The sequence below is a fragment of the Podarcis gaigeae genome, assembly GCF_964106915.1.
Source record: "Podarcis gaigeae genome assembly, chromosome: W".
In the NCBI taxonomy this organism is placed as follows: domain Eukaryota; kingdom Metazoa; phylum Chordata; class Lepidosauria; order Squamata; family Lacertidae; genus Podarcis; species Podarcis gaigeae.
In genome coordinates this window covers 11547587-11618560 of record NC_139695.1, presented here as the reverse complement: position 1 = coordinate 11618560, position 70974 = coordinate 11547587, and the positions used below count along the sequence as shown (strand labels likewise).

At 45.2% G+C, this 70974-nt stretch overlaps 2 protein-coding genes and 1 pseudogene across 5 annotated transcripts; 2 read left to right on the top strand and 1 right to left on the bottom strand.

Moving 5' to 3' along the window:
* The first annotated feature begins 14672 nt into the window (after positions 1-14672).
* On the top strand, positions 14673-15261 carry LOC310835922 (barrier-to-autointegration factor pseudogene; annotated as a pseudogene). Its single transcript has one exon. The product of its transcript is annotated as a barrier-to-autointegration factor pseudogene (transcript).
* Positions 15262-22716: 7455 nt separating this feature from the next.
* Positions 22717-24759, bottom strand: LOC310835979 (anaphase-promoting complex subunit CDC26-like). Its single transcript, XM_083720950.1, has 2 exons — positions 24553-24759; positions 22717-23148 (listed from the first exon to the last, which is right to left on the bottom strand). Exons 1-2 carry the CDS (start codon positions 24631-24633, stop codon positions 22975-22977), a joined length of 255 nt encoding a protein of 84 aa, XP_083577076.1. The 5' UTR covers positions 24634-24759; the 3' UTR covers positions 22717-22974.
* Positions 24760-24902: 143 nt separating this feature from the next.
* On the top strand, positions 24903-40848 carry LOC310836089 (U4/U6 small nuclear ribonucleoprotein Prp4). Of its 3 annotated transcripts, none has more exons than XM_083721006.1 (14): positions 24903-24991; positions 26351-26528; positions 28012-28198; positions 28301-28388; positions 28578-28657; positions 28888-28981; positions 29425-29519; positions 29983-30041; positions 30950-31073; positions 37200-37289; positions 37887-38009; positions 39186-39293; positions 39690-39808; positions 40232-40848. In XM_083721006.1, the coding sequence occupies exons 1-14, from the start codon at positions 24968-24970 to the stop codon at positions 40423-40425; spliced, it is 1563 nt and encodes a 520-aa protein (XP_083577132.1). In that variant the 5' UTR covers positions 24903-24967; the 3' UTR covers positions 40426-40848. The 3 variants fall into 3 exon arrangements, with proteins under 3 accessions (XP_083577132.1, XP_083577131.1, XP_083577133.1); XM_083721005.1 differs by having other exon boundaries at positions 24944-25000; XM_083721007.1 differs by lacking the exon at positions 24903-24991 and adding an exon at positions 25102-25182.
* Positions 40849-70974: the final 30126 nt, after the last annotated feature.

Here is a 70974-nt window from a genome sequence, read left to right as displayed (position 1 = left end):
CTTCTGCAAAAATTGACTTTGGAGGCAACAAAAGAGTAGAATTTAGATAGCCATTTCCTTCAAGTTGCCTTTTTTTGTAAATTGCTTTGAGTGTGGGTGATTCTTTTCATCCAAGATCACTACGTGCCCCAAATGAATAATACTGTGTAAGTAAAGTTAGTAACTTTATAAAGTGAGATGCAAGGTTATTACAGAATTTCTGCATGCAGTCTGTCTTTAGCATGAAGCAAACAAACTGTGTCCTAGTTTAAATGTCACAGTCAAATGGCTTCCCCAGGTCTATGTTGTTGTGTTTTATGTGTTTTTAACATTTCACTATACACTAAGTCACTTGAAAAGGTGAAAGTCTATAGTAGATGGCAGGTAACTGAGCTAGGTGCAAGCAGCTTCCAACCTCTGAATCATCCCTTTACAGGCAAGATGCTCATACTAGAGTACAGGGATGGGGAACCTTTGGGCCCACCAGGTACTGCTGCACAAAAGTTCCCATCATTTCTGACCAGGGGCCGTGCTGCTTAGGGCTGATGGGAGCTGGAGTCCCAACATCTGCAAGGCCACAGATTTCCCCACCTCTGCCCTAACTAGTATCGGTGTGCTCTCAGCTTTAGGAGACTTAAACTTTCATTTTATATACAGTGGTGCCTCGCAAGACGAAATTAATTCGTTCCGCAAGTTTTTTCTTCTTGCGAGTTTTTCGTCTTGCGAAGCACGGTTTCCCATAGGAATGCATTGAAAATCAATCAATGCGTTCCTATGGAAACCGCCTTCAGACCAGGTCCGGGGACAGTCTGTCCCCCGACCTCTTCTGAAGGCTGGGGGGGGGGGACAAGGGCTTTTCTTCCCACCCCCAGCATTTTAAAAAAAACCCGGGACAGCGGAGGACTTCTCCGCTGTCCAGGGCGATTTTAAAATGCTGGCGGCAGCAGCTGGCGGGAGAAGCGGAGGACTTCTCCGCTGTCCCGGGGCGATTTAAAAGCCCCCGGGAAGGCAGGCAGGGGGGAGCAAAGACTTTTGCCCCCCGCCGGCCTTCAGAAGAGGTCCAGGACCTCTTCTGAAGGTGGGCGGGGGGCAAAAGTCTTTGCTCCCCCCCGCCTGCCTTCAAAAGCCGTCCGGGATAGCGGGAAGCGCTTCCCTGCTATCCCGGACTGCTTTTAAAATGCTGGCGGTGGGGAGCAAAGCCTTTCGGCCCCCGCCGGCCTTCCTGGACCTCTTCTGAAGGCCGGAGGGGGGGAAAGGCTTTGCTCCCCACCACCAGCATTTAAAAGAGGTCCCCGGAGATTTCCCTATGGGCTTTCTTCTTGCGAAGCAAGCCCATAGGGAAATTCGTCTTGCGAAGCAACTCACAAACGGAAAACCCTTTCGTCTTGCGGGTTTTCCGTCTTGCGAGGCATTCGTCTTGCAAGGCACCACTGTAGATGGGAGGAAACCAGTCTCTTCTAGTGTAGCTAATCTTGGCTTATATCTTATGTATAACCGGAAGCAAAACAAAACAGGCAATTTGCATCTTATGTGCATTTAACATGTGTTTTCAGCAATACATGCTTGGCGGCAGCCACATTCCAGCCTTTTTCTTCTGCCTGCTTCTGTTTCTCTGCTTGCTTCCCTCCCATCGGTCCACAAACCCATGTTTGCCCAGGCAAGTACTGCTTGGCATGTTCTGTGAGTGGGGTGCCTTTGGTGGAAGTGTGGTACCTCTTGAGAGTGAAGATCCGCAATGTTCTCATGAGAAGTTGCAATAAAGGTCTGGGTGTACTTGAGGCCTCCAGCTTCCTCCCACCTCTGAGCCTTCAACTTGCCGGTCGCCCCCTTTGAACAGTCATGGCTTCTCAAAGAATCCTGTGAACCTCAGTTAAGGGTACTGAGAATTGCTAGGAAACTCCCTTTTCCCCTCACAGAGTTACAATTCCCAAAGTTCCCATGGTAAAAGGATTGACTGTTAAACCACTCAGGGAATTGTAGCTATCAGAGGACTAGGGGTTTCCTAACAACTGCAGCACCCATAACAAATTGAAGTTCCCAAAATTCTTTGGGGAAATCATGACTGCTTAAAGCAATGCGATATTGCTTTAAACATACGGTGCAGTTGGGGCCTCATTTTACTTGCTAAAGAATTGTGTTGCTGGTGCTATATACCCCACTGTGCCCAATAAACAATGGTGCCTTTCAATATATTTTCAGACTTGTCTCTCTCTTCTAGCAAAATATTCTATGGCAGATGTACATTAAATCCAGTTTGAGATTGTGCATCTGATAACATGTACTTAGTACTTGGTTTGGGCCCCTTTTGCATCAATTACTGCCTCAATACGGCATGGCATGGATGCTATCAGCCTGTGGCACTGCTGAGGTGTTATGAAAGACCAGGATGCTTCTGTTGTAATTGCAGACTCCTGTACACAGCGGAAGGATGAGCAGTACATGCCACATGCTTAACTTTACTTTATTTACACTTCAATGCTGAGAGATTACAAGCATGCATCTTGCTTCTGCGAGAGCAGAGAAGCAACTCCTCTCTCCTCGGAAACAAAGAACACCGAGAGGCCAGTGAAAAACAGGAAACCAGTGTACGTCACATCCAGTCTCCCATTCCCGTGGGAAACCCAACAGTACTTTGACTGTGGAATGCAAAACATTGTCCCATGACAAGCACTTCGCTGCACAGTGAAGGAAGCAGAAACCAACATCCTCCCCCTTTCTGTGAACATCACTGGGCAGCGTGTTCGTACAATATCAGTACAAACCCAACTTCTGTATATAGGTACAGTGTTGATCCCTTGATACAATCTTGGACAATACATCAGCAGAAATTTCATTACCTGGCATATAGGACACCGTTACGAGTCCCTTCTGAATACATTCCCTAGCATGTTGCAATTTCAATTGTAAGTGCTTCATGCTTTGCTTACAACCTTCAGAATTCAGCAAAGCCAAACATGCTTTGTTGTCCTGGTAAACCTGGATTGGACATTTGACAGGAATTTTCATGTCTTTGCACAATTGTAACAACCATTCACAATCCTTAAGTGAATAAGACAGTGCATTCAGTTCAGCTTCACAAGTACTTAAGCTAATTGTAGTTTGCTTCTTGCATGACCAATCAAATAGACCCTGATTGTACATGTAGCAAACTCCAGATGTACTTTTCCTGTCTGTAGTGTCACTTCCAAAACTTGCATCTGCAAATATCTCAAGACCACCAGACTTCTGATTGTTAAATCTCAGTCTGTAATGCATAGAACCTTACAAATAGCGCGCTATGCGTTTCAGAGCTTTCCAATCCTTAATACTAGGATTGTTGACTTGTCTGCTTAGCAAATTACAGCTAACAGCAATGTCAGGTCTTGAACATCTGGCAATGAAGTTTAGCTTGCCTAGCACACTTCTGTACAGTGTAGTGTCAGAAAATGCTTCTTCAGTGTCTTCTACCTGATAACCTGTTGTCATCGGTGTGTCTACAGGGTTAGCATCCATCAGGTTTAGTTTGCTTAACACATCAGCAATTTTCCGTGACTGGTGTACTAGAATGTTACCATCTTGATCTCTCTCTATTTCCAGAGATAGGTAGTTGTTTACCTCACCAAGATCTTTCATGTCAAAGTGCTCTTTCAGTTGAGCTAGGGCGTTATTGTACATTGTGACATCTTTCCAAAAGAATAATATATCATCAACATAAAACAAACAATACAGCTTCTTTTGCCCCTCCTCTTTGACAAATACACATGGATCAGCTTTCCCTTGCTGAAAACCTAGAGAAAACAATACTTCAGTGAGTTTTGTGTGCCAACACCGTGCACTTTGTTTGAGACCATAAAGGGACTTCTTTAGAGCACAAACAAATCCCTGTTTTACCTGTACGCCATCAGGTGGAAGCATATAAAGTGATTCACCTAGAGATCCGTACAAAAACGCTGTATTCACATCGTGGTGACTAACGTGTAGATTTTCCTCTGCAGCTAGCTTGAGCATAAGCCTAATGCTCTCATATCTCACTGTGGGTGAGTAGGTCTCGTGATAGTCTTCACCTGGTACCTGTGCAAAACCTCTGGCTACCAATCTGGCTTTGTGTCTGACTACCTTGCCATTTTGATCAGTCTTCGCTTTGAAGACCCATTTGCTTCCAAGCAGTTTCATTCCTGGAACTACTGGAACTAGCTCCCATGTTTTGTTCCTTTCTAAGGAATCAAGCTCAGCCTTCATGGCATTTAACCATGGCTCAGCTTCCTTTGAATCCAAATCCTGGATTTCTTGGAAACTTGAAGGTTCAAATACCTTCTTGGAGCTTTTAACAGCTGCTACTGCTGTCTTAGCAAATTCATCAGCAAATCTCTTTGGTTTTTTTTTTTTAATGATATTTTATTGAGTTTTACAAAAATTAACAATAAAATTAACTAAAATCACAAAAAACCAACAAACACACACATCAGAAATACAAACAAAAACACAGAATAGAAAAAATAAAAACATAAAAAAGAAAATTCAACATTAAAAAACTCTGTTTCAGATTAATACCCTTCCAAATCTTATTTTCTTTGCTTCCACCCGCCTTCCTTTCATGTATTCCACTTTAAAATTGGTTCAGCAATTATCATGTTATTCAAGTTCATCCTTTATCCTTCCCTTTATACTCTTACTTATCTTAATCACTAGAACCCCTTCATTTCCTTTACAATGCCCTTAGCATTAATAAATTTTACAATGTTTTTGTAGATAAGCTTTAAACTTCTTCCAGTCCTCTTCCACCTGCTCTTCTCCTTGATCTCGGATTCTGCCGGTCATTTCTGCCAGTTCCATATAGTCTATTACTTGCATCTGCCATTCTTCCAGGGTGGGTAGATCTTGTGTCTTCCAGTGCTTTGCGATGAGTATTCTTGCTGTTGCTGTAGCATACATAAAAAAGGTTCTATCCTTCTTTGACACCAATTGGCCGACCATGCCCAGGAGAAAGGCCTCTGGTTTCTTTAAGAAAGTATACTTAAATACTTTTTTCAGTTCATTGTAGATCATTTCCCAGAAAGCCTTGATCCTTGGGCAGGCCCACCAAAGGTGAAGGAATGTTCCTTCCGTTTCTTTACATTTCCAACATTTGTTATCGGGCAAATGGTAAATTTTTGCTAGCTTGACTGGGGTCATGTACCACCTGTAAATCATTTTCATAATATTTTCTCTTAAGGCATTACATGCCGTAAATTTCATACCGGTGGTCCACAACCGTTCCCAGTCAGCAAACATAATGTTATGACCAAAATCTTGTGCCCATTTTATCATAGCAGATTTAACCGTTTCATCCTCAGTATTCCATTTCAACAGCAGATTATACATTCTCGACAATACCTTAGCACTGGGTTCTAACAGTTCTGTTTCCAACTTCGATTTTTCCACCTGGAAGCCATTTTTCCTGTCCGAGTTATAGGCCTCTCTTACTTGGAAATAATGTAACCAATCCTGCACCTTATCTTTAAGTTCCTCATAACTCTGCAATTTCAATTTGTCCCCTTCCTGTTCCAAAATTTCCCAATATTTTGGCCAGTTCGATCCCATATTAAGTTTTTTCAAGGCCTTAGCCTCCATTGGTGAAAGCCACCTTGGGGTTTGATTCTCCAAAAAATCTTTATATCTGACCCAGACATTAAACAATGCTTTCCTGACAATATGGTTTTTAAACGCCTTATGAGCTTTGTCCTTACCATACCATAGGTATGCATGCCATCCAAAAACATTATCATGTCCTTCCAAATCAAGAATGTCTGTATTCTCAAGAAGTAGCCATTCCTTCAGCCAGCAAAAAGCTGCTGCCTCATAATATAGTTTAAAGTCCGGCAGGGCAAACCCCCCTCTATCCTTTGCATCAGTAAGAATTTTATATTTTATTCTGGGCTTTTTGCCCTGCCAGACAAATCTAGAAATTTCTTTTTGCCACTTCTTGAAACAGTCCATCTTGTCAATTATTTGTAATGTTTGAAACAAAAACAACAATCTTGGCAATACATTCATTTTGATAACTGCTATTCTACCCAGTAAGGAAAGCTTTAGATTTGTCCACGTTTCAAGATCTTTTTTCACTTCAGACCAACACTTTTCATAATTGTCTTTAAATAAGTTAACATTCTTTGAAGTCATATTCACCCCTAGGTATTTTACTTTTTTCACCACTGTTAGGCCTGTTTCTCCCAAAAACCTTTCCTTCTCCATTGGTGTTAAATTCTTCTCCAAAACCATAGTTTTTAATTTATTAAGTTTAAACCCTGCCACCTGACCAAATTCTTGTATTATTTCCAAAGCTCTTCTAGTACTAGGGATTGGCTCCTGTAATGTCAAGACTAGGTCATCTGCGTAAGCTTTCAATTTGTAATGTTTGGCTCCGACCTGTATACCCTGAATCTGTTGGTCCCTTCTAATCATGTTCAGCAAGACCTCCAGGACTGAAATAAAAAGCAAAGGGGAAATTGGGCAGCCTTGTCGTGTCCCTTTCTCTATCTTAACTTCTTCTGTAACTACATTGTTCACTATCAATTTTGCCTTTTGTTCTGAGTAAATCGCCCCTATACCGTTTCCAAACCTTTCTCCCACCCCCATCCCTTGCAGGTTTTTCTTCATAAAACTCCAAGAAATATTATCAAAGGCTTTCTCTGCATCAATGAATATCAATACTGCTTTTGTGTTGATATTAACTTGTAGTTTTTCCAAAATGTCAATTACATTCCTTGTATTATTTAACAAATGTCTGCCTGGGAGAAAGCCTGCTTGGTCTTTGTATATAATTCCTGCTAGAACTTTTTTTAATCTTTTAGCTAAAATGTCCGCAAAAAAATTGTAATCCACGTTAAGTAGGGATATGGGGCGGTAGTTCTTAAGTTGTGTCTTTTCTAGTTCATTTTTTGGTATAAGCGTGATATATGCATCTTTCCACGACTCCGGCGCTCTTTTCCCCTCCATGATTTCATTGCAAACCTCCATTAATGGTTGAATTAAATAATCTTTCATTACTTTGTAGTATTTGGAGGAAAGCCCATCCGGGCCTGGAGACTTGCCTAGTTGCAGGTTCTTAATGGCACCTTCAACCTCCTGTTCAGAAATTCTGTCATTCAATATTAGTTTATTCTCTTGAGATATATTTTGTAATCCATTTGTTTTTAGGAATTTCTCAATCTTGGTCTCATTCTGTGGCCCTTGTGCATACAGTTGTTTGAAGTATCTCTGGAAGCAATCTTTAATCTCCTGTGGGTTTTGTATATTCCTTCCATTTACTTCAAGATTTGTCACAGTGTTTAATTTTTGTCTTTTCTTCAGCTGCCAAGCTAACAGCTTTCCGCACTTACTAGCCGATTCAAAAGTTTTTTGTCTCATTTGTTTAATCTTCCATTCTATATCCTGATTAACCAATTTCAAATATTGTGCCTGATGTAATTTAATTTCTCGCATAATCTCCTGTGACTTTGGTTTAGTCCTTAGTCTCTTTTCTCCTTCTTGAATTTTTCCTAGAATCTTTTCTTTTCTTTCCTCTTGAAGTCTCCTCTTTATAGCATTTTGTTGAATCAGAAAACCTCTCATAACGGCTTTACTTGCATCCCAGATTACTCTTTTTTCCACAGTTGTCTTCAAGTTTATTTCAAAATAATCTTTCATGATTTTGGGGGCCTTCTTAATAATTTCAGGATCCCTAAACAAGGTGTCATTCATTCTCCATCTAAAGGAACCAATCGATGTTAATTTCATGTCCATTCTCCCTGGGTTATGGTCGGAGCAAATTTTTGGGCAGATTTCCACCTTCCGAATCTTGGGTGCCATCCCTCTTGTAATCCAGATTTGGTCAATTCTTGTCCAAGTCATGTTGGCTTCAGAGAAGAAAGTCCCCTCTCTACCTAGGGGGTTTTTAGTTCTCCAGATGTCAATCAAGTCCATATTGTCTGTCATTTCAAAAAAAGTCTTTGGTAGTCTTCCATCTTTCGTAACTACCTGTCTTTCAGATTTGTCCATGTGTGTTGACACAACTCCATTCATATCTCCCATCAAAATAATGTTCTGATCCATATGATCCAACAACGTCTCATGCAGTTTCTTGTAAAACTCTGATTTCCCCTCATTAGGTGCATAGACTCCAATTATTAGTACTTTCTCTCCTTGTAGTTGTATTTCAATTACTATAAATCGTCCCTGTTCATCTTTAAAAAGAAATTTTGGTGTCAGTTTCTCTTTTGCATATATCACGACTCCTCTTTTTTTTACTTTGTCCGATGAGATAAATTCTTGGCCTAGTCTCTTATTTATCAATAATTTCCTGTGGAGTCTTGTTATATGTGTTTCTTGTAGACAAATCAAATCCAATTGTTCCTTTTTTAACATATGAAAAACTCTCTTCCTCTTGCTAGGGGAATTAAGACCCCGAATGTTCCAAGTTAACATCTGCAGAGACATGTTGTAGTTATTGTAGAGTTCCTCCAACTGCTCCCAAGAGTTTTTCTCCTGCTGATGGTTGTGTCTCTTTCTCTGGTCGGTCCAGCCCCAAGGGGTGCCTTTCTAAATCAGGTGGTCCCAATCCTAATATCTCCAGTTCTTTTGTTCTTGCCTCCCTTCGTAGTTCTTCACCAAAATCTTTCAGGAAGCTCACTTTATCTTCTTTTGATCTTATCTTTATTTTCTTTCCTTTGAATGTGAACGAGAGGCCTTGGGGGAATTCCCACCTGAACAAAATGCTGTTCTTCCTCAATAGGTCAACCAGGTCGCTGTAGTTAGTTCTGAGATCTAGTAAGTATTTTGGGATATCTTTAAAAATTTCAATTCTCTCACTCCCAATCTCAAGTGATTTCTGGTAATGTAGGCTCAGTATTTTATCTCTTTCTTCTTTAGATCTTAATGAAATCAAGCAGTCCCTCGCTCTGTTCTTCCTTTTGACCCTTCCCAGTCGAAAAGCACTCACTATCTTAAATTCTTCTGTGTCCAGACCCCAAAAGGTCTCAAATTCCGATGTAAGAAACTCTGTTAATTCTCCTTCCTCTGTTTCTGGGACTGATCTTATTCTCAGATTGGCCTGCTTTTCCTTAAGTTCAATCAGAGAGAATTGTGCCTTGTAATCATCCAATTTTCTATTTATTGGCGGTATTTTTCCCTCTACCGCCAAAACCCTCTCTTTCGCTTCCTCTGCTGTCTGTCTTGTCTCCTTGGATTCCTGCAGTAACCTGTCAACTGCCTGGGTGTTAGAATTCACTTTCTGTCCTACGTCATTCACCTTTTGTCCAAGATCTTGAATAGTTGAAGTATTTAGGTCTATCTTAGTTGTCAAGTTCTGTAAAGGTGAAAGAATCTTGTCCAATGTTATGGAATCTGGTCCTGCTGGTCCTGCTCCTTTAGGTTCTTCTCTTTCTGTGACTTGTGGGACAGAAAGACCTGTTACAGATGCTCTTCTGTAGTGTTGCTGCTGCTGTGTCAGCAGTTGCTGCTGTTGTCTGGTTTTATATTTTATTGCTTTCTCTTGCGCCTTCTCCTGCGGCTTATCTTGTGGTTTGTCTTGATCCATTCCTGTGCCTCAGAAAGTCAAGGTCACTCACACAGTTCTCACAACTCCCAGGTTTGTTTCTCAGCAGTGAGAGAAAAGACAGCTGCAGTGGAAAATCCCCAGCTATAACACAAAGTTCCTCTAGGGGAGCAGGGGAGCAAAATGTATCATGGATGATGATTATAAAACAGTATCTTTGTAGGTATATCAATGTTACACAGATGGCAACAGTTACAAGCTCAGATGTTCCCTTAAAAAAGTTGCATTTCTTTTGCAGAGATCTGCAGTAATAGTTACAATGTCTATAAAACGGTGCATACAGGGTGGTCTTTCAATTACTTAAGGCAGTCCGAAATCAAAGATTGAGTGGTGTGTTCTATCCCCCCCTTTTCCTTTTAAGGGGGAGATCTTCTGTCAGGCAGTGCAATTTAGTTCTTTGTAATAAATCAGTTTCTTTAGTTCCAAGCTCCTTTGTCCCTTGCTTTCAAACTGTCTACAGATCGGCAAAGCGGGCTTCCTGTTTAAACTTTGCCGATTTCAGGTTCAAATTCAAGATCAAAGTCCAGGATCAAAGTGTCAAAGTCAAATTCAAATTCCTGGTTCACTGTATTACGTCTATTCTTTGATCCTTTCAAGTTTCCCCAGTTCTTACTCACGGGTAGATGTTTCCGTTCGATGTTCACAGGAAAAAGGTCAGCGCTCTCTGGCAACTGCTATGCAGCTTCACTCTGCAGAAGTAGCGATCGACTCCCAGCACAGCGCGAACCCTGCTCCGCTCCGGAGCTCTTTACAGAGCTCCTTTGACAGTTCGGGGTGCGCTCCGTGTGCCCACTGAGTCCCACGGCCCCAGGCTTCTCCCGCCTGCGGGTTTTTTAAGGGTCCTCCGCTTCGCTGTAGCAGTGGACCCGATTTCCGCGGAGCTTCTCCCTCCGGTTAGAGGGAATCCGCCATTGCCGATAGGCGCCGCCTCCGGAAGCCCATCAGCAAATCTCTTTGGAGGCCTGCCTTTTGTGGCTCTTTGTGACCTGCGAATTAGCCTTAAGTCCTCAACACTTTCCTCTTCCTTCTTAGGAGAAAAGTGGCCTATTGTGAACAATGGTTCTTCCAATTATTGATCAGAGCTTTCAGAGGGTCGCATAGAGGCTTTCACACTCTTGAAATCCTCTGAATCATCCGATTCAGTTTCAGACTCAGAATCAGAACCTTCATCAGTGGGTGTGGGTTGTTGCGGCTGCTTTTGCTGTTGTCTATCCTCAGTCTCATCACTGTCACCAGGATAACATTGGAAAATTCCCACATTCTCCCCCCACTTTGCATTGTACTCAACACTTCTTGTGAGCTTAATTGTCTTAGAGTCAGTCATCATTATTCTGTAAGAACCTTTCTGATAACCTAGAAAGATACCATGCAATCCACGCTTGCCTAACTTGGAGCTTTGTGGTGTGTGAACCCACATGTCAGAACCAAAAATTCTCATGTGTTTGATGTATGGTTTCTTGCCAAACATCTTCTCATAGGGGGTACAACCAATCGCTGAAGATAACCTGCGATTATAGCTGTAAACGAAACACGAGAGAGATTCGGCCCAATAACTCTCTGGAAGATTTGCATCATGCAGCAAGGTTTTTAACCCTTGAAGCAATGTTTGATTTGCCCTCTTGCAAAGTCCATTCTGCCATGGCGAGCGAGGACTAGACAAATCGTGTTGAATCCCTTTCTCAGTCAGAAAAGCTTCAAACTGCTGAGAAGTGAATTCCCCCGCGCGATCAGTGAAAAGAGTCTTTATCTTCTTACCATGCACATTTTCAAACCAAGCACAGAATTCCTTGAACCTTGGAAAAGCCTCTGATTTCTGCTTGAGATTGTACACATAAATATACCTGGAAAATGCATCAATGAGAACCATGAAGTACCTATTTCCACCCAAAGAGGGCGATAGTGGACCAACCAAATCAGCATGAACAACCTGGTATGGTTCTGTAGCTTGCCTACTAGACACCTTACCTTTCGCAGCCATTTTCACCTTGTTTGCTGCACATGCTTTGCACTTCATGTGGTACCTGCAGGGTTTAATAGTCATACCTTCAACCAAGGCAGGCATTTTAGATACTGCCTCAAAATGCAAATGACCAAATTTCCTGTGAAAATCGTGAATACATCCTGCATGCAAACTTTTGTTAGAACCTGCAATGCAACAAGTTTCATCCTGCACAACAGCATCATAATACAAAACAAACAAACGATCAACATATTCAGCATGCAATACATAATCGTTTTTCTTTGTGATGGTGCATTTCTTGTTCTTGAAGGAAACATCAATTTTCCGTTCATTCAGCTGCGCAACACTGAGTAGATTGTGTGTGGCATCTGGTACGTAAAGTACATCTTGTATCGATAAGTCCAAACTGTGAAGAACAACAGTTCCGTAGCCTTGACTGGGGATAGTGTGGTCATCCGCCTGGTGAATCGCACCTTCCTGCGGTGTAAAAGACACGAACAGTCGCTTATCGTTGAACATGTGGTGGGTCGCTGCTGAATCAACAACGAAGAAAGATCTAGACGTCTTCTGGACCTTTGCAACCTTTGGAGTGAAGCGTGAGACCATTGCCTTGTGCCTCGTTGTCCTGGACACCGGACCTTTGCCTTTGCTCTGGCCTTTTCCACGCGATGAGCTTTCGCTGCGCTGCTCTGTCTTGGCCCTGGGATATTTGCATTCCCTCTTCATATGGCCTAGACGTCCACACGAGTAGCATTTCACTGCCTTCAAAGCTTTGGCGCCATCTGGTGGTTCCACTGCACTCTGGGATGACGTCTGTGAAGACTCCCCCTTACCCATGCAGCTAGCACCCCGGCGGTCTGCTTCATTCAGAATCACGGCAGTAACATAGTCTACTGTGAGCTGAGCAGTTGGCTGAACAGCAATCTGAGTGGCAACAGACTCCCAACTTGGACCCAAAGAATGTAGTATCATGAAGGAATACACAGCCTCTGGAAAGGTGAGTCCTCTCTGTTGCAGCTCATGTCTCAGATTCTGCATCTCCATCAGATGTGCACACACATCTCCACCTTCAGCAAGAGCCATACCATGCAGCTTGGTATAGTAGAACATAGTGGACCCAGCTTCTGTCCTCAAGTGAGCCTCTCTCAAAGCGTCCCATATTTCTCTGGCTGAGGTCTTATCACGCAACAGACAGAGCTCTTCTGGGGATACTATCAATGTAAGAGTTCCCCTCGCTTTGGAATCCATAGTGTTCCATTCATCTGTAACTGGAGCTGGGGGGTTGTCTGTAATAACTTTAAACAGACCCTCTTTCCGCAGAATTGCCTCTGCATACAGAACCCAGTCCATATAGTTTTTCTTATTGAGCTTAGGAATCCCAAAAGCATCAGCCAGCCTTGCATTTGCCATTTCTGCTGCTTTAAACAAGCTGCGTCACTGCTGCTTCAAACCTCATTCCAAAGGCAAGTTCAAAAGTACTTTCGGTTTTCCAGCCACCCCCAAGCCTTTGAAGCCTTTGCCTGGTCGCGGCAAACGGCTGTAAAAGTTCAAAGTCTGGCCATAAAGCCATCAACTAGAAGCTGGCAGGCTGCCCGGAGCAAGAGCACATACCTCTCATGAATCATCTTGACGCAGAGAAGATAACATCCGATCCGTTTCTGTGTTGACCCGACTTCTGGAGTCCATCCGTCAGTTTGATTGCGTTTTTCTGGGCCCGGAACCTGAAATGTTGTAATTGCAGACTCCTGTACACAGCGGAAGGATGAGCAGTACAAGCCACATGCTTAACTTTACTTTATTTACACTTCAATGCTGAGAGATTACAAGCATGCATCTTGCTTCTGCGAGAGCAGAGAAGCAACTCCTCTCTCCTCGGAAACAAAGAACACCGAGAGGCCAGTGAAAAACAGGAAACCAGTGTACGTCACATCCAGTCTCCCATTCCCGTGGGAAACCCAACAGTACTCTGACTGTGGAATGCAAAACATTGTCCCGTGACAAGCACTTCGATGCACAGTGAAGGAAGCAGAAACCAACAGCTTCAATAGCAGCCTTCAGCTCTTCTGCATTGCTCGGTCTCATGTCTCTCATCTTTCTCTTCGCAGTGCCCCATAGATTCTCTATGGGGTTCAGGTCAGGCGAATTTGCTGGCCAGTCAAGCACAGTAATCCCATGGGCATTGAACCAGGTTTTGGTATTTTTGGCAGTGTGGGCAGGTGCCACGTCCGGCTGGAAAATAAGTCAGCATCCCCATGAAGCTCGTCTGTGGAAGGAAGAATGAAGTGCTCCAAAATCTCCTGGTAGACGGCTGCGTTGACCCTGGACTTAATGAAGCACAGTGGACCAACACCAGCTGATGGCATGGTTCCCCAAATCAGCACAGACTGTGGAAACTTCACACTGGACTTCAAGCATCTGGCATTGGAAACTTCACATTGGACTTCAAGCATCTGGCATTGTGTGCCTCCCCGTTCTTCCTCCAGACTCTGGGTCCTTGGTTTCCAAATGAGATGCAAAAGCTTGTTCTTATCTGAAAAGAGATTTGCTCTATTTGCAGTCCTCATTTTGCTGATTTCATTTAATATTCTAATCATCACAATGATAACTAATAAAGACTTGATATATCTCGCTTTGCATGTAATGAGTCTATCTCATATATTGTTGTTGTTTAGTCGTTTAGTCGTGTCTGGCTCTTAGTGACCCCCTGGACCAGACCAGAGCACGCCAGGCATTCCTGTCTTCCACTGACTCCCGCAGTTTGGTCAAACTGATGCTGGTAGCTTCGACAACACTGTCCAGCCATCTTGTCCTCTGTCGTCCCCTTCTCCTTGTGCCCTCCATCTTTCCCAACATCAGGGTCTTTTCCAGGGAGTCTTCTCTTCTCATGAGGTGGCCAAAGTATTGGAGCTTCAGCTTCAGGATCTGTCCTTCCAGTGAGCACTCAGGGCTGATTTCCTTAAGAATGGAGAGGTTTGATCTTCTTGCAGTCCATGGGACTCTCAAGAGTCTCCTCCAGCACCAGAATTCAAAAGCATCCATTCTTCGGCGATCAGCCTTCTTTATGGTCCAGCTCTCACCTTTTAAGCTGAATTCCTGAAATAAATGAACTTTTCCACAATATTCTAATTTTCCAAGTTTCACCTGTATACTGGCCACATTCACAAAACACATTTAAAACACTATTGTTTTAAATAGTCATGGCTTCCCTCAAAGAATCCTGGGAACTGATTTGCTAAGAGGGCTGAGAACCCATTTTCTGCTCCCAGAGCAGTTTATCAATCCCTCTTCACAGGGAACTCTGGGAATTGTAGCTCTGTGAAGAGACTAGTGGGTCTTCTAACAACTCTCAGCACCCTTTGGTGGGAGCAGTGGTTGAGGCGAGAGAGCAGGCAGAGCTGCAGGCAACATGACCACCAGTCAGAAGCATCAGGACTTCATGGCTGAGCCCATGGGGGACAAGTCTCTTGGTACTTTAGCTGGCACTGGAGATGTACTTGACAGGAAGCTGGAAGACAAAGGCTTTGACAAGGCGTACGTGGTTCTGGGACAGTTCTTAGTGCTGAAGGACCTCTTCCGCGAGTGGCTGAAGGACACATGCGGTGCCAACGCCAAGCAATCCAGAGACTGTTATGGCTGCCTGAAGGAATGGTGTGATGCTTTCTTGTGATTGTTGGCCAAAGCCTGGTGGATGCTGTGAGGGCTTTTGTAGTTGAATAGAGATTGTTCCTCCCCATCTCTCTCAGCACCTACTTCTTATAAACCTTTCAACATCTACACAAACTGCTCACACTTCCGGAGGCGGCGCGAATGGCAATGGCTGCCTTCTTCTAACCGGGAGAGGGAAGCTCCGCTGAGAAAGAATCGTCCGCTGCGGCGAAGCGGAGACCCACTTTGGAAAACCACAGGCGGCAGAAGCCTGTGGTCTCGGGACCCGGCGGGCGCCAGGAGCAGCCCCCAAAACGTTGAAGGAACCCCGTAAGGGGCTCCGGATCGCGGAGGGGGTAGCGGCGCTGTGGGTCGTTTCGCAGTCAACGGAGCGAAGCCGCGCTGCTGTTGCCGGTGAGCGCTGACCTCTCTTCCTGAAACTTCTGATTCGGAAAGCAACAATCCGTGAGTAAATAAGGATTTTACAAAATTTTGAGACCCAAAAACATTGAATTTGGCTGAAAGCGGAGTGACGAAAAACAGGAAGTCCGTCTTCCGCTGACACTGAACTTCAAAGTAAAGAGCTGGAGGAGTGGAGGCAAAGAGTGAACTTTTTACTTAACTGATCTGGGCACCCATGGAAATTATTTCTAAGCAGAATAAGGACTTTAAGCAACTGATTTTATGACTTTCATTTGGACTGTGATACCTTTCTTCTATTTGGATTACAACTTAAGCAAGAAACCCAGGTGCTGGAACTGCCTGAGTAACTGAGCAGCCAGTCTGCAGGGTTGGATACTTTGAACTTAAACTTTGAAACAATCTGAGGGAGTTTGAACTGGCTACTTTGAAGCACCTTTTGGAATACCAGTAAGCACTGTCTGAAACACTGTGGCTTTTTAAATACTAACTCTGCTAAAACCTATCTTATTGAAGGTTCCTGGACATTAAATTAGATCTTACTAATTTTATTGGAATTGATCTCTTCCCTAAAGACATTTTAAACTCCCCCTAGAGGATTTGGGATTTACAGCAGTGACATTGTTTTACTTTCCTTTTCCTGGCCTCCTGTTTGACTGTCACCATCTGGGCCGTTGTTTTCTCATGGGAACAACTCAGCTTGACCTTGACTTTTAGATAACTTTGGAATGAGTGGCGCTAGAAAAAAGGGACCAAGAACTAGACAAACAACTTTAACAACTTTAACCGCAGCCTCTCAGGCACGTAGATCATCTGTGCCTACTTTGCCTTCTGAGGAAGAAGCTGCTTCTCTGCCACGGGCAGGGGAGGGAGAAACTGAGGAATTACAACTGGAAGATATGGCCTCAGGAGCAACTGGCTCTATTTTGGAGAAAATTCTTGAAAAATTGGAATCTTTGGATAAAAAAGTCGACCAGCAAACAGCTAAAATCGATCAAAACACAGAATGTTTAAATAGATTAACTGGACAAGTTGCACAGAATGTACAAGCAATTGGAGAATTGAAGGAGACTGCAGGTGAAAATCGGAAATTGGCTGAGGATACCAGCCAAAGACTGGGAAATCTAGAAAAAGAGGTAAGACCACTCAGTAAACAAGTAGGTGAACATCAGACCTATCTTTCCATGATAGAACTGCGGAACAGGGAGACCAACTTAAGGATAAGGTCGGTACCAGAAGCGGAAGAAGGTAACCTAGCTGAGTTTTTGACTAAAGAATTTTCCAAGTTTTGGAACTTAGAGGAAAAAGATTTCAAAATCATATCAGCCTTCAGGCTTGGAAGACTTATAAAGAAAGAGAAGCCCAGAGACTGTTTAATAACACTGAGATCAAAGGAGGAAAGGGACAAGATTTTGGGCCTGCATTACGGAAAGTCACTGGATATTTCGGACAAAAGAATTGAAATTTACAAGGATATTCCTAAACAACTGCTGGACCTCAGATCTGACTATTTGGAACTAGTAAGACTGTTGAGGAGCAACTCAATCATCTTCAGGTGGGATTTTCCTCAAGGATTATCTTTCACTTTTAGAGGGAAGAAGATTAAAATCAGAACACTGGAAGATAGAGACAAATTTCTGATCGCGTACGGAGAGGACCTTCAAAAAGGACTTGAATTACCCTCGGGGCCTGGAGCACCAGAGGTACCTGCACCCTTGGACCCTGAAGATCCAGCGAATAAGGTACCACCCCCAGAAAAATAACCAGATTTATTCAGGATGTCTCTGCAACTTTTGAGCTGGAATATAAATGGCTGTAACATCCCGGAAAAAAGGAGGAAAATTTTTCATATATTAAAAAGGGAACAATTGGACATTATTTGTTTACAAGAAACACATGTGACTAGGCTCCACAGAAAAGTGTTAATAAACAAAAGACTTGGCCAGGAATTTATATCTTCAGACATAGTAAAGAAGAGAGGCGTGGTGATATATGCAAAAGAGAGCCTGTCACCTAAATTTTTATTTAAAGATGAACATGGAAGAATTCTGGCAATCGAAATACAACATCAAGGAGAGAAGATTCTGATATTAGGAATTTATGCACCAAATGAAGGGAAATCGGAATTTTACAAGAAGTTGCATGAGATCATGCTGGACTATCTGGACTATGACAACATCATTATGATGGGAGACATGAACGGGGTCCTATCAACCAATATGGATAAGTCACAAAGCCAAAATGTTACAGAAGACGGCAGACTACCAAAGACCTTTTTTGAACTGACAGACAATATGGACTGGATTGATATCTGGAGAACGAAGAACCCCTTGGGAAAAGAAGGAACATTTTTCTCTGAAGCCCAGCTGACTTGGACAAGAATCGACCAAATATGGATAACTAGAGGTCTGGCACCCAAGGTCAGAAAGGTGGAAATCTGCCCAAAGACATGCTCTGACCATAACGCACTGAAAATGGACATGACACTATTACCAACTGGCTCCTTTAGATGGAAGATGAATGACAATTTGTTTAGAGATCAGGAGATTATTAAGAAGGCCCAGAAAGCTTTGAAGGACTACTTTGAGATAAATATGAACACTACGGTGGAAAAAAGAACCATTTGGGATGCAAGTAAAGCTGTGATGAGGGGGTTCTTGATACAACAGAATGCTGTAAAGAAAAGGATACAAAATGACAGAAAAGACAAGATTTTGGAGAGAATAAAATTAGAGAAGAAGTTAAGATTAAATCCGAAGTCACAGCCGATTTTGAGAGAAATCAAACTCCATCAAGCACAATATTCCAAATTGATAAATCAGGAAATAGAGTGGAAGATTAAATTAATGAAACAAAAAACTTTTGAATCGGCAAATAAATGTGGGAAACTGCTAGCTTGGCAGTTAAAGAAGAGACAAAAATTAAATACAGTTACAAATCTGGAAATTGAAGGAAGAAACATTCAGAACCCCACGGAGATCAGAAAGTGCTTCCAGAAATACTTCAAAAAATTATATACTCAAGGGCCGCAGGACGAGGTTGAGATTAAACAATTTTTGGAGAAAAATGGACTTAAAAAATTGTCACAAGAAAATAGATCACTCCTGAACAGCAAAATAACATGTCAAGAGATTGAAAAAGCCATTCAGAACATGCAACTGGGCAAATCTCCAGGGCCAGACGGCCTGACCTCCAAGTACTATAAGACATTAAAAGACTATCTGATTCAACCAATGATGGAGGTCAGCAACGAAATCATGGAGGGGAAGAGGGCGCCGGAATCGTGGAAGGAAGCTTTCATCACATTGATACCAAAATCGGAAACTGAAAAGACACAACTCAAGAACTATCGTCCCATCTCCCTTTTAAATGTGGATTACAAAATATTTGCAGATGTTTTGGCAAGCAGACTTAAAAGAGTTTTAAATGAAGTAATCCATAAAGACCAGGCAGGCTTTCTCCCAGGGAGACACATGTTTGCTAATACAAGGAACATTATTGACATCTTGGAACTTTTGCAAACAGACATAAATACAAAAGCACTGTTAATTTTTATAGATGCGGAGAAGGCCTTTGATAATATCTCTTGGAAATTTATGAAGGGAAATCTAAAAGAAATGGGAGTGGGACGGGGTTTTGAGAATGGGATTGATGCAATATACTCAGAACAAAAGGCTAAATTGATAGTTAACAATGTGGTTACAGAAGAGTTTAAAATTGAAAAAGGAACACGACAAGGCTGCCCGATTTCCCCTCTGCTATTTATATCGGTTCTGGAGGTGCTCTTGAATATGATCAGAGGGGACTGGTTGGTGGAAGGGATCCAGGTTGGAGCGAAACAATATAAACTTAAAGCTTTTGCAGATGACCTAGTTTTGACTTTGCAGGAGCCAGAATCTAGTACAAAAAGAGTATTGCAACTGATACAAGACTTTGGTCGGGTAGCGGGATTTAAATTAAATAAACAGAAAACCAAGGTGTTGGGGAAAAATTTGACAGATACAGAGTCAGAACGGTTTCAGAGAGAAACAGAACTAACTGTGGTTAAAAAAGTAAAGTACCTAGGGGTAAACATTACAGCAAAAAATCTGAGTCTGTTTAAGGACAACTATGAAAAATGTTGGTCTGAAATTAAGAGAGACTTGGACAGTTGGACAAAATTGAAGCTTTCTTTGTTAGGCCGAATTGCTGCTATTAAGATGAATGTATTGCCAAAAATGTTGTTTTTGTTCCAAACATTACAGATTGTGGACAAGACAGAGTGCTTCCGGAAGTGGCAGAGAGACATCTCTAAATTTGTCTGGCAGGGCAAAAAGCCCAGAATTAAGTTTAAGATATTAACTGATGCGAAAGAAAGAGGGGGCTTTGCCCTGCCAGACTTAAAGCTGTACTATGAAGCCGCAGCTTTCTGCTGGCTAAAAGACTGGCTACTTCTCGAAGACACTGATGTACTGGACTTGGAAGGTTTTAATAATGCTTTTGGTTGGCATGCATACTTATGGTATGATAAGGTTAAGAGCAATAAGGCCTTTAAGAACCATATTGTCAGGAAAGCAGTATTTAATGTCTGGACAAAATACAAAGACTTATTGGAAAACAAAACTCCGAGGTGGCTTTCACCTCTGGAAGCTAAGGCCCGAAAAAGACCCAATATGGAGGCCAAATGGCCAAAATATTGGGAAATATTAGAAAAAGATGGAGACAATTGGAAATTGCAGAGTTTGGAGAAAATGAAGGATAAAGTGCGAGACTGGTTACATTACGCTCAGATTAAAGAAGTCTTTAAAAATGATAAAAAGTTAGGGTTCCAGGTGGAGAAATCGAAGTTGGAAACAGAATTGTTAGAACCAAAGACTAAGGTATGTAATGAAAATGTAATGAAAATGATATATAGATGGTAGATGACCCCAGTTAAACTTGCCAAAATATACCATTTGTCTGATAATAAATGTTGGAAATGTAAAGAAAATGAAGGAACATTATTTCACCTCTGGTGGACCTGCCCTAAAGTGAAGGCCTTCTGGGAAATGATATATAATGAGTTGAAAAAGGTGTTCAAGTATACCTTTCCTAAGAAACCAGAGGCCTTCCTTCTGGGCATTGTCGGCCAGAAGGTGTTAAAGAAGGACCGAACATTCTTTATGTATGCAACAACGGCAGCAAGGATACTCATCGCTAAGAGTTGGAAAACTCAAGATCTACCCACACTGGAAGAGTGGCAGATGCAGCTGATGGACTATATGCAACTGGCCGAGATGACTGGCAGAATCCGGGACCTGGGAGAAGAGAGGGTTGAAGAAGACTGGAAGAAATTTAAGATTTATTTACAAAAATATTGTAATTTGGTTGAATGTTAAGAAGGATGCTAGATCACAAATAGAAGTGTGCATGCACACGAAAGCTCATACCAAGAACTGACTTAGTTGGTCTTTAAGGTGCTACTGGAAGGAATTTTTTTGTTTTGCCCACCACTGAATTAGATCCGAATTCGACGATAAGTGAGATTAAGGAAAATATAAATCTTTTGGAGAACTGCTAGATCCTATTTAAATGAGCGGATATAAGATTGTAAACAAGATGGTAATTTGCTTGGAAAAACCTTTTTTAACGATGTAAGTGAGAGCGGGAGACGTGAGGGAGTCCAAAGAAGTGATGAAATTATGTTATGATATAAATAATGTTTATTATTTATGCATTTGTATTCAAAAACCTTAATAAATATTTTTTTTAAAAAAAAAAACATCTACACAAACTGCTGAGGGCTATTGCTCCCAACACTGGGGTGGGGTGGGGGGGAAGCCATGGCTGCCTTTTAATGTAACTGAATCTTTTTTCCTCCAGGGAGAGGATTGAGAAACATCAAATGTTCTAAACATCAAGGTCGTTGTTTTTTACGTGGCTTTAATAGCACCCCCCCCCCCTCACTGTTAGGCCACCCAACTCCAGAACCAGACCTGCCTGCTAACAATAATGGAAGTTCCCCTACTACCTTTGTTTGAACTCCAATTAGACTGAGATTTACCCGTCAATTCTGAAGACAAAAGATGTTATTAGGATTATTATTTTTGTGATTTCTCTCCAGTATTTGATCCCCGCTATAATTTTTATGCTACTCAGTTTATTGGCAAGAACCAAAAATCAGCTGTGTTAACTAAAACAACTCCTCTCAGCACCCTTAACAAATGGCAGCTCCCAGAATTCTTTGCAGAAAACCATTACCAGCTAACGCTTGTTCTAATCAGTAAACCCAAATAAACTAATGGACCCAAGTTAGTCTCGTTCATTAATTTCAGTTGAGTAGGACTAGCATTGGCTACAGCCCATTGCTTATGAATGGATCACACAGAATTCAAGCACAAAAGGCAGGAACAGATGTTTTATTGCAACCCATGGACTTATAAGGCAGCCTCTTGTGGCATACTGTTTTGCAGGAAGATTAATTTGTCAGTATGCAGCAGCTTTAGACAGAATGCCTTCTTCCTAAGACAAAAGGGGAGGGGGAATCCTCAAACACTAAGTAACATCTCCTGCACATTTGGAGCATCTCTGTAACAAGTAGATCTTGGTACCTTGTTTCATCCCGAAAATAAAACCATATTGATCATAACCGTGGTCAACTCCATCTTTGTGTGAGAAAGATGAGGAATATAGTGTGGTTGCCCCCCAAATCCATTTTGCTTCGAAGTCAGACTTTTCGTCCACTTAACTCAGTACAGTCCACTCTAAAGTAGGCGAAATTCTGCCACTGTCCACCAGACAACGGTGAACTCCTAATTCCTATCAACCTCAGCCACCCTATTTCAGTGGTCAGGGAGGATGAGAGCTATGATTCAGCACTGCCTGGAGGGCCACAGCTTCCGCACTCCTTGTCTACTCCAGGGATACATGCAGCAAATGGTCATTTCCAAGGCTGGCAACTCAGAAGCATTTTTAACTGGCGATGTCAGCAGTTCAGCCTGGGACCTTCTGCATATCCAGTCTCTGCTCTTCCACTAATAATCTAGGGCCTCTCAGTTGTAAATAAACCCACTCTACAACCACCTCAAAGTAAAAAATAAAAAATGCTCAATTTCACTTCTGTTGCTGCACCCGTCAGCAAGGCTCAAGGTCTCTTTCACAAGTAAAAATGTCCATCTATGTTTATACAATGAAGCATGCAAAGTTAAAAACAAATATTTTATTAAGCACGGCAGCCTAGCAAGGTTGCACAAAAGAAACCATCAAGTAAGGAAGATCCCATCTTTGTAGGGAAAGCAAGACTTGCTCTGCTTGGAGGAGGAACTCCATTTAAAACCTAGAGGAGAGAAGCTCAGTCTCTTCTGCTATTTCTAAACAGAGTTTGTTGGGCTCTTGAAACAAATTCCTGCTTTCTTCCAAAGCTCACAGGTACAAGGCACTGCCACTGTCCACCCTTTGGGCTCTAGAACTCAAAGTTCCCAAACTGAGATGAACGGTTGTTTGGTTTGGGCTGGGGTTTGTAGCCAATCCGGTCATGTATCATCTGCTCCCGGCTCTTATGATCAGTGCTGAGTCCCAGCGCACACTCAGCATCGCTGGCTCCCACCATGTCCACCTCCTCGCGCTTCCTACGACTCTGTGGAAACAAATGGGAAGCATAATTAAAGAAAACTTCTCCAGGACAATCACATATGTGCCTCCTGAAGGGGTTCTGGTGACAAGAGAAATTTGAGTTTATAAAATTGGGAGGTAAAAGATTTAAGGGTAAAGTAGTAGGATTTGAATTTGCTGAACTAATTGTCAAATTGGGATACAAAAAAGGGAGGCGTGAGGAAGTCAGGAAAGTAAGTCAATCAAAGATAAGAATCTAAAAAGAGAGATTTTTGTTTTTTCTTTTGTGTGATTTTTGATGTTGTTGGATTTTGTTGTTGTATGTGCAATTTTTTTTCTTCTTCTTTCTTTTCCTTTGTATGTTGTTATCTCTTTAAAAATCTAATAAAATATTATTATTTTAAAAAAAATCACATATGTGCCTCCTCCACCCATGACATGTTTTCTTTTTCAAATATAGCTGTAATGAATCCGATTCTTTGCTTTCAGATTTAAGACATTGCAAGCTGTCAAAAGGTTCTGCCACAGAAAGGGGCCAAACACCTTTACTCGTGAGTGCAGGGGGCTAACATGGAGGCAACTTCAAGCATAATTTGGCATTTAGATCTGCTACTGTGTACGCACAAACACACCTTCTTGCACAGGAATACAAGTAGCCATTTTATACCAAATTGGACCATTGTTTCATCTTGTTCAGTATTGTCTACTCTAACTAACAACAATATTGCAGGATTTCAGGCAGCGAGTCTCCCAGCCCTACCTGGGAGACTGAACTTGGGAGCTTCTGCATGCAAAGGAAACGCTTTACAGCTGAGCTTATGGTCATCAAACAAAACACAGGAAGCTGCCTTTTACAGAGTCAGACCATTGGATCCACTTAGCTCAGTATTGTCCACCCTGTTTGGCAGCACTTCTCCACGGTTTCAGGCAGGAAGCCTCTTCCAGACTTACTTGGGGATACTCACAATTGAACCTGGGACCTTCTCAATGCAAAGAAAACCCTTTGACACTGAGCTGCGACCTTTCCCCAGCCAACAACCTTTTATTAAAACAAGCAAATGGCAGCCCTGAGGAGCCAGTGTTCTTTCTCCGTACTGTGCATAATTTTATAAGCTTGTTTGTGCATGTTCCACCCAAGTAAGAACAGTGGGGGGGGGGGACTGCGCCCAACTCCAGAGGGTGGCTCTACCTCACCGCCTGTTTACTATACTCGGTACCCTCCTGAGTGGGAGAGAGAAGACCGGACCGGGCAGCTCAATAACAAACAGGATGGCTACTCCCCTTGTGAGGAGAAACAGGTTTTTAAAAGAGAAAAAGCAAGGCCAAGAGAATCTCTAAGCAAGTGCAGAGTGCGCAAACAACAACAACACCGAAGAAAGGTGGGCAAGGAGCGCCTTGCCGTCCCGCAGCCAACCACCCACTCACCCACCTCGAGTTCCTTGCGGGCGCCGTCGAACTCCTCGATGTCGTCCAGCTTCAATTCAAGCCGCGTCGGTTTCCGCCGCAGCATCTTGCAAGCAGACCTTTCCCCACACCGCGGCTCTCTCGCGCGTGCGCAGCAGCTCCCCGCTCTTTTCTTCACCTGTACCTCTCGTTAGGAGGCTCGATTCCACCACGCCCCACGTCGCCAGCCAGCAACCTGGAAGGTCTCGATCCGCATAACCATGGAGCTCCAGGGAAGCTAGAGCGGCCCACTCTGCGGATGGAATGGAAAGGCATCATTGGCTGTGGCGCTCCGCAAGGGCGGGGGAAGTCGCTGTGCCGGAAGTGTTTGTGGGGAGCCCGTTGCGTGTGATTCCCCCACTACAGAGCCCCGGTCTGAGAGCAGGGGTCGGGAAAACGCCATGGCTGCGTCGCGGATCGCCGCGGTGAATAAGGCAGGGGGCTTGAAACTGGGATAGAATGTGGTTTCTTAGTTTAAAAAACGTGTATCTTTTCATAGAAATGATAAACAAACACCAGTGTCTACTTATTTACTGCAGTGACTAACGTAACCTCACGTCGGTAGTAAAAGTTTTTAGAGCGTAACGGATTGTATCCAACTAAAGCTCAATTCAAGGTTGGACTCATTTGAATTAAGGAATATGACTCACTTGCGGCTGTTAATTTCAGTGGCTCTCCTCTTTCAGTTGAGCTGAGCTGGGTGCATTAAAACAACAAGGCATTCTTTGCCTAACAAACGTTGTTGTTTCAAAACCACCTATTAGAGTGGACTTGTAGTCCATGAAAGTTTATGCCGGAATATATATATGTTTATGCTTATATATATATATGTGTGTGTGTGTGTGTGTATATATGTGTGTGTGTGTTTGTTTGTTTGTTTGTTTGTTTGTTAGGATTGTATCCAGTGCTATCTCTACACAGAGCAGACCCACTGAAATGAATAAACATAACCAATTCAAGCCCATTAGTTTTATTGGGCCTACTCAGAGCAAGACATGGGTTTCCTTTGCTTTTAAAGTACAGTGGTACCTCGGGTTAAGAACTTAATTCGTTCTGGAGGTCCATTCTTAACCTGAAACTGTTCTTAACCTGAGGTACCACTTTAGCTTATGGGGCCTCCTGCTGCCGCCGTGTGATTTCTGTTCTCATCCTGAAGCAAAGTTCTTAACCCAAGGTACTAGTTCTGGGTTAGCGGAGTCTGTAACCTGAAGCGTCTGTAACCTGAGGTACCACTGTACCATGATACTCATGGACTAACATGACTGTTCCTGTGGAATATTTTATGTTAGTCACTGTAATAAATATATTACCAAACAGTATAATCCTTAACAATGTCAACTCACAAGAAAGTCCTATTGAGTTCAGTAGTGCTGACTCCCACAGAGGTGGGCTTAGGGTTTTAGCCTTAATGATTAACAGTATGCTGGGATTCAAAACAAAATTGTCTCATGTACTGTTTGATAGGGTGGGGGCTGTCGGATGTGGGCAGATGTCATGAGTCGGGAGTATAGGGGGAGGGGGAGCTGGTTACTGCCTTTTGGCTCCATTCCTCTCCAGCCTCCTCTTCTGCCTCAGTCTGGACTGCTCTCTGCCCCATGTCTCTTCCTGCTCACTAAAGCCTGTTGCCTCTTCTCCCTCTGACCATGCATCGCTGCCCCCCTGGCTCTGAGCCTTCTTCCCCAGTTCTCTGCATCAAGCCAGCCCATGACAGCAGGTGGGGGGGAAAACCCAAATTTGCTCTCTTCCTTCTCCATGTAGGCTACTGCTGAGTTTCCTTCTTGCAGGGTTCAAAAACAAAGGCTTCAGATGAAGGGGATGCTCCTCCAGCCAAGAAAGCCCCGATTTTCTATGGGAGTTTGGAGGAGAAAGAGCGAGAGCGTCTCCTCAAAGGGGAGTCTGGGTTGATGGGCAAGGATGCAGTCAAAGCAGCTATTGAGGCTGGCAACATCAATATCACCAGTGGTAAGAGATGGTAGTGAGCTGACTGGGAGATGGAAGGAAAAGGATGGAGGGAAGAACTGCTTAGTGGGGCTGATAATTTGTTTAGAATGCTTGTAAGCAGGCCATTTTCAGCAAATGCTCTGAGAAGCTCACAGTTCAATACTAACATTACAATTAAATCAGGAAGTCCTTTAAAACAAATCACACTAAAGCATTACACAGCATAATGAGATTAAACGAGATGCTGACATAAAATCACATGCAAGCAAATAAGGCATTCACTTGGTTGCTGACAGAATGCCACAACTAAGAAGCCTGTGTCATTGTCCACCATACTTCCAAGGGTGGTAGGACCTAGAATATATCTTAATGTTTGGGTGGGTTCATGTGGGAACAGGTAATCTTTCAACTAGCCTGGCCCCAACCCATTTGGGGATTTGTAGGTCAAAATCTGCACTTTGGCTTGAGCTTGGCAATGAACTTTAATCCAGTGTATCTCTTTAGGACAGGCAAAATAGGTTCCATATGACCAGTCCCATTTATTTGCTTTAACTGTAGTTTCCAAGCAATCTTCAAAGACAGCCCCAAGTACAGTGTGTTATAGTAATCAGTCCATGGGTAAATGTGACCAGGCTATCTTTATCCCAGGGATGCTATCAGTTATACATACAGTGGTACCTCCAGTTACAAACCTAACCCGTTCCGGAGGTCCGTTCGTAACCGGAAACCGCTCGTAACATGAAGCGCGCTTCCGCTAATGGCACCTCCTGCTGCTGCCGCACCGCCGGAGCGTGGTTTCTGCTCGCATCCCGGGGCAAAGTTCACAACGAGGGGCATCTACTTTCGGGTTAGTGGAGCGCGTTACCCGAAGAATTCGTAAGGGGGACGGTTTGCAACATGAGGTACCACTGTAGTTCTTTACAGGAGAAAGCAAGCAAGAGACAAATCCCTGCCCTGAGGTCTTTATAATTTAAATCTAGATAGGAGTAGCAAGAAGCAAAACACTAGATGAGAAGGAGTGTCACAGGTGGCAGCAGATCAATGTGGGTATACTCTGCTTAGGTTTCGTTTCAGGGGAACAAATAGTTGTTGGCTAGCTCCTGCGCATCTGCAGATCCTATTTGTTCCCTCTGGATATAAAAATGTGTACTGCCAGTGGCCATAAGAGATTGTGCTCTCTTACCCCCCCCCCCCCAGCAATACATTAATTACATTATGCCTTTGTATGTATTTTGATTTTAAGCCATTTGGGGAGCCAGTTTTGGCTGAAAAGAGGGATGTAGATCAAAGTCTTAAGCCACAGGCCTCACTGATAACATAAGCTTTGACCTGGACACTCAAGGAGCAGAGAGAGGTGACACAGCATATACCACATATTATTGCTCTTTGAATGTGGCTTAATTGGAATGAAGCAAACTTTTGAAGTGAGGGTCAAGTGTTGAGGCTTTGTAGGGTCCTGTTGTGGTTGTATTTCCTATAACCTTTGGCTTTCTACTATGATCAGGTGAAGTTTTTGACTTGGAAGAGCACATCAGCGGGCGCCAGGCAGAGGTCCTGGCAGAGTTTGAGCGCCGGAAGCGTGCCAGGCAAATCAATGTTTCCACAGATGACTCTGAGGTCAAGGCCTGCTTACGAGCCCTCGGGGAGCCCATCACACTTTTTGGAGAGGGCCCTGCAGAAAGGAGGGAGAGGTGAGAGAGGATGAAATTGACTTGCTCTCACTTCCTTTTCCAGTTCATTGATGTGACTCATATAAACAAAGGCAAGTTAATCTTCACTTTATTTCTCAACAGGCTACGTAACATTCTGTCTGTGGTTGGCACAGACGCATTGAAGAAGACCAAAGAAGATGATGAGAAGTCCAAGAAATCAAAAGAGGAGGTAATAAATTTTAAAGTGTGTTATGAGTGACAGCAGCTCTGGGGTTTCAAATGGGAGTCTTCACAAACCCTGGGAACTCACACTTTCCCACTGAGCCCCGACCTTTCCCCTTAGCTATAAATGTGTGCCCACTATACTACCCAAGTCTCACAAGAGATACCCACCCCTTTAATGTTTCATTTCTCTTAGTATCAGCAAACCTGGTACCACGAAGGACCAAATACCTTGAAGACGGCCAGACTGTGGATCGCCAACTACTCCCTCCCTCGGTAAGGGGCTGGGATTGAGAAACGCTAACGCAAACATTGATGAGGCCTTGTATATCTATTGTCCCTAACTAGAGTGGTGGTGGTGATGGTTGAGAAATGGGGGATTTCAAACCCACCTCAAAAGACAGATGGCACGTGGCAGAAGAATTGCCACCATTACAACTTGTAGGCCTCTGCAAGGGTTGAATATGGGCAAGACCTGGTTGCATTAATTTTTGTTCCCTTCACAGGGCAATGAATCGATTGGAGGAAGCCCGGCTGCTCAAGGAGGTCCCTGAGGCCACACGGACTTCCCAGAAACAGGAGCTGCACAAATCTCTAAGGGTAAGTTGGACCCGTTTCTGCTATGACTTAAAAGTTCTGGGCACAAAAGTTCAGCCCCCGAGATGCGGAGGTTCAAATGAGCTTGCAGAAGGCTTCTGTGCCTCTGCTCCTCCTCAGCATAATTCAGTGGTAGATCATATGCTTTGCATGTGGATGATCCCAGGTTCACTCCCTGGCATCTCCTTCTCCAAAGACACCTGGACAAGGAAATATTTCTGCTGGTTGCTTGGAATTCAGCTGCCAGTTCAGAGCACGTAACATTGCACTAAATGGGTCCAACAATTCAGCTCAGTAGAAAACACTACTGGGGGTGAGGTGGGGGAGCAGCCTGGGCAGGAAACGTCATCTCTTTTCTTTACCATCTCAGCGCCATCTCATTTTAGTGAGCCCTTCAGTTCCTCTGGTGGCAAAATATTATCTTTTGTTTTTTGTTTTTATTTCAGTCTTTGAATAATTTCTGCAGCCAAATTGGAGACGACCGCCCTATCTCCTATTGCAACTTCAGCCCCAACTCCAAGCTCCTGGCTACAGCTTGTTGGTAAACTTTGTTCTGCTTTTCATTATGTCCCTCCCAATCCTGCTAAGTTCTCCTATAGTGCACAGGAGAGGCTGCCTGAGCTGTTGGGGGAAGTAAAAGAATCATAAAATTGTAGAGCTGGAAAGGATCCCGAAAGTCATTCTGTCCAACACCCTGCACTTAGCAAGCTCTGGAAGGCTATTGTGGGAGTAGTTTTTAGAATGTGATAGTTCTGTGGGTGCATTTTATCATTTTGTTGAAGGTTGTTTTTAGACTTGCTATCTTCTGTTTTGTTTTTAGACTTGTTATCTTGCAACTGAATTTTGCTTGGTTTTTATATGTGTTTGGGTTTTTTTACTCTCTTAGCTTCCTTGATTGCTTTTGTTTGATTGGTTTTGTTTGTAAAACAGAAAGACAAGGGAAGAAAACATTTTAAGATAAAATAAAATGCCAGTCAGTTTTCCTTCTGCCTTTCCTCTCCCAGGAGTGGCCTCTGTAAACTGTGGTCAGTGCCGGATTGTAATCTCATCCACACTTTGCGAGGTATAGTATCTGACTTCCACCGCACCCATTGCCAAAGCAGCCTGCCTTTCTCTTATCTTCCCTCAAATGACTGCAGCAATTACAGTATATGGCTGATTAGGAGCATAAGGCTACATGGGTGGGAGGCTATGAATTTTGAGAGTGGTGCTGTGCAAACTTCTTCCTTTGTTTGTCCACCTTGGGCTTGGGTGAGATGGCATTCCTTTCTGGAAGACATCCTGGACTCTAATAATCAATGTTGGGAGTCATATCCTATAGGTCCACCACTTAGCTGCTGACTAATTCAGAGCATGGGAACGTCAGACCCGTGGGCCACATGTGGCCCTCACAGCTTCTCTGGCCCTTGCGGCTCTCTTCAAACTGCACCAACCCTGCTTGGCACCCTCCTTTAGTGTTTTTACTTGGGTGGAATGTGGCCTTGAATTCTGATCAGGCCTGGAAGGAGACTAAAAATGGGAGTGTGAAGGCAGGTAGCCTACAATACAAAGGGAAAAGCTGCATTTGTTGCTCCACCTTCTTTTGCTTTTGGCCCCTCCCACTATTGGCATGCAGCCATCTTCCATTCAGGCCAGCCAAAGTCATTTTCAGAATTCAAGGATGCAATCCGGGCTGGCAGAAGACACTCAAGAAGGGCGTGAAGCAGGGCCAGTGAAGTGTGTGGCCTGAGGGGAAAGAGTGAATTAGTGTGGGGAGAGTGCCAAGGACCAAAGTGGAAGGCCTTTAGAGCCACATTTGGCTTACAGGGCCAAGGTTCCCCACCCCGGCTTTAGCACAAAAATTAAATTTGGAGTGATTCCCAGTCAAAGAGTCTCTTCGGAGCAATAGGAAGAGGCCCAGACTCAGACAGAGGAAGCAAGCTTAAAATTGGCTGGCTCTCAAACTGTCTGTCTGTCTCGTCTGTTCCCAAGGGCACAACACCAACGTTGGAGCCATTGTCTTTCACCCCAAGGCAACCATCTTCCTGGACAAGAAGGACGTCAACCTGGCTTCATGCGCAGCAGATGGCTCTGTCAAACTTTGGAGTCTTGAAAGGTACGCCTGGGCCCAGGAAAATCAGTTGCCTTCCCTTCCTTATTTTATTGGCTGCTGCGGGTGGTAGAGAAAAATATTAAAGAATGGCTTCCTGTTTAACCTCCTTCTGCAACAAACAAAAAGCTAACACAAGTGATTGAGGCAGGGGGCATGACCACACCATACTTTTAAAGCACATGGCTCCCCCCAATGAATCCTGGGAGCTGTAGTTTGTTAAAAGTGCTGGGAATTATAGTCCTGTGAGGGTGAACTATAGTTCCCAGAGTTATTTTGCTGTGGGTGCTTTTGGGGGCCTGATCCAGCAGTGCTCCTCTCTCCTTATAATGAGGCTTCTTTTCTGTGTTACTGTTTCTAAAGCTTTATAGAGACACGAGTTTGCTTGGCTTATTGGTTGTGCCCCCCGGCCCAAACTGTTAGGTGGGGGGGTTCTCACTTCTCCCCCATGTCATACTTGTCTTACTTTTTACACCTCTTGTCTTGCTATGTCCCCAGATAGGCTGCATTTGTTCCAACAGTCAAGGCACTGAGTCTTGGGGAAGGCAGTTGATTCTGTCAGTGCGTTATCCAAGGAAACAGAGAGAGAGCAGATTCTTTAATTGGGCCTCAGGGAAGAGGTTTATTTCTGTCAGATGCTGTTGCTGTGGGCCGAAGCATCAGTGGTGGTAAATTCGCACTCCTTCTCTCAGTCTTGGGTGCCTGTGAGGTCATAGAATCATAGAATTGTCAAGTTGGAAGGGACCACAAGGGTCATTGAATCCAACCCCCTGCAATGCAGGAATCTTTTGCTCAAACTCATATTTAGTGATTGATTTTTTCCCACCTGTTGAACTCGAGACCCTCTTTTGCAACAGTAAGGGACCTGTGGCCCATGGGCCTGACTGGGCCTGGCAGGGAACCTGATATGGCCCATGGGGCCATTTTTGCCAAGCCACACCTGCCCCACCCCTGACATCTTGTATAACATGGGGCAGGTAAAGACTGTTACGATGTTGAAGCAATGCTGCTGCAAAGTCCTAGCTTGAAAAGTAAACATGATGGGAATGTTGGGACTGTCCGTGGGAAACAGGGACAGTCATTTCACAGTGCGAAGCACCGGAATTAGCTCAGAGTGTAATATGAGCTGTACAGGAAGTACAAGAAGTGTTTGTCACAACCCTGCTGGAGTTTGAGGAGAGCAGTCATGTTTTTTGTAAAGCTGCAAAGACAGAAATAAAGGCATCTAAATACGTTTCTGTCTATCTCTTTCCCCTGCCTGGGGGGGGGGGGCAGGAAAGAGGGTGTGTTCTTCTCACGTTTGAGACCTTGCCTGCGCTTGCTGGGGAATGCAGCCAGGGAGGTCAACAGGGAATCAAGCCGGGTGCCTGGGATTGTTGCCAGTTTCTGCTGATATGGGCTTGAATTTCCGACATCTGCTAGCATGGAGCCGATGGCATCGATCCATGAAAGCAGCTAAAGAGGTTGATGGATCGTATTCATCCTCTGCAAGGAGATAAAGGAGTTTGTGGTAGCGTGCGGATGGAGGCTACAACGAACGGCTGAACACCGAAGCAGACGTTTTTGCTGATAAGCAAGGAGCTACGGAACCCCTAAGGTATGCTGATTTATGGGCTAAAAGAGTGAACGCAGATTGATTCTTGGATAAAGAAACAGCACTGAGAGAGAGCCACATTCTTTGAATTCCTTAGGACTGATAAGCCGGTCAGCCAAGTCCAGTTGCTAAGCAACGAGACGAGTATGCTTTTCAGCTACTTCTGAGCCAGTTAGCTTGAAAAGTGGAAAATTACAAGCCAAGTGAGGCTGGGACTGTAAGAGGCAAGAAAAACAACGTTTGTTTTGACTGCTATCTCACTGCTCTTGGAGGGACTTCCAAAGCAGCCTGCGTTTAGCTGCCAGGTGCAAAGAGTAAACAGCCAGCTATTGGATTTTAGAGGCTCGAGAGTGAGAGCTCAGACTTGGATTCAAAATGGAAACCGAGAATGGGGGAGGCTTACCTTACCCACCTCCACTGACTAATGACAATTATGCCTCATGGTCTGTAAAGATGAAAGCCCTGCTTCAGAATCAGAGGATTTTTGGGGTGATTGATAACCCCATCCCTCCTGCACCAACACCAAGTTGGAATTCACAGAATGTGAGAGCCAGGACGGCCATAATTCTGTGTGTCTCAGATGATCAACTTGTGCATATTCAGGATTTGCAATACGCGCGTGAGATTTAGCAAACGCTGCGTAGAATACATCAAAGAGATGCTGGTTCTTCAGCGTTGCTGCATTTTGAAAAGCTGACCAATCTTAGGCTAGCGCCTGATGGAGATGTGCAAGCGCATCTGACAGAGATGAAATTCTTACGCCAGCAGATGGCGCAACGCAATTTTCCTCTACAGGAAGAGATATTCTGTTTCATGATTATTAACAGCCTTAATCGGACTTATAAAACGGTTGCAAGTCAGCTGGGTTCTCTACCTGCCAGAGATCTAACGGCGGAGAGAATTTGTGCCGTGATTCTCAATGAGAGAGATCGCCTTGCTGCAATAGATGTCAAAGACAGGGGGAGAGAAGCTCGGAGTTCTGACACCCCCACTGCTTCTGCAAGTGAAGAACAGGCTGTTGCTTTGAACGTTGTCCGTTGTTTCAATTGTGTACAGACTGGGCATCTTCAGCGGAACTGTAAGAGGCCACGTCAACAGAAAGGAGCTAAGGGGAGCTCTGCAAAGCCTGAGGCGTCAGGCAAAAGTCGTACCAAGTCCCAGGTGAAACCTGCAAAGGCATTGCTGTCAACAAAAGCCGTATTTTCAATGGAGAACGCTTTTGTTTTGGACACTGGAGTGACGCAACACATGACGTCGCCCCGAGGACTGTTTTCAACGTTTAAGAAGCAAAGCTTCGCTATGAAACAGGCCAATGGGCAGGAGCTGGAAGCGACCGGGTTTGGAACTGTGTATCTTGAAAGTCTGAACTTGACTATTAACAATGTGTATTTGGTTCCTGATTTAAAGTTCAATCTGCTGAGTGTTTCGCAGATCACAAAGAAAGGACTGACTTTGTCCTATGATAGAGAAAGCTGCAAAATTTACAAAGATGGAGAGCTGTATCTTTCTGCCAAAGAGAAAGATGGACTGTATTTGTTGACTTTTGATCAAAGTGATTGCATAAAGTGTAATGCATCTGAATCTAACATGATTTATCTTGCAGGTATGGCGAAGGACGTCCAGAAGGCGACCAAAGTTACCAGTGCATTTCAGCGAGTGTATGCTGATGTGATTGGTCCTCTAGCACCATCTAGAGGCAATGCAAGATATTATCTTGTGTGTGTGGATTATTTCACTCATTATGTGTGGATATACATATTGCAGAAACCACAAGAAGCCTTAGAAAGGTTTAAAGAGTTTTGTGACAAGGTTAAAACTGTTCATGATGCTAACATTGATTGTCTTTTCACAGATGAAAAGCCAGTTTTTCTTTTACAGGATTTTCAGGATTTCCTAGATAAAAAAGGAGTAAGGCACAAGACTGCTGTTTCTGCAGGAGCATGGAACAAAAGTGTCTGTGTGCAAGTGAACAAAGAATTGCAAAATGGGATGAAGGCGCAATTGCTGAGTTCACATTTGCTACATGAGTTTTGGGCGGAATCGCTATTGTGTTTTTGTTACTCGTGGTTGAGAAAGGTTTCAAAAGGTTTAGGATGTTCTCCTTTTGAAAAGCTATTTCACAGAAAACCTTCTGTAGCCCATTTTAAGGTTTTTGGGTCCCAAATCAGGACTGAAGCTCCAGGTGGAGTAAAGAATGCCAGAGGCATTTTTGTGGGTTATGAAAAGGGTCTCTACAGAGTAATTTTGTCTGAATCTGGTCAGGTGATTCTCACAAAATTTCTAGAGAGTGCTCCTGAACAGGAGAGAGTAATTGTTCACACATTTCCCACTGAGGACAATTAAGATGATGATAATGATTTTACTGATTACAGTGGTACTGAGAGTGACAGTGATAGCTCAAAGAGCTCAGTTGACACAGTCATTGAGAGGAAATCTCACACAATGGCTAGACCTTCACAGGTGGAGGACGAACCACTGTTTACTATTGGAACTGGTTCTCCAAAGAGTCCTGAGACTGAACCAGTGAGCAGAGAGGATCAGCACCTCATACGCAGGTCCGAAAGAGTTACAAAGGGTGTACCACCCAAGAGGTATTCCAAAGAGTTTGCTAACTCAGCTGTTGCATGTGTTACTATCGTTGACAACTCAAGACAGGTTGAAGCTGTGTCTAAGTCAGAGACAAAGACACAACAGGGAGTTGCTAAGCGTAACACTACATTCCCTAGCCAAGGTAATGCAGATGCACTCATTCCTTGGAAGTCAGACAACCAGAGAGGTACACTGGGGAAACCAGTGGCGGGTAGTTCCAAGGGTGGAACTGAAACAACGGGGGAGTGTTATATGTATAACAACTGTTTGTTTTCTTCTCTGGATCAAGCTATGTTCGCAGCGCAGATTGATTCAAATGGGGGAGTATGTTACGATATTGAAGCAATGCTGCTGCAAAGTCCTAGCTTGAAAAGTAAACATGATGGGAATGTTGGGACTGTCCGTGGGAAACAGAGGGACAGTCATTTCACAGTGCGAAGCACTGGAATTAGCTCAGAGTGTAATATGAGCTGTACAGGAAGTACAAGAAGTGTTTGTCACAACACTGCTGGAGTTTGAGGAGAGCAGTCATGTTTTTTGTAACACTGCAAAGACAGAAATAAAGGCATGTAAATACGTTTCTGTCTATCTCTTTCCCCTGCCTGGGGGGGGGGCAGGAAAGAGGGTGTGTTCTTCTCACGTTTGAGAAGAATCGCCTATCGAGACCTTGCCTGCGCTTGTTGGGGAATGCAGCCAGGGAGGTCAACAGGGAATCAAGCTGGGTGCCTGGGATTGTTGCCAGTTTCTGCTGATATGGGCTTGAATTTCCGACAAAGACACAGCCGCAAAAGGAACAAGTAGAAGAGCTTTAAAACATGTTGTTCTGGGGCCATTCTGTGGCTTGTTATATTGATGTCAAATTCAAACCCCACTGGGCTAGGCTTCCTTCTGGAGTTCTCTGAGTTCCTTCACCTTTTGTTTAAGAAAGTCAGGGTTGCGTGTACAGGACTGGATCATTCCAGCAACAAGGGGGCTCAATCAAACTGAAGAGAGCAGCTACAGTAAGTGGAGCTGGTCTAGTAATTCTTATACTTGAGGAAGTATTAGGACTTCCTCCTCTCAATGAGGTTACTGGTTCACTATCCAGTCGCTTTCTTTTGGAACACAGGGTTGTAGACCCATTGAAATGCATGGACATGCATTAATTTCACTGGGTCTACTCTGAAATGAACTGAATTGAATACAACCCCATAGGAAGCTGCTTTATAGCAAGCCAGACTAATTGCCTCTCAAGGCCACTGTTGTCTGCTCTAACAGGCAGTGGCTCTCCACAGTTTCAGGTGGGAGGATTTCCCAGCCGTACTTGGAGACACCAGGGATTGAATCTGGGATTCTTTTGCCTGCAGAGTGTGTCTACCACTGAGCCACAACTGCTCTGCTTGGGCAGGCAGGGTTTTCCCTTCTGTTCCGAACGCCTTTGGATTACTTTAATATTTGTACTTTGCAGCCCTGGGAACAATGTGAGTAGCCTACACGAAGCATCCCAAGCTGCCTGTGTATTTTGCAGCCAGTCAGAGACAGCATTGTTTGTTTCCTTGTGAACTAGTTTTGCAAAGACCCATCACAACATATTTTAGGCTTGAAAGGCAGCAAGCAGTGTACAAATCTTATACAGTAGTGTACTATGACTAAGCTGTTAATAAAGTCATTGGATAAAGCCAAGCTAGTCTGTGAATCTTTCAATAACAACTGAAACATTTTTTTCTTCTGGGCACCTTTCAGGGGGGTCACTTACCAGTGGTGGGTGGAGTAACTACTGTAAATTTTACCTTCACACAGCAGATTAGTTTCTGTACACACACACCCCTCTGTCCTCCAGCCAGCCAGCTGGATCCACCCATCGCACCTTCCTTTCTCCTATTCTGTATTGCTGCCTCTTTATTTTAGTCTCTCTTATGGGACAGTCAGCACCATCAAGAATTTGCCGTGAGATGTTGTGTTTCTTTCAGTGATGAACCAGTGGCTGACATCGAGGGACACACAGCGAGAGTAGCCCGGGTGGCATGGCATCCCTCTGGCAGGTTTCTGGGCACCACCTGGTAAGTCAGAGGAGGGGGTGCAGCCCAAAGGGCCACACATGGCACCTGGTCTAATTTCTTGTGGGTAGCAAGGAGGTGAATAAATAGGGAAATGATGTGATGGAGAAAGAGGAAGAGCAGAGAGCAGCAGGAAGAAAAGGAAGAAAAGAGAGTTCCTTCCATTGTTAGTAGTCTCGCTACCACTGGCAATGCCACCACCATGGGTTACCTTCGAAATAATTCTGCCCTCAATAGAAAAACAGTTGTTGTCATCCCCTTGTGATATGTTACTTCTTTCCACTCAGCCCAGCACTCATTACACAAGACTGGAAAGTGAGAGGTCGGAATGGGAGGAAGCTGCAGTTGAAGATCCCAATGCTGAGCAGAGAATTGAATTATGTGTCCTAAATGCTACACATATCCCTGTATCAGTTGGCTGATCGTCTAAGTTTGTGGGGGCCAGGGGCAGATTAGATTAATTCCATGGTCTTAGCTTGTAGTGGAGATCAGGATAGACAATCCAGCCACCTGCTTGAACTTCGGGGGGACGGGGACCTGTTGGGGCCTTGTGAGATATTCACATGAGTCTTTGTCTCTTCTCCACCTCCCCCCCTGCAGCTATAACCACTCTTGGCGCCTGTGGGACCTGGAGGCTCAGGAGGAAATCTTGCACCAGGAGGGGCACAGCAAAGGAGTTTACGACATCACCTTCCATGTTGATGGCTCCCTTTCTGCCACTGGGTAAATCTATATGCATGTGCAAGTCCTAACCCTCCCTGGGGGTGTCACTGAGCAAGTATTAGCCAGTCAGTAATGATGCTCATTCTTGCTAGTTCTAAAATGCCAGAAAAGAGAGAACTGGTTGGGATTCTACCTTCAGAAGATCCCACTCAAGTCTTCACTCCTGAAGCTAAAAAGTCACAGGGTGGAAATTCTAATGAGGGAGGGGCCATAGCTTCGATAAGAGCGTCTGCTCTGTGTGGAGAAAGTCACAGCTTCAATCCCCAATGGTTATCTTCCTATCTATAATCCTGGAGAGCAGCTGCCAGTCAGTGTAGACACTACTGAATTAGATGGACCAATATTCTGACTCATTTCTAGGAAACTTCCTTGACTGTATTCCTGAGTTTATACTACTCATTAAAATAAAAGTTTCAACTTTTTAGGGCAATATTAAGATTTGCCCCATCATTGTTCTTAATCTGCAAATTCTGATCTGGGCAGCTCTTGCTTTAGCTTGTTTGTAATTGAGTCGATCCTTCATTGTCACGTAACTATGCTTTGGAACTCCCTGCCTATTGACATTAAGCAAGCTATATAGTTGTAGGCACCTGCTGAATCTTTTTTTTTTTTTTTTTTTTTTTTTGCTTGACAAGCCTACCCAGGTGCATAATTTAGTTACTTTGTTTTCAAAGTTCTACTTATTTTTATGTGTGTTTATAATGCCAATGGCTTTTATGTATATTTGCTTTTTAATTGTTCTGTAGATTTTAGCTATGTTTCACCTTCATTTTTTGTACTTCTCTTAGATAACTTTTTGATTTAAGTGCATTATAAATATTCTAAATCTATGCAAACAAAGTGTGCTAGTTAGACTTTGCTACATGTGATTTGCCAGGTAGGTCAGATCTGGGTCCTGCTTGCAAAACCTTGGATCTGCAGACAGGAGGTGGTAGTAACATGGGAGACAATCCGAGCTGCATTGCAGAAACGCTTTGCTCCAATTTAACAACTGTGGTTCACAGAAGCTCCTATGGCTCCTGTTTAGTGATGTTAAGAGGCATCCAGCCTAGGTGACAACTAAAGAGGAAAGAAGATCCAAAGATGGCTTTAAGTGATGCCTCTTATTCAGAGTGGAAGCATGGGAAGGGGTTTGTGTGAGAAAGAGATTGTTTGACATTTTTCTCTTCCTTTCAGTGGCCTTGATGCATTTGGCCGCGTATGGGATCTGCGCACAGGGCGTTGTATCATGTTTTTGGAGGGTCATCTCAAGGAGATCTATGGGATCAACTTTTCCCCTAACGGGTAAGAACCAATTTGCCATCCCCTCTTGGGGTGCAGGTCTTAATATTGACACACAGACAACTAACTTCTGCTCGGAGTAGATTAATTGAAATTAATGGAACTAATTTAGTCTGCATGCACACTATACATTCAAAGCACATTTCCCACCCCAAATCATCCTGGGAACTTTAGTTTCCCCCTCACAGAGCTTATAATTCCCTATGCCCTTAGTAAACTACAGTTCCCAGGATTCTTTGGCAGAAGCCGTGTGTTTTAAATGTACATAGCCTTCCCCCCTCCTCCAATATATTTTATTAAAGCTTTTTCATAATCATGTAGGATTATGAATAGGGCTGAAACTGGGAACAACCCCCTTGCACGCAAACCCGAATTCCTCCTCTTCCGTACTTCTCATAGGTACCACATTGCCACTGGAAGCGGCGACAACACCTGTAAAGTGTGGGATCTCCGCCAGAGAAAGTGCATCTACACCATCCCTGCCCATCAGAACCTGGTGACCGGAGTGAAGTTTGAATGTAAGTCTCTGTAGCTGCTAAGGCCTTTTTCCAGAAACTGAGGATATATAATGGGTTGAAAAGTACCTTGTCTGTGGTTTCCATGCGCAACATAGATTCCCGAGACTTGGATATATACTGCTCCCCACCCTCCCCAAATACACTGGCTCTTGAGAATAGCCTGTATGCTCTGTCACTCACCCTCCCTCTTCCTGCATCCCCCGTTCCCTGCTTATGGTTGGCTTTTGGGTAAGGTTTTGGGGAAACTGGTAGCACTCTGGAAGTTGTTGGACTCCCAACTCCCATCAGCCCCAGCCAGCATAGCTAATGGTCATGGACGATGGGAGTTGTAGTTTCTCACCCCTGCTGTAAGTGGTGAATCTCTATATTGCCTCCTCAGTCCTCCTCCCCACTTCCTGTTATTTTTCTCTTTCCGCCACCCAGCAAATCATGGCAACTTCCTGCTTACTGGATCTTACGACAACACAGTCAAGGTCTGGACGCACCCAGGCTCATCCCCGCTGAAAACCTTGGCAGGACACGAGGGCAAAGTCATGGGCTTGGACATCTCCCTGGATGGGCAGCTGATCGCCACATGCTCTTATGACAGGACTTTCAAGCTTTGGATGGCAGAGTAGGGGGAAGGAGCATTTCTGCCAGATTGGCCCTGCCCAGCTCCCGCAGCCAAGGAAGGCAGCCTGCTGTGACTCCCTGGGCCCCCGCCACAGATGAGGGCATGGTTTGATGCGCTTCTGGGATACTGCCTCCTCCTAACACATGCACACACCCTCTGGTCAGGCCAAGCTGAGTTTGAGAACGCCTTTACTATTGCATTTTGCTTTAGTTGTGTACTCTCCCCTCCCTTCCCTGTGGAATGGGCTTGCATTGATCCAGCACTACCAACCTTTAGGAATACCCAGGGTGCTAACAGAGTTGGTAGGGTGGGTTGTTCTGGTTGTTATTTGGGAGTGGGGTCACAGCTTCTTCTCACTCGGACAGAGACTTTTCTTGAAAAATGACACCCTAACATTAAAGCAGAGTGGCTGCTTGAAAATGGTGAAGCCTGTGTGGGTTGCGTTTTTTACACATTATTTCTTGAGCCAAACAGCCTCTGGTGATGGGGTGCCTCCCTTGCCCCACCCCTCAGTGCTCAGCTTTCCTATTATCACTCCTGCATTCATAGAATCATAAAGTTGGTAGGGACCTTAAGGATCATTAGCCCAGGAATGGTGAAGCCACAGGCCCCCTAAGCCAGATGTGGCCCTCCAGGCTTCACTGCCTGGCCCTCAGGACTCTCCCCTGGCCACAACCCTCCACAAACCATTTTCACATCCTCCCTGAGAGTTATTGCTTGGAATGTGTTCTTTCACTCTGATAATACTTCTTGCTTGCCTAGATGAAAGATATGGAAGGGCGTGTGTGGATATGGAAACTGGCCTGCTGCACAGAGGTAACATTTACATTAGCTGCCCTACTCATTTTTGCTTCACCCCACTTACCACCGGCATGTGGAGCTCAGAAGGTTGCCCAGAATAATTTATATGAAGTCGTGGACAGAGATAATCTGGGGGTTGGGGCTGGGTGTTCATTAGTATGAGGATACCCAGCTCTACCTCTCATATAAATCAGAACCAGTGAAGGCAGTGAATGTCCTGTGTGGGTGTCTGGAGACAATTGGGCGATGGATGGCAGTCAATATATTGAGGTGGAATCCCGACAAGACAGAAGTATTGGGGGACGGAGGAGGGCCGGTGTGGGAAATTCCCTGGTCCTGAATGGGGTAACTGCCTCTGAAGGACCAGGTGCACAATCTGAGGGTCATTTTAGATGCACAGCTGTCCATGGAGATGCAGGTCAATTTTGTATCCAGAGCAGTTGTCTACTAGTTCCATTTGGTACACCAGCTGCAACCCTACCTTCCTGTGCACTGTCTTGCCAGAGTGGTACATGTTCTGGTTATCTCCCACTTGGACTACTGCAACATGCTGTTCATGGAGCTAACTTTGAAGGTGACTTGGAAACCACAACTAATCCAGAATGTGGCAGCTACACTGGTGACTGGGAGTGGCCGCTGCGACCATATAACACGGGTTCCGGAGGATCTGCACTGGCTCCCAGTACGTTTCTGAGCACAATTCAAAGTGTTGGTGTTGACCTGTAAAGCCCTAAATGGCCTCAACCCAGTACACTTGAAGGAGCATCTCCACCCCCGTCGTTTAGCCTGGACACAGGATCTGGCTCTGAGAACCTTCTCTGCAAGAAGTGAGGTTACAGGGAACCAGGCAGAGGGCCTTCTTGGTAATGGCACTCTCCCTGGGAACGCCCTCCTGTCATATGTCAAAACATTTGAAGGCAGTCCTGTATAGGGAAGCTTTTTAATGTTTGATGTTTGATTATGCTTTTATATTTCTCGGGAGCAACCCAGAGGGGCTAAGGCTACTCATTCAGATGAGTGGGGTACAAATATAATAATAACAACTACAGTTGTTGTTGTTGAAGAAGCTTAAACAAGAGGGCAAGGCTTATTTTCATTTTCTTTAACTCAGAAGTAAATAACCCAGTTTATTTTTCCATGGGACTAGCAGCAGTTTCCAAGAGAGCCCCAGCTGAGGGCAGCAGCAGTTCAAATGGCAGGGCCGGGCAGCAACTGGGGGGGGGGGGGTCCTGGGGAGGCAATGCTGAAAGGGCTTCCTGCTCTTATGAGGACCCTGGTATGGCTTGGGTGTCAGGGTCTTGTGGGCAGGCAGAGACAGCCCAAAGAAAGAGGAAGGAAGGGGAAAGGGACTCCCAGCAAGAAGCTTGGAGCTGGCTCGGACTGCATCTCCCTCAACCACCTACCAGCCTGGTGCCTGCACTTAAAACAAGAAGCTCATGAGGAAAGTTCCCAGGTAGGCTGCATTCTTCAGCACCTGCTCTTGTGATTCGCTGCAGAAGGCAGAGAAGAGTTGAGGTGGCAAAGCAACAGGGGCAACAGGAATGAGGAGAGGAGCAATGACCGAACTCATGGTTTTTCCCACATTGTGATTTTTGCATAGCACATGCACGCATTGTGATTCATGATATATCACCACATCAAATACTATGAAACCATTACCACAAGGTGGACTTCAGACTAGTTTTGGACAATATTGATACATTGCCAAGCCATACTTCATTCAAACACTGCGCACTCCAGTGGCTGCAAGAAAGCAGGGGACAGGAGGACAGGAACCTCTTTTCTTAACGCCTGCTTTCCAGATGGTCCTCTGCCTTTTCATGTCTGAATTCTGCCACAGGCAGGACAAGGTGGTGGCAGGTCCGCTGGAGAATCCGCACCCTATCCCTCTTGAGAGAGGAATCTGCCTTTCTTGCTCCTCTGAACACACCAGTAGTTCCATGCACGTGGTCAGTGTCCCCCCCCCCCCAAACAAGATAATGACCTTCCTCTAGCTTATGACACATGTGCCTCTCAACAGCTCAATCACATGTCTAGGGGCGTAAAGTACCAGTTAACTGAAAGCACATTTAAAAAACAACAACCCCAGAAACGAAAAGCACAGGCTCCTCCTGCCTCCACCAAGCAAACTGTAAGGGCAGTCAGGGAAGCTGGCACATTGTCAACATGGCCATCAATGAACTCAGGCCACAGGGCAGTCGAAGAGCAAGGTCTCAGCAAAAAGATACTAACCCAGTGGCCATTAGCAAAGCTGCTGATGTACACAAAATGGGGGCTTGTTTTAAAAGGCAGCTAAGTAATCTTATGACTGGAAGGAGGAAGAGGAAATCAAGAGCAGCATCAGAGAGGAGACCCTGACTGAAGACAAAACTTTTATCTTCCCTCCACCCCTTGGGAAGAGAGGGAACATTTTTTTCTGAGGCCCAACTGACATGGACAAGAATTGACCAAATATGGATATCTAGAGGTCTGGCACCTAAGATCAGAAAGGTGGAAATCTGCCCAAAGACCTGCTCCGACCATAATGCAGTAAAGATGGACATGAGACTACTACCAACCAGCTCCTTTAGATGGAAGATGAATGACAATTTGTTTAGAGATCAGGAGATTACCAAGAAGGCCCAAAAAGTCTTGAAGGATTATTTTGAGATAAATTTGAACACTACGGTGGAAAAAAGAATCATCTGGGATGCAAGTAAGGCCGTGATGAGGGGGTTCTTGATACAACAGAATGCTGTAAAGAAAAGGACACAAAATGAGAAAAAAGATAAGATTTTGGAGAAAAGTAAAGAATGTGAGAAGAAATTAAGATCAAAACCGAAGTCACAGCCGATTCTGAGAGAAATTAAACTCTATCAAGCACAATATTCCAAATTGATAAACCAGGAAATAGAGTGGAAAGTTAAACTAATGAAACAAAGAACATTTGAATCGGCAAATAAATGTGGGAAACTGCTAGCATGGCAGTTGAAGAAGAGACAAAAACTAAATACAGTTACAAATTTAGAGATTGAAGGAAGAAACATTCAGAACCCTGTGGAGATTAGAAAGTGCTTCCAGAGATATTTCAAACAATTGTATACTCAAGGGCCGCAAAATGAGGTTGAGATAGAGCAATTTTTGATAAAGAATGGATTACCAAAACTATCACAAGAAAATAGATCAATCCTGAACTGTAAAATAACACGAATAGAGATTGAACAAGCCATTCAGAATATGCAGCTGGGCAAATCTCCAGGGCCAGATGGGCTCACTGCCAAGTATTATAAGACACTGAAAGACTATTTGATACATCCATTGATGGAGGTTGGCAATGAAATTTTGGAGGGGAAGAAGGCGCCGGAATCGTGGAAAGAAGCTTTCATCACATTGATACCTAAATCAGAAACGGAAAAGACACAACTCAAGAACTACCGTCCCATCTCCCTTTTAAATGTGGATTACAAAATATTTGCAGACATTTTAGCAAGTAGATTTTAAAAAGTTTTAAATGAAATAATCCATAAGGACCAGGCAGGCTTTCTCCCAGGTAGACATTTGTTTGCTAACACAAGGAACATTATTGACATTTTGGAACTTCTACAAACAAATATCAATACAAAAGCTGTGTTAATTTTTATAGATGCAGAGAAAGCCTTTGATAATATTTCCTGGAAATTTATGAAGAAAAATTTGGAAGGGATGGGAGTGGGAAGGGGTTTTGAAAATGGGATAGATGCAATTTATTCAGAGCAAAAGGCCAAATTGATAGTCAACAATGTGGTGACAGAAGAGTTTAAAATTGAAAAAGGAACACGACAAGGTTGTCCTATCTCTCCCCTGTTATTTATTTCGGTCCTGGAGGTGCTCTTGAATATGATTAGAGGAGACCGGTTGGTTGAAGGAATTCAGGTCGGAGCGAAACAGTACAAACTTAAAGCTTTTGCAGATGACCTGGTTTTGACTCTACAGGAGCCAGAATCTAGCACGAAAAGGGTATTACAATTGATTCAAGAGTTTGGTCGGGTGGCGGGATTTAAATTAAACAAGCAAAAAACTAAGGTATTGGAAAAAAACTTAACAGTTACAGAGTCAGAAAGGTTTCAGAAAGAGACAGAGTTAAACGTGGTTAAAAAAGTAAAATACCTAGGGGTAAACATAACAGCAAAAAAATTGAGCTTATTTAAGGATAATTATGAGAAATGTTGGTTAGAAATCAAGAGAGATTTAGAAAGTTGGTCGAGATTGAAACTTTCCTTGTTAGGCCGGATTGCCGCTATAAAGATGAATGTATTGCCAAAAATGCTGTTTTTGTTTCAAACTTTGCAGATTGTGGACAAAACGGAGTGCTTTGGGAAGTGGCAGAGAGATATTTCCAAATTTGTCTGGCAGGGCAAAAAGCCCAGAATAAAGTTTAAGATACTAACTGATGCGAAAGAAAGAGGGGGCTTTGCCCTGCCAGACTTAAGGCTGTATTACGAATCAGCAGCTTTCTGCTGGCTAAAAGATTGGCTGCTTCTCGAAAACACTGATGTATTGGATTTGGAAGGCTTCAACAATGCTTTTGGTTGGCATGCATATTTATGGTATGACAAGGCTAAGATTCATAAGGCGTTCAAGAACCATATTGTCAGAAAAGCAGTGTTTAATGTCTGGACAAAATACAAAGACTTATTGGAAAATAAAACTCCGAGGTGGCTTTCACCATTGGAAGCTAAGGCCCGGAAAAGACTCAATATGGAGGCCGAATGGCCAAAGTATTGGGAAATATTAGAAAAAGATGGAGACAATTGGAAATTGCAGAGTTTGGAGAAAATGAAAGACAAAGTGCGAGATTGGCTACATTACGCTCAGATTAAAGAAGTTTTAAAACTTGACAAAAAGTTAGGATTCCAGGTGGAAAAATCGAAGTTGGAAACGGAATTGTTAGAGCCTAAGACTAAGGTACTTTCAAGAATGTATAACTTGCTGTTAAAATGGAACACACAAGATGAAACGGTCAAATCGGCTATGATAAAGTGGGCACAGGACATTGGGTATAATATCATGTTTGAGGACTGGGAAAGGTTGTGGACCATGGGGCTGAACTTTACTGCATGAAAATGATATATAGATGGTACATGACCCCAGTCAAACTTGCAAAAATATACCATTTGTCTGATAACAAATGTTGGAAATGTAGAGAAAATGAAGGAACATTCTTTCACCTCTGGTGGACTTGCCCTAGAGTGAAGGCTTTCTGGGAAATGATATATAATGAGCTGAAAAAGGTATTTAAGTATACCTTTCCTAAGAAACCAGAGGCCTTCCTTCTGGGCATTGTCGGCCAGAAGGTGTTAAAGAAGGACCGAACATTCTTTATGTATGCAACAACGGCAGCAAGGATACTCATCGCTAAGAGTTGGAAAACTCAAGATCTACCCACACTGGAAGAGTGGCAGATGCAGCTGATGGACTATATGCAACTGGCCGAGATGACTGGCAGAATCCGGGACCTGGGAGAGGAGACGGTAGAAGAAGATTGGAAGAAATTCAAGACCTACCTACAGAAACATTGTAAATTGTATGAATGTTAAGAAGGATGCTAGATTATAAATAACTTGGCACCATTAAGTTAGGTGAAGTGATATATGAAGATAAGTTAAATTTAAGAAAAGACAAATTTTGGATAATTATTAGGCTAAATTTAAATTTTTAAGGTTTGAATAAATGATATCGAAAATTTGAGACACAACATTGGAAAACTAGATAATAAGAATGGAAATAAGGTGATAAATTGCTGGTTAGATATTTATAAATTAGGAACGCAGGAGCGGGAGATGCGAGGGAGTCCAAAGAAGTTAAGAAAATATGTCATGATATGTGTTATCTTGTTTCTTTATTTGTATTGTAATTTATAAAAAAAACCTTCAATAAATATTTTTTTTTAAAAAAAACTTTTATCTTCCCTCCAAGGCACTTTGGAAGAGTTATGAAGATTTTTGCAGGATGTGTTTCATTTATTATGTATTTATTTCATAAGATTTATACACCACTTGATTGTAAAAAAACCCTCAAAGCCATTTACAAAAAAAAGTAAAAACAAGAAAAAACCACAACCAAACCTTAAAAAGTATACAGAAGTTAAAATACTAAAACAGATTAAAATTACTTCTACTTTGTAAGCATCCGGGTAGGTTTGGCAAGCACGAAAAAGAGTACAGTGAAGGCTCCTGCTTGAATTCAATAGGCCAGGAGTTCCACAGTGTTGGCATTGCCACACTAAGCAATTGCAAGACGGGTGTTGTTTGGCAGCTGTAGCAGCACCAATTCCACTGTACAAAGCGAGTGGGCACAGGTGGGGTAAGGAAATCTCATGAGTAAACGGGTCCAAGCTGTTTTGCTACCCAAGTTTTTATTCTGTTTTACAGGGCATGATTTGCAGATTTTGTATGCTTTTTATTGTAATATATGGATCCCCCCCAAAAAACACATACTTTTATGCTATGCTTTATGCTTTTTTAAAGTTTTGTAAGTTGCTTGGAGACGCTTTACATGGCAATCAGTTAACAGGCTGAACATTAAATAAACGTTACCTTACAGGGCTTTTGTAAGGATTATCATTGGGAGGTAGCTACATGCTATTATACACTATGTATTACACAACTGCCTACCAAAGTCCTCAAAGGTTCTTCACAGGCTTTTCCACATTAATTCTTACAAACAGCCCTGTAAGGTAGGTCAGCACTATTATTATACCTGGGGCCAAGAACCTGAGGGGGAATCGCTTGCCTGATGCTGAGATTTGTAGTGGGATTCAGAAATCATGGTGAACAAACTCCATGAAGAAGGTGGTGTTGAATAATTGCCCCCAGGTGGACCAGAAGGAAAGCTCAGCTAGCTATTCATTCTGTCCTTTTAATAAGCCTGAAAATGACTTAAAATATTCATAGTACAGCTTCCTTTTCTGTCAAAATGATGAACACCAGGGGTAGAAAATCAGCCTCAACTCCAACTCCCATCAGCCCCAGCCAGCATTGCTAAAGATGCTGGGAGTTGTAGTCTGACAACAGCTGGGAGATCAGTTTCCCCAGAGAACTGCCTCCTCCCACATGAATGCCAAGATTTGCCATTTTTGCCATCTTAAAAATTAAATGGTAATGGACTGGATGAGAGCCAACAAACTGAAGCTTGATCCACATAAGACTGCCTTGGTCACGCTGGTTGATGATCTCCGGCGGGCTAGGGACAAGGGTAAAAGCTGTTTCCTTGTTCCGCTGGATCTCTCAGTGGCTTTTGATACCATCGACCATGACATCCTTCTGGACCGTCTGGAGCGGTTGGGAGCTGGGGGCAGTGTTTGGCAGTGGTTCCGCTCCTTCCTCCAGGGCCGTGCCCAGAAAGTGGTGTTGGGGGATAAGCGTTAAGACCCCATGGCTCTCACTTGTGTGGGGTGCCTCAGGGTTTTGTCCTCTTCCCCCATGCTTTTTAACATCTACATGAAGCCGCTGGGAGAGATCATCATGGGGTTTGGGCTGGGTGTTCTTCAGTATGCGGATGATACCCAGCTCCACCTCTCTTTCAAATCAGAATCAGTGAAGGCGGTGAAGGTCCTGTGTGTCTGGAGGCGGTTGGTGGATGGATGGGTGGCAGCTAACAGATTGAGGTTGAATCCTGACAAGACAGAAGTACTGTTTTGGGGGGACAGAGGGCGGGCTGGTGTGGAGGACTCCCTGGTCCTGAATGGGGTAACCGTGCCCCTGAAGGACCAGGTGCGCAGCCTGGGAGTCATTTTGGACTCACAGCTGTCCATGGAGGTGCAGGTCAATTCTGTGTCCAGGGCAACTGTCTACCAGACTCATCTGGTACGCAGGCTGAGACCCTACCTGCCCACGGACTGTCTTGCCAGAGTGGTGCATGCCCTGGTTATCTCCCACTTGGACTACTGAAGTGCTCTCTATGTGGGGCTACCTTTGAAGGTGACCCGGAAACTACAACTAATCCAGAATGTGGCAGCTAGGCTGGTGACTGGGAGTGGCCGCCAGGACCATATAACACTGGTCCTGAGAGATCTGCATTGGCTCCCAGTACGTTTCCGAGCACAATTCAAAGTGTTGGTGCTGACCTTTGAAGCCCTAATGTGATGGCCTGGGAATCCGATTCAGAGGCTGAACCGGAGGAATCCCAGCCTGCACAGGAGTCCCCGCCTCCAGGGCTGGCTGAGCTGGGGCAGGGACTGCCCCGGCCTCAGAGAAGATAAAGGTTGCGGGAGCAACGTCATTGAAGAGCTGTTTCGGCCAGCACCCAGTCCTGTTCCTGTCCTTGCCCGGCTCCTTGCTGTGGACCCCGCTTCGCTCGTGGAGGACTGTCTGCCGACCCTCGACTCAGGTCCTGGACCTCGCCCCACGGTAACCTCTCCCCTGGACCAGCACACCTAAACTGCCTCAGCCCAGTAGACCGGAAGGAGTGTCTCCACCCCCGTCATTCAGCCTGGACACTGAGGCCCAGTGCCGAGGGCTTTTTGGCGGTTTCTTCCCTGCGAAAAGTGAGGTTACAGGGAAACAGGCAGAGGGCTTTCTTGGTAATGGCACCCGCCCTGTGGAACACCCTCCCATCAGATGTCAAGGAAATAAACAGCTATCTGACTTTTAGAAGACGCCTGAAGGCAGCCCTGTTTAGGGAATGTTTCACGTTTTATTGTGTTTTTAATACCCTGTTGGAAGCCACCCAGAGGGGCTGGGGAGGCCCGGCGAGACGTGTGGGGTATAAATAATAACTTATCATTATTACTGGTTTTCTGTGGAGTGTGGCCCACTAAGCGTGTGCACCTTAAAATTATTACAACAATTTATTTTATATTAATTTGCATGAATTAAAGCAAATTCAAGTAGACACACACACACACACACACACACACACACACACACACACTCTTTTGTGCTTCACTACCCCAGTCTCCGAAGGGTGTGGGACTCCAGGGGTTTCAGGCACTTACCCATGTTTGGTTTCCTTGGAATGATGGACAGCAGCAATTGTTATGTCTTTAGGAGAGATGGTTTATCTACACATATATACAACCTGAGCCTACAATGGAGATGCTCACAGCATCAGCACCCCGAAAGGGTCTTGTTTCTCCCACGACCACAGCCTTGGATTCCAAGCAGGAATCGGGTACAGCTCTGACGCCCTGGCTTCTGCCAGCCACCTGCTTCTAGCCCAGCTCTCTCACACAACGCTGGCTATTGCCCTTCTCACTAGCAGCCAGGTGAGGGAGGGGGCCCAGGGCCCACCCATTTGTCCTCTGGCACAAAGCCACTTCCTTTGTTATACCATGCCCAGGCCCACTGACTCACCCAAAAGCTGGCCTGGCTACTTTAACCACTGAATCCCCCCAAACTAACCACATGTTCAAGTAAAATGTAATTATGCTACCTGGATGAAGGGCCTCGGCAGTTTCACTCCAGCGCCTTGCAGGACTGGTCCCAACACAGCTAGTTCTTCCCTCCATTTTTCAACACCACAATGTTGAAAAGTTGACATCGCCCAACCCTGCACAGCCGTGAGGCATGTCTCTATGCACTCAAAGTCTCTCTGGTCAGCTGCATCTCAAATTCTAAATTCCCAGGCAAAAATGTTCCTCTTCAACCAGGCCTTTTTGGCTGAGTAAGCGCGTGTGTTTGAGGGAGGGAGTATTAGTTTGTAGATTTCTTTTCTTGTTTTTATTAAGTATTTTATGTTCTTATATTGTATTTTTATGTTTTGAACAGCCTTGAGATCTATGGATGAAGGGTGGTATACAAATTTAATAAAGAACAACAACAACTTTTCTGAAAGGCTAGAAGTACTTTATCAGTCACTGCCTACCTTGGAGGGAAAAGGGACGCGGGTGGCGCTGTGGTCTAAACCACTGAGCCTCTTGGGCTTGCCAATCAGAAGGTCGGCGGTTCAAATCCCTGCAACAGAGTGAGCTCCCGTTGCTCTGTCCCAACTCCTGCCAACCTAGCAGTTCGAAAGCACGCCAGTGCAAGTAGATAAATAGGTACTGCTGTGGCAGGAGGTAAATGGTGTTTCCGTGCGCCAGAAGCAGTTTACTCTTGCTGGCCACATGACCCGGAAAGCTGTCTGTGGACAAACACCGGCTCCCTTGGCCTGAAAGCGAGATGAGCGCCGCAACCCCATAGTTGCCTTTGACTGGACCTAACTGTCAGGGGTCTTTTACCTTTACCTTTTTAACTAGGGTATATCAATTTCAGTGATTTATCAGGCACTGCAGCCAGGTATGAAAAATGGGTACAAAGATCTCAGGTCCCAAGCACACATTATGTATTTATTATTATTTATTCAATTTATATCCTGCTCTTTCTGAAGGAGCCCCAGGTGGCAACCAGGTCATTAATAATTTTCAAGACTTTTTTAAGACTTCTAAAAACAATTAAAAGCATTAGCTTTCACTCAACTAAGTTTTCTTGACAGCAGAACAACTGAAATTCATATACCCTAGTTAAAAAGGTAAAGGTAAAGGACCCCTGACAGTTCAGTCGCAGACAACTCTGGGGTTGTGGCGCTCATCTCGCTTTACAGGCTGAGGGAGCCAGTGTTTGTCTGCAGACAGTTTTTCTGGGTCGTGTGGCCAGCATGACTAAGCCGCTTCTGGCGCAATGGAACACCGAAACCAGAGCAGTGCACGGAAACACTGTTTACCTTCCCGCTGGAGCAATACCTACTTGCACTTTTTGGTGTGCTTTTGAAGTACTAGGTTGGCAGGAGCTGGGACCGAGCAACGGGAGCTCACCCCATCACGGGGATTCGAAACGCCGACCTTCTGATCGGCAAGCCCAAGAGGCTCAGTGGTTTAGACCATAGCACCACCCGCGTCCCTATACCCTAGTTAGTCATATTTATTGAGTAGGGTCAATATAACGACTATTGAGTAGTTACCATGAATATCCCAGCAGGGAGTGACTGTTAGTTTCTGTTTGCCACTGAGCAGCTGCTTAAAGTCACAAGGCTCTGTTTACATTCCAGAGACAGTCCAGGCTATTGGAAGTCTCACGGGAGAAGGGAGACGGATGTGATGTTTACTGGTTTCCTGTTTCCTTTGTTCCTTTGTTTCAGTTGCTCTCTGCTTTCATAGAGAGAGGATGTATATTTCTTTGCTGTCTGTGTAGTAAGAAATAAAGCATAGTGATGTAGCCATAAATCTCATCACTTCTGCTGCTTTGGAAACTCTGCTGAATGGGGGAACGTGCCTTGGAGCCTTATCAAAGGCTCAGGTCGTTAATTATTTGTCAGAGGGCGATTCTGAAGGACACTAGATGGCGCCAAAGCTTTGAAGGCAGTGAAATGCTACTTGTGTGGACGTCTAGGCCACATGAAGAGGGATTGCAAGCATCCCAAGGCCAAGGCAACAGAGCAGCGCAGCGAAAGCTCAACGCATGAAAAAGGCAAAGGCAAAGGTCAGAAGTCCAGGATGACGCAACACAAGGCAATGGTCTCACGCTTCACTCCAAAGGTCCAGAAGACGTCTAGATCTTTCTTCATTGTCAACTTGGGAGTGTTAGGATATTTCCGTTCCACCTTAAGAGAGAGCAGGCTTGTGAGTCACAGAGTCTGTGCATTTCTTTTTACAGGATGTTTATGTTTGCTGTTGCTTTCGTTTTCTCTCTCTGCGCCAGAACACGCTAGCAGGCGGTCATGTTTTTCTTTGTTCTGACCAACGCTGAATAAACATTCTAAATGATACCCTCCTGAGTGCAACTTTTGCTGTGTGAATTCTGCTGACAGAGTGTGCACCAGCCCAGGAATGTGGCAATCTGTTTCTGAGGCTTGGTGTCGTAAATTGCTGATACCGCGTGACTACCAGAGATCGATGGATCATCCGGAGACTACGTGGAGGCAGTGATGGCCTTTGTCTCCCTGGCAGTATCCCAACAACATGTTATGGGCCCAGATTCACGGCATTTACAGGAGGGTAAAAATGCGACAGACTGCTGAGGTATGTGGAAAAGCGAAAGAGGAGGCTTTTCTGAAAGCCGCGGCCGAGAGCCTTTGATGTCTGGCTGGCCTAAGTTGGTCTGGGAGCTGAGCCAAGAAGGCTTCGTGATTAATGAGCTGCCAAGATAAGGACTCTTTGAGGTAAAGAGAGAGGCTCGGGCTCAAGGAAAACCTGAAATGGAGTTTTTCCAAGCCTCTGCTGAATGCCCAAAGTTAAATGGGAAAAATTATCAGACCTGGGCAAAATGGTGTGAGAGTTTGCTATGTCAGTATAGAGTATGGCACACTGTGTCTCAACCCCCTCCAGTTCCTCTGACAGAGAAATGGGAGGCCCAGAATTCGAAGACCATTGACATAATCGTCTTATCCGTCTCTCTGGAGGAAATAAAAACGCTTGCTGGCAACGTGATGGCACGTAAGATGTGGAATGCTTTGAAGAGAGCGCATCTGCCGGTCATCCCAGCTCAGAGTCTGAATGCCCAGGGTGTGAATGCATCGGAGGTCCTGGCTGTTTCCCAGAATGCGAGTGAATGCAGGGATGCAGAGGGCACCGGTTGCAAGCCGCAGAGGGAGCAGACTGTGATGTCAGCCCAGGCAGCATTCCAGCCTCCAGGGGGAGCCAAGCAGTCGGCAGCTGAGAGCTCTGTTTCTCGTGGGAACGAAGGTCATCGTCTTTGCAGAGGCCGGAAGGCCAGAGGTAAACAAAGACAGATGCCTGCAGATGGCCCGAAGCGGGGGGGGGGGGGTGAAGAGCCCACACCAGTGGAAAACAAAGCGGTGTTTGCTGGCACTGCTTCACCAAAGGCTAAAGGCAAGTCTGATGGCCAGGAGCAGGGGGGCAAGCTGCAAAAGCCCATGCCAGTGGAAAACAAGGCTTTGTTAGCTGGCACAGCTTCACCAAAGGCTAAAGGCAAGTCTCATGGCCAGGAGCAGGGGGGCAAGCTGCAAAAGCCCACGCCGGTGGAAAACAAGGTTTTGCTTGCTGCAAAGACTGCTCCAAAAGCCAGATTTGTTGTGGACTCAGGTGCGAGTCGCCATTTATCGAAGGATCAACACCTGTTTATCTCCTTCACACCTCAAGAAGGTGAGATCCACCTGGCTGATGGAAGGACGTTGCAAGTTGCAGGAGAAGGGACTGTTAAACTTGCAAGTTTGCATACAACCATCAGTAATGTACTTTATGTTCCAGGAGCAGCGGACAATTTGTTGAGTGTCCCACAGCTGATTCTGTGTGGTTTTGAGGTTTCCTTCAAGAGGAATGTCTGTGTCATCAGAAAAGGCAAAGAGGACATTTTGCATGCAAAGTTTATGGGTGGTTTATTCTGTATAACTTATGATGACAATGCTGTTGTGTCTAATGTTGATTCTTGTTGTGTTGCACAAACTAACAAAGTTCTTCATGCAGGATGCATTCACGATGCACATCGAAAATTTTGTCACATGTCTTGGCAAGCGCTAGCCAAGATGCCAGAGTTGGTTGAAGGTTTGAGCATCAAACCTTGTAAATATCACATGAAATGTGTATCTTGTGCAGAGAACAAGGTGAAGGTTGCTCCAAAAGGCAAGGAGTCTAGCAGGCAGGCTTCCAAACCCTACCAGCTAGTGCATGCAGACCTGGTTGGTCCACTTGCGCCCTCTTTGGGAGGAGCAAGGTACTTCATGGTTCTAATTGATTCTTTTTCTAGGTACATTCATGCGTTTATGCTTGAGCAGAAATCGCAAGCATTTCCTAAGTTCAAGGCATTCTGTGCTTGGTTGGAGAATGTTCATGGTAAACGTATCGGCTGTCTTTTTACCGATCGAGGCGGGGAGTTCACTTCTCTCTCTTTTTTTTAAAGATATTTATTAAAGATTTTCTTGATACCATAGAAAAAAACAGACAAGATAACATATAACAGGGAGCGACCCGGCACATCTGCCAAGACAAACACCTGTTCGTGTCCTTTACTCCGCAGGAAGGTGCAATTCACCAAGCGGATGACCACACGATCTCCAGTCAAGGCTATGGAACGGTTGTTCTTCACAGCTTGGATGCATCGATACGTAATGTTATTTTTGTTCCAGATGATGCACACAACCTACTGAGCGTCTCGCAGCTGACTAACAGAACATAGACATTTCCTTCAAGAAGAGGAAGTGCACCATCACCAAGAAAGATGACTTTGTGTTGCATTATATTGATCATTTGTTTGTATTGCATTATGATGATCCTGTTGATGTTGTGCAGGATGAAACTTGTTGTATTGCAGATACTAACAAGGCTTTGCATGCAGGATGTATTCATGATTATCACAGGAAATTTGGTCATTTAAACTTCAAGGCAGTTTCCAAAATGCCTGCCTTAGTTGAAGGTATGACAATTAAACCCTGCAGGTACCACATGAAGTGCAAGGCATGCACAGCAAACAAAGTCAAAATGGCTGCAAAAGGTAAAGTTTCTAGTAGACAAGCTACAGAACCATACCAGGTAGTGCATGCTGATCTCGTTGGTCCACTAACACCCTCTTTGGGTGGAGCCAGGTACTTTATGGTTCTCATTGATTCATATTCCAGATATATTCATGTGTTCAATCTCAAGCAGAAATCAGAAGCGTTTCCTAGGTTCAAGGAATTCTGTGCTTGGTTGAAAAATGTGCATGATAAACAGGTTAAATGTTTATTTACAGATTAAGGGGGAGAATTCATTTCTCAGCATTTTGAAGCTTTTCTGACTGAGAAAGGAATTCAACATGACCTTTCAAGCCCACGGTCTCCTTGGATGAATGGACTTTGTGAAAGGGCAAGCCAAACATTGCTTCAAGGCTTGAAAACCTTGCTGCATGATGCCAATCTTCCAGAGGGTTATTGGGCAGAAGCGCTCAGCTGTTTTGTTTACACCTATAATCGCAGATTATCATCACCGAATGGTTGTACCCCCTATGAAAAGATGTTTGGCAAGAAACCATACATCAAGCACATGAGAATTTTTGTTTCTGACAAATCAAGAAAGGTACTAAAGGACTCGAATGCAGAGCATGCGACGGAGCAGCCCATAGGCAATGCCTTATCGATGAAATACGCCCCCTCAAATCTAAACCCCAACCAACGGAAATCTGCTGGATGCACAGGCAGGAAGCAGAATGCGAACTCGATGTCGCATTTCGCTAGGAGCGCTCCTCAGCCAAATCTACGAATCATTTTGACTGCCTGGTCAAAAGAGGCGTATTTTACCGTGCACAGTTCCTGAGGTATTGCATCATTCACGGAACCTCCCCTTGGGTAAGAGAGGTTGTGGATCATGCGAAATTCCCCCGGAGCTTTTTTAGGTACTATGCCCAGAGGGGATAGGTGAAGCCCCTCCAGAGGGGGCTCGGGAAAAGGGCCTGCAACCCTGCCTGCCGTGATCTCCTCCTGTATATTTTTCCTAACTATCTCTGGCCTTTCCCGCACGGACTTCTGATTTGGGGGGTCCCCGGTATTGGGGGGGAATGCTACTGGGATTCTAAATCCCATGGAGAACCCGTCCCAAAGGTATTTTGCGGCTATTCTATCAGGGTATTGGTCTAGGAGGGTTTTGAGGGGCTGGAGGCGGATGGGGGGAAAGGCAAGACCGAGATACAAGTTACTGGCGGTTACTGGGTCCTTGATGAGAGGATCCGGGGGCACCCCGGTATTGTTGTTGTTTAAGTACCCCCTGCCCCCCGAAAGGGCTGTTGCTTATTCTTAAAGCACGCAGAGGCTGGGTGGTTTCCCAGGCACCGCTCACATTCGTGAAGATACTTACAGGAAGGTCGCGAACACACACCCCTGTTGTACTCCCAGCACTGGCGGCGCCGTTTTGCCTCTGTCTTACCCGACTTGGCCAATTCCTGGTTTTTCTTTTTGATATAGGCGTTAACGTCCTCGCCCCAGTAATTGGGGTCCCTTAGGTCCCACCGGGTGGAGGGCAGGAGAGAAGCGTTTCTACGAAAATTCTCATAGGTTAATGCCACAGTCTCACCCGCCAGCGTGTGAGTCGACTGATTGGTGGAAACCTTTACATCTTCCACCAACGCCCCGTCCTTCCATTCCAATGTTCCATTGAACATCTTACGGTGTGAATTAGCCCTCCTCTCATGTGCCCAAAGTGGGATCCCATGATTATGTTCCCCGAAACCCCAGTAACCATCCATAGGGCCCTCGCTATCAGAATCCGAGGATGACGTACCTGACTCATCCTCTGTCTCAGACTGCTTACTTCTTTTCTTCTTAGCCGACGTATGCTTCTTCTTGGACTTTCTTTTGCCCCCTTGCACCTCACTGCTGGCCGAGTTCTCGTTGGCAGCCGGCTGGGCGACTTGGGGTTCCATCTGCTCCGTATCAGAGTCGGAACCTGAGCTACCTTCCGTTGAACTGTGCTGGGGCTGTTGCTCCTGAAAAACATTGGGGGTGCCTATCGCCTGTGCCATGGTATTACTGCCGGTCCCCTTAGAAGGTGCCTTTCCCTTACTGGCACCCTTAGCGGGTGCCTTACCTTTACCGGCGCCTGCGGTGGTTTTCTTAGCAATGGCTGATTGGGCGCAAGTGTTGGGGCGTCCGATAGCAGCAGTTTCTAGCTGACCGACGCAGCGGCAGATGTGCCCTGTTGCTCCTGAATGTTAAGGGGAGTATCGGGTATAATTTCTTGTGACGACTCTGGCACCGGAAGTGCCAGAGCCCTCGGCCTACACTGCCTATAAAATGTTTCAAAGGCCATGAAGAATTGAGCAAAGGCTTGAGGATTGCAGGGCATGGCAGAGGTGCTGGTTGATTGCCCGTGGGGGCTGCCTGCTGATTACCCCCCGAAGCCATTCCGACAATGAAAGACACAAGGAAGACTTCTAATTATTTGCAAACTACTAGTTCAGTATTGTCACCAAGATCCGGTGTTTGTCAATTTTATTTTATTTTATTTTATTATTATTATAATTTTATTTTTATTATTATTAATATTTATTTATTCAATTATTTATATTTATATATATATATATATATATATATATATATATATATATATATATATTATTTATTTATTTATTTATTAGTTAACTAAGTATTTATTTAATTAATGTTTTAATTCAGCTGTGTTATTCTATTAATAAACTCTTATCATGTATTGTTATCACTTAATAGCAAAATTAACTTAGTTCAGAATTGCCTACACCGACAGCAGAATGAAGCTGGAGCCGCCCAGCACAGCTCAGTAAGAACCGCCAGACACCAAGACGCAAAGGTTAATAAGCAGCTTATAAACAATACCTACTGCTGCAAACGTGAATTGATTTAACTGATAACAATATCGTGATTATGCACTGCAATGTCGCCAAATTATTCTTAGTTGTTAGCCTGATGCCTTGAAATCGGAAGGATAGAATCCAATAGATGCCACCGGTACTTTAATTATTTTAAAAATTACTGCCTAGCCTCCACCGTGCCTGTAAGCGCGCTGCCCTTTTCTCCCTTGGAGCGGGAACGCAAAAACAAAACCCGAAAAGTTGTCTGCTGTAACTCCCTGGAACGCACGATGCCTCTTTCCCCAGAACTTGCTCAGCGCTCTGACTCAATATAATACAACACCACAAGGACAGCTACTTCGTGATCACCCCCGGCTTTGAACCGCAAATGAATTAAACTTGATGCGACTTTGAAGCAAGGAAAGAAAGCGGCTGCGACTTCAGAGCAGCCGGTATAAACAACTACTCAGCGGTGTGAATTGCAACAAAGAAACCCCCGTGCCTCACCTAAAATGGCGGCTCCGAGCGACCATGTGGTCACCCTACAAGATGGCAGAAGAAGAGCATCGTTGCCGTGGCGACTAAGCCCAACCACACTCGGAGGTTGCTATACTGTAGAGCGACCGACAATATAAGCGCAATGGGGGGATACCCCTGTATGCGTGGACTGAGTTTGCCAGCACTCCTGTGATCCTGCTTATTAGAACAGGATTATTGACTGTACATTAAGAAAGGTTAAGAGAAAACACTTTTTCCGCCCTCCGTCTGGACGGGTGAATCCGACACCCTGCTGCTGGACCCAACCCAGAAAGGAGAACCCCAGCAACCCCTTAGCGACTGCTGAGAGCCCTCACTGGCCGGGTTACCCCCACCTCAAGCGGCTGCTGAAGTCAGCCGCGTGTCCAGAGTTCGCCGATTTGCGCGGCAGCGATGAATTGACAGAATCGGGGATCCACACGGCAGGGTTGTGGCGACGGTTGCTCTCAGTGGGATCTGGGCGCTGGCGATGCGTCGGGAGCAATGGATGCAAAATTCCACGTGCAAGCGGTGAGCGCGAAAACAAAAGGTAGGAACGAAAAGGTATGAAGAGGGGCTCCGCTACGCTACGGTGCTCCGATCGATCGGACGGTGAGTTCCGAGCGACCAGTCCCATTTTGGCGCCCTTGCCGTAAACAAGAAGCACGACGATCTCCCAAAGATGTGAAAAAGAAACAAAGTAACGCTCTAAATTGATATAGAAAACAAAGCAACAAAGCAACAAAGCAACCTGGCTCCACGTGCAAGCTGGGACCTGAAAAAATGAAGCAGCTGGTCGGAGCAAAAAACTGGGCAGCTGGAACGGGGAAAAGAGGGCGGTCCCCGGGCACGCTGGCCTTAAATGGGCTAGGCCCTGCCTCCCCTGCCTGCCGATTGGCGGGCTGGGTCGCGGACACGCCCGGGGATTCCCTCTTCTCGCGGGGGCTAAAGCAGCCCCCGCGTATGTGGGAGGGGGTGGCCCGCAACCCCCCCTCCTCTCGAGTTCAATAGTGGCTTTCTGACATGTGGATTCACACACCACAAAGCTCCAAGTTAGGAAAATGTGGTTTGCATGGTATCTTTCTAAGATATCAGAAAGGTTCTTACAGAGTAATGATGACTGACACTAATACAGTTAGACTCACTAGACGTGTTGAGTACAATGCCAAGTGGGGGGAGAATGTGGGAATTTTCCAATGTTATCCTGATGACAGTGAAGAGTCTGAGGATAAACAGCAGCAAAACCCCACACCCACTGATGAAGGTTCTGATTCTGAATCTGAAACTGAATCAGATGATTCAGAGGATTTCAAGAGTGCTAAAGCCTCTATGCGACCCTCTGAAGGCTCTGATCGAGAATTGGAGGAACCACTGTTCACTATAGGCCACTTTTCTCCTAAGAAAGAAGAGGAGAGCGTTGAAGACTTAAGTCTAATTTGCAGGTCTGAAAGATCCACAAAGGGTAGACCTCCAAAGAGATTTGCTGATGAATTTGCTATTGTTAATAGCTCTGAGAAGGTATTTGAACCTTCAAGCTTCCAAAAGATCCAGGCTTTGAACTCAAAGGATGCTGAGCCATGGTTAACTGCCATGAAGGCTGAGCTTGATTCCTTAGAGAGGTACAAAACATTGGAGCTAGTTCCGAAGAAGAAGAAGAAGAAGAAGAAGAAGAAGAAGAAGAAGAGAAGAAGAGTTTGGATTTGATATCCCACCTTTCACTCCCTTTAAGGAGTCTCAAAGCGGCTAACATTCTCCTTTCCCTTCCTCCCCCACAACAATGAAACTGCTTGACAGAAAATGGGTATTCAAAGCAAAGACAGGTCAGAATGGCAAGGTAGTCAGACACAAAGCCAGATTTGTAGCCAGAGGTTTCTCATCACAATGTGAATACGGCATTTTTGTACGGATCTCTAGGTGAATCACTTTATATGCTTCCACCTGATGGCGTACAGGTAAAACAGGAATTTGTTTGTTCTCTAAAGAAGTCCCTATATAGTCTCAAACAAAGTGCATGATGCTGGCACTCTAAACTCACTGAAGTGTTGTTTGCTCTGGGTTTTCAGCAGGGTAAAGCTGATCCATGTGTATTTGTCAAAGAGGAAGGGCAAAAGAAGCTGTATTGCTGGTTTTATATTGATGATATTCTTTTTTTTTGGAAGGATGTTAAAATGTACAATAGCGCCCTAGCTCAACTGAAGGAGCACTTTGACATGAAAGATCTTGGTGAGGTAACCAAGTACCTATCTCTGGAAATAGAGAGAGACCAAGATGGTAATATTTTAGTACACCAGTCACAGAAAATTGCTGATGTCTTAACCAAACTAAACCTGATGGATGCTAACCCTGTAGACACACCAATGACAACAGGTTATCAGGTAGATGACACTGAAGGAGCATTTTCTGACACTACATTGTACAGAAGTGTGCTAGGCAAACTAAACCTCATTGCCAGATGTTCAAGAGCGGACATTGCAGTTAGCTGTAATTTGCTAAGCAGACAAGTCAACAATCCTACTGTTAAGGATTGGAATGCTCTGAAACGCATAGCACACTATTTGAAAGGCACTATGCACTACAGACTGAGATTTAATAATCAGAAGTCTGGCGGCCTTGAGATATTTGCTGATGCGAGTTTTGGAAGTGACACTACAGACAGGAAAAGCACATCTGGAGTTTGCTACATGTACAACCAGGGGCTATTTGATTGGTTGTGCAAGAAGCAAACAACATGTCAGGGAACTGACATCGGAGCCAGAAGTGGAGGCAAGGCTCCCAAGCGATGCCGGAGAAGGGCCAAGCAGGGAGAGAGGGAATTCATCGGCTGGGGAAGGAAATCAGCGTAACACCAGGGATAAAGGGGGGCGGATGGGGGAATCGGAGAGGGGGCTCCAGGACTCTTCGCTGGAGACCAGCGGGGAGAGTACAGGTCCTCCGCTACCCACACCCACCCTGCGCAGAAGACTTCCGCGCAGGGAAAGTAGGCGTAGACTTGGCGTCAAAGAACTTCTTTGCTGGAAGAAGTTCAAGAAACGCCCACTGACGGATTCTGCTAGCGACTGAAACAGCCACGAAGTGAAGGGCTGTCCAACCAGGAAAAGGTTTAACCAGGCAACCTAGCCAGGAGTGGCGGCAACCTACGCGCGAGCAACCCCATATAACCATTACACAACAGTAAGCTTAAGTTCTTCTGAAGCTGAACTGAATGCACTGTCTTATTCACTTGTGGATTGTGAATGGTTGTTACAATTGTGTAAAGACATGAGAATTCCTGTAAAGTGTCAAATCCAGGTTTATCAGGACAACAAAGCATGTTTGGCTTTGCTGACTTCTGAAGGTCATTTGAAGCTGCAACATGCTAGAGAATGTGTTCAGAAAGGACTTGTAATGGTGTCCTATATGCCAGGTAATGAAATTCCTGCTGATTTATTGTCCAAGGTTGTTCCAAGGGATCAACACTGTACCTATGTACAGAAATTGGGTTTGTACTGAGATTGTACTGACACGCTGCCCAGTGGTGTTCACAGAAAGGGGGAGGATGTTAGTTTCTGTTTGCCACTGAGCAGCTTCTCAGAGTCACAAGGCTCTGTTTACATTCCAGAGACAGTCCAAGCTATTGGAAGTCTCACGGGAGAAGGAAGACGGATGTGATGTTTACTGGTTTCCTGTTTCCTTTGTTCCTGTTTGTCAGGGAAGAGGAGGCAGCCAGAGAAAAGGGGGGGGGGCATGGAAGCACTTACCGAGAGCCTAAACAGCCCTTTTCCAGCCAGTCCTCTGAATCAGAGACAGAATTAGGGAGTGGCCAGTCTGTTCCAAGAACTAGCTATTTTCAGAAGAGGGGAAATAAGAGGCGTTCCCTGCCCCGCTGGGCATGCTTGTCTAGAAAGAAATGTCACAAAAATTCAGAAGCGTCAACTGACTGAGCAACACAGTTTGGAGCTCCGGTGTTGGCTTGGAATTTGCTGTAATAAATCTACCGGACAGAAGTGGCTCAGTGCCTGGAAAGTTATCTCCTAACTAGCTTGGCAGCAAACACATCCCCCACAGCTTGACGCTTCTCAAAACACTGCTGCGGGAAGCTAGTGACAGAAGGCAGACGGCCCCACTATGGAAAAGGAATTGGCAGACTTGAGGAAAGAAAATGCGGCTCTTCAGGCTCGTGCTTCAGACTTGCAGGCTCGGCTTATGGAATCCAGAGCAGCACAGCAAAGAACCGCAGGTGGGCCAGTGGCAGGGGGCAGGTCTGCGTGGGTGGAAAAATTTTGTGGAGACCCTGGAACTTATTTGGATTTCAAAACTGAGATGCGTTATTTTTTGGAACTGCACAGCTGTGATGGCCTGGGATTCCGATTCAGAGGCTGACCCAGAGGAATCCCAGCCTGCACAGGAGTCCCCGCCTCCAGGGCCGGCTGAACTGGGGCAAGGCCTAGATTCTGAGGAGCCTGCACCTGTGTCAGATCCCCAGGAGCATGCACCAGGTGAAACCATTCTGGCCCCAGAGGTGCTTGAGGACTCAGTGCCTACAGGAGAGCCTCCCCCGGGGCCCAGTAACCCTTCAGCCTCTCCTGAACTGCAGAGGCTTAGGGCAGAGAGGTGAAGGGAACTGGTTTCTCCCAGGAGGAGTGCTCGCCTTAAGGCCAGGAGAGGCGGGGCTCCTGGGGGCCGGGACCGCCCCTGGCCTTAGAGAAGATAAAGGTCAGTCAGCCCGGTCCCAGGTTGCGGGAGCAACGTCGTTATTGAAGAGCTGTTCCGGCCAGCATCCAGTCCTGTTCCTCCGGTGTTCCTGTTCCTCGCCCGGCTTCCTGCTTCCGACCTTCCAGCGTTCCTGTTCCCGCCCGGCTCCCAGCTTTGGACCTTCCAGTGTTCCTGTTCCCTGCCCAGCCTCCTGCTTCTGACCTTCCAGCGTTCTTGTTCCCCGCCCGGCTTCATGCTTCTGATATCCGTGAGTTCCTGTCCCCGCCCGGCTCCCTGTTTCGGACCTCGCCTCACATCTTGTGAACTCTGACTACGGTAGCAGTACCTTCCCCCCGGGACCAGCACAACAGCGCTCAGTTTGAGGATGATGCGCAGAAAGTTTCTCACGTAATTAGTCACCTGTCGGGCTCTACCAAGAGCTGGGTGAGGCCGTTAATTGCCTCGGGGAATGAAGCGCTCAACAATCTGTCCAAATTCTGGCAGGCTATGGACTTTATCTACTCAGATGAAAGTTTAATTGACAAGACACAGGAGGAGTTCTTAGCTTTGAAGCAGGGCAAATCCACGGTGCGTGATTATTGGTCCGAGTTCGCCATGCTTATACACAAACTGGGCTGGGAATTGGAGTCACAGCCAGTACAAGCTCTATTTAAGGGAGGTTTGAACTTGGAAGTTAAGGACGAACTGGCCAGGGGTCCACGCCCTAAGGACATGGATGGGTTAATGAAGGCTGCGCTTGCTGTGGGTTTGAGACAAGAAGCCAGACAGTGGGAAAAGAGACAAGGCAAGGAAAGGAGTTACCATGGTAACCACATTCCTGAAATGCCGGCAGCTGTCTCAGAGGGTCAGCAAATGCCAGAGCCGATGGAGATAGACGCTGCCCGTGCGCGGGAAGGTTTGAAAATGCAACGGCCAGGCGGGAAGGAGAAAAAACACTGGCAAGCGGCCAAGAAATGTTTTGTCTGTCAGAAAGCAGGGCACTTTGCCAGAGTGTGTCCTGAGCGTCGTAACTGGCAGGGAATGGTTGGTGCTGCTCAACAGACTGAGGCAGAGGCTCCTAAGATGTTGGGAAACGAGGAGGCCTGGCTGGTGATGAACCGGGGCAACAGCCAGGCGCAAGCGACAGCGAAAGTCCCCAGCTTAGACACCCCAAAGCAAGCATAATGTTGAAGATGATTCTAGAGCTCCCCAATGGCCAGACGGTGGAGGAATTCGCTTTAGTGGACTCAGGTGCTTCTGCATCTTTTTTTAGCAAGGAATTTGCAGCCCGGCACCAACTGAAGCTGAGGCCTTTGGATTTTCTGTTGCAAGTTACTACCATTGATGGGAAAGAACTGTTGGGAGGTGAAGTCACACACCGAACGCCTCCCATGAGGATGCGGGTGTCTACCCACTCCGAGGTCATCGCCTTTCACGTGGCCACCTTGGCGGGTCCGCTGATCATATTGGGCATGATTTGGTTGGCTTTGTTGGGATACTGCCAGGGAGATAAAGTCCATCTGAGCCCCCAAGCCGGCTGCCGGACGATCCATCGACCTCCCGTAGACGTGCAGTATCAGCAATTAGCAACACCAAGCCTCAGAAACAGATTGCCACATTCTTAGGCTGGTGCACACTCTGTCAGCAGAATTCACACAGCAAAAGTTGTACTCAGGAGGGTATCATTTAGAATGTTTATTCAGCGTTGGTCAGAACAAAGAAAAACATGACCGCCTGCTAGCGTGTTCTGGCGCAGAGAGAGAAAACGAAAGCAATAGCAAACATAAACATCCTGAGCAACAGGAAATACGCAGACTCTGTGACTCACAAGCCTGCTCTCTCTTAAGGTGGAACAGAAATATCCTAACATCCTCCCCCTTTCCGTGTAACCTGTAGTACCTGTGGTTCAACCCAATTGCAACCTCTGTACATAAACCTTAAGTTGTTCTCTGTTAACAACCTTAGACAACAGATCAGCAGGAATTTCATTTCCTGCCATGTAGGACACCTGAATCAGTCCTTTTTGAATACACTCTCTTGCATGATGTAGCTTAATCTGCAAGTACTTGGTTCTTTGCTTGCAACTCTCTGAGTTCAGCAAAGCCAAACAGGATCTATTGTCTTGATACACTTGTATAGGACATTTCACAGAAACCCCGATGTCCTTAAACAGTTGCATCAATCATTCACAATCCATGAGTGAAAATGACAGAGCATTGAGTTCTGCTTCACAGGAACTTAGGCTCACTGTTGTCTGCTTTTTGCACAACCGGTCAAACATACAGTGGTTGTACATGTAGCATACTCCAGAAGTGCTTGTACCATCCGTGGTGTCACTTCCAAAACTTGCATCTGCAAAGATTTCAAGACCTCCAGTCTTCTGACTGGTGAACCTCAGCCTGTAGTGCATAGTCCCCTTCAAATAGCGGGCTATGCGCTTCAGAGCTTTCCAATCCTGAACAGTAGGACTGTTATCATGTCTGCTAAGCAGGTTAGTGCTTACAGCTATGTCAGGTCTTGAGCATCTAGCAATGAAATTCAACTTGCCTAGAATGCATCTGTACAGCGTAGTGTCAGAAAACGCTTCAGCAGTACTATCTACCTGGTAACCTGTCACCATCGGTGTGTCTGTTGGGTTTGCATCAACCAAATTCAACCTGGTTAATACATCAGCAATTTTCTGTGTTTGGTGTACCAGAAAATTACCTGCTTGGTCCCTCTCCACCTGCAGAGAAAGATAATTGAATACCTCACCAAGATCCTTCATGTCAAAGTGCTCCTTCAGCTGAGCTAGGGTGCTTTGGTAAAAAGCCTGATTCTTCCAAAACATCAGAAGATCATCAACAAAACATAAACAATACAGTTTGTTTTGCCCCTCCTCCTTGACACATGGATCAGCTTTGCCCTGGTGAAAACCTAGAGAAAGCAATGTCTCAGTGAGTTCTGTGTTCCAACACCTGGCACTCTGCTTGAGACCATATAAGGATTTCCGCAGTTTACAGACCATTCCCTTCTGTATCTGCATTCCATCAGGTGGAAGCATATACAGCTCCTCCCCCAAAATCCCGTACAAAAAAGCTGTATTAATGTCATGATGGGAAACATGCAGTTTCTCCTCTGCAGCTATCTTGAGCATCAGCCGAATGCTCTCATATTTGACGGTGGGCGAGTAGGTCTCGTGGTAATCCTGTCCTGGTACCTGTGAAAAACCTCTGGCAACCAATCTGGCTTTGTGTCTGACAACCTTGCCATTCTGGTCTGTCTTGTCCTTGAAGACCCATTTGCTGCCAACCAGTCTCATTCCTGGGACTACCGGTACCAATTCCCAAGTTTGGTTCCTGTTCAAGGAATCAACTTCAGCCTTCATGGCATTAAGCCAAGGCTCAGCATCTTTAGAGGTTAACTCCTGAACCTCTTTGAAGCTTGAAGGTTCCCACACCTTCTCTGAGCTACTAAGAACAGCAGTTGCTGTCTTAGCAAACTCATCAGCAAATCTCTTTGGTCGCCCTTTCAGACCTGCATACTAGATGCAAGTCTTCTGGACTCATCTCCTCCTTCTTAGCAGAAAAGTGACCAATGGTGAACAGTGGTTCTTCCAGTTCATTGTCAGACGCATCAGATGGTCTGACTGAGGCCTTTGCGCTCTTGTAGTCTGCTGTGTCATCACTGTCACTGACACCAGCAGCAGCGCCACCAACTGAACTGGAATCTGAACTCTGATCATCACCATCATCGTCATCCTCCTCCTCATCTTCCTCAACATCATCTGTCTTTTTCACATCACCTTCATCCTCCTCTGGGTAACTCTGGAAAATTCCCACATTTCCCCCCCACTTAGGATTGTACTCAACACTCTTGGTGAACTTAATGGACTTAGAGTTAGTCATCCATACCCTGTATGCACCTTTTTCGTACCCCATGAACAAACCATGTGCCCCACGCTTCCCAAGCTTGTTGCTTTGTGGGGTGTGTACCCACATGTCAGAACCAAAGATTCTCATGTGCTTGACGTTCGGTTTCTTACCAAACATCTTCTCGTACGGAGTGCAACCTATGGGTGATGACAGTCTCCGATTAACGGTATAAACAACCGTTGACAGAGCTTCCCCCCAACACTTCTCAGGGAGGTTGGCATCATGCAACAAGGTTTTCAGGCCTTGAAGCAAAGTCTGATTTGCTCGCTCCGCAAGTCCATTCATCCATGGCGATCTAGGCGTTGACAAGTCATGCTGGATTCCCTTCTCAGTCAGGAAAGCTTCAAACTGCTGAGAAGTGAACTCCCCGCCCCGATCAGTAAAGAGACAGCCGATACGTTTACTGTGAGCATTCTCCAACCAAGCACAGAATGCCTTGAACCTAGGAAACGCTTGCGACTTCTGCTCGGGCATAAACACATGAATGTACCTGGAAAAAGAATCCATTAGAACCATGAAGTACCTTGCTCCACCCAAAGAGGGCACAAGTGGACCAACCAGGTCTGCGTGGACTAGCTGGTAGGGTTTGGAAGCCTGCCTGCTAGACTCTTTGCCTTTTGGAGCAACCTTCACTTTGTTCTCTTGCACAAGATACACATTTCATGTGATACTTACAAGGTTTGATGTTCAAACCTTCAACCAACTCTGGCATCTTGGCTAACGCTTGCCAAGAGAGGTGACAAAATCTTCGATGTGCATCGTGAATACATCCTGCATGAAGAACCTTGTTAATTTGTGCCACACAACAAGAATCAACATTAGACACAACAGCATTGTCATCATAAGTTATACAGAATAAACCATCCATAAACTTTGCATGCAAAATGTCCTCTTTGCCTTTCCTGATGACACATACGCTCCTCTTGAAAGAAATCTTAAAACCACGCCCAGTCAGCTGTGGGACACTTAGCAAATTGTCCGCAGCTCCTGGAACATAAAGTACATTACTGATGGTTGTATGCAAGCTTGCAAGTTTAACAGTCCCTTCTCCTGCAATTTGCAACGTCCTTCCATCAGCCAGGTGGATCTCTCCTTCTTGAGGTGTGAAGGAGATAAACAGGTGTCTATCCTTTGATAAATGGCGACTGGCGCCTGAGTCAGCAATAAATCTGGCCTTTGGAGCAGTCTTTGCAGCAAGCAAAACCTTGTTTTCCACCGGCGTGGGCTTTTGCAGCTTGCCCCCCTGCTCCTGGCCATCAGACTTGCCTTTAGCCTTTGGTGAAGCAGTGCCAGCAAACAAAGCTTTGTTTTTCCCTGGCGTGGGCTTTCCACCCCCCTTCTGCTTCCGGCCATCTGCAGGCTTTTTCCGTTGTTTATTTCCAGTCTTTGGACAAAACTTCTGAGTATGACCTTGGATCCCACAGTTCCAGCACTTCACAGCTGCCAATGCTTTGGCTCCCCCTGGAGGCTGGAATGCTGTCCCACATTGCTCCCCCTGAAGCGCACAAGCCGATTCAGCTGCTTTTCTTCTATCATATTCGTTTTGCAAAGTCGCTAAGACCTTTGTAGCAGTGAGGTCTTGCGCTGGGAGGGTCGCCAGCTGACTCGCAACGGCATGGTAGCTTTCATCCAGGGAGTCCAGGATGAAAATTGCAAACAGTGACTTAGGCATATTGAAACCTCTCTGAGCCAATTCCTGTCTGAGATGCTGCAAATGTAAAATGTGGGCTCTAAGGTCTTCCCCTGGCTCCAAACGCTTCCTGTGCAGTTTTCTGAAATAAAGCAACACAGACCCAGCCTCTTGTCGGAGATGACAGGCTTTAAGCCCGTCCCACATTTCACGGGCAGTGACCTTGCCAGCCAGGGTGATTAGCTCTTCAGGAGCTACTGAGAGCAAAATTATCCCCATGGCTCTCGAATCCTGTGCCTTCCACTCATCTGTCACAGGGGCTGGGGGATTCTCAGTAACGGTATTCCATACGCCAAGCCTTCTCATCTGGCCCTCACAGTACCTTGCCCAGGTCTGATAGTTGTGGCCATTTAGCTTTGGTGGACACGGAGCAGCTTCTGAGGATTGTAAAAGATCCATCTCACGTCTTTACGTGAGCCCAAGTCTCTATGCCTTCAAAGACTTATTATCTTGGCAGCTCATTAGTCACGAAGCCTGCTTGGCTCGGCTCCCAGGCCAATTAAGCCTGCCGGACATCAGAGGCTCTTCTGCGGCTCACAGAAAAGCCTCCTCTTTCGCTTTTCCACATACCTCAGCAGTCTGTCGCAGTCGCAGTCTTACTCTCCTTTAAGTGCCGTGAATCTGGGCCCGAAACCTGTTGTTGGGATACTGCCAGGGAGATAAAGTCCATCTGAGCCCCCAAGCCGGCTGCCGGACGATCCATCGACCTCCCGTAGACGTGCAGTATCAGCAATTAGCGACACCAAGCCTCAGAAACAGATTGCCACATTCTTAGGCTGGTGCACACTCTGTCAGCAGAATTCACACAGCAAAAGTTGTACTCAGGAGGGTATCATTTAGAATGTTTATTCAGCGTTGGTCAGAACAAAGAAAAACATGACCGCCTGCTAGCGTGTTCTGGCGCAGAGAGAGAAAACGAAAGCAATAGCAAACATAAACATCCTGAGCAACAGGAAATACGCAGACTCTGTGACTCACAAGCCTGCTCTCTCTTAAGGTGGAACGGAAATATCCTAACAGGCTTTGCACGACCCGGTGGTTTCATGGCACCAACGGTCCCTCAGTTTTGGTTCAACGCACTGCATGGAGAACTGCCTGGGCCTAGAGCAACACCGGCTGACAGAGGCCAGGATGGCAGCAACATGCGGAGCAGGAACTACCGAAATACCTTCATGCTACAGGGACCTACAGGAGGTGTTCAGTGAAAAGGAGGCTGGCGTGTTGCCACCTCATCGGCCATATGATTGTCAGATCAACCTGAAGCTGGGGGCCACGCTGCCTGTGGGAAGGACCTTCGCCATGTCGGAAGGAGAAATGGAGAACCTAAAGGACTTTATTGAGAAAAATCTGAGGAGGGGATTCATCAGAGAATCCAAGGCGGCTGGTGGGAGCCCTGTGTTCTTCGTGGACAAGAAGTCGACTAACGAACGCAGCTTGGTCGTAGATTTCAGAATCCTGAACAGTCTGATGGAACCGGTGGCCTTCCCAATGCCCAGGATTGACGACGTTCTAGCCAGGGTGCGAAAGGGGAAGATTTTCTCCCCCCCCCCAATTCTTTTTATTAATTTTCACTTAAATAACCAAAAAGAAAAACAAAAAACGAAAAAACAGTTACAACCATTACATAAAACCCCAAAAACACAAAAAGAAAATTAAGTAAATTTCTGAGCATAACTGTGATGGCCTGGGATTCCGATTCACAGGCTGAACCAGAGGAATCCCAGCCTGCACAGGAGTCCCCGCCTCCAGGGCCGGCTGAACTGGGGCAAGGCCTAGAT

Bases quoted from the DNA above. Each gene is read 5' to 3' on its own strand.
- LOC310835979 (XM_083720950.1), bottom strand. From the start codon at position 24,633: ATGCTGCGGCGGAAACCGACGCGGCTTGAATTGAAGCTGGACGACATC. The intron at 23,149-24,552 runs GTGGGTGAGTGG...TTGTTTCCACAG, and splicing joins GCGCCCGCAAGGAACTCGAG to AGTCGTAGGAAGCGCGAGGA.
- LOC310836089 (XM_083721005.1), top strand. From the start codon at position 24,968: ATGGCTGCGTCGCGGATCGCCGCGGTGAATAAG. The intron at 28,199-28,300 runs GTGAGAGAGGAT...ATTTCTCAACAG, and splicing joins CCTGCAGAAAGGAGGGAGAG to GCTACGTAACATTCTGTCTG. The intron at 29,520-29,982 runs GTAAACTTTGTT...TTCCTCTCCCAG, and splicing joins CTCCTGGCTACAGCTTGTTG to GAGTGGCCTCTGTAAACTGT.